General features: G+C 40.3%; 2 long non-coding RNA genes across 4 annotated transcripts; both read left to right on the top strand.

Moving 5' to 3' along the window:
• The first annotated feature begins 23,984 nt into the window (after positions 1–23,984).
• On the top strand, positions 23,985–32,111 carry LOC120504108. Of its 3 annotated transcripts, none has more exons than XR_005627947.1 (5): positions 23,985–24,020; positions 24,158–24,296; positions 24,501–24,576; positions 30,089–30,268; positions 30,373–32,111. It is a non-coding gene; the product is annotated as an uncharacterized LOC120504108 (long non-coding RNA). The 3 variants fall into 3 exon arrangements; XR_005627946.1 differs by lacking the exon at positions 23,985–24,020 and adding an exon at positions 24,027–24,071; XR_005627945.1 differs by lacking the exon at positions 23,985–24,020 and having other exon boundaries at positions 24,033–24,296.
• A 23,295-nt stretch (positions 32,112–55,406) lies between these two features.
• On the top strand, positions 55,407–63,260 carry LOC120504114. Its single transcript, XR_005627950.1, has 2 exons — positions 55,407–55,505; positions 62,508–63,260. It is a non-coding gene; the product is annotated as an uncharacterized LOC120504114 (long non-coding RNA).
• The last annotated feature ends 8,829 nt before the right edge of the window (positions 63,261–72,089 follow it).

The raw sequence follows: 72,089 nt of genomic DNA, 5'->3' as shown, positions 1-72,089 counted from the left end.
GTAGGATAACATTTTTTATTTCACATCGGGGAAACTAGGCTCACATGAACTGGAAGAGTAGGTGATCCATGGTTTACACAGGCAGTGAAGTCATACACAAGGATAACATTTTTTCCCCTAAAATGTGAGTGCACACAAAATTATACAATGCATTTTTTTATAAATATTTAACATCTAAAGCACACTGCCACCACAATCCCTTTTTATGACCCCCACTATAATGATGAGTATGAAAAGGTGCATAAACTTCAAAGACCTATTCATTTATCAGGAAGAGAGATGCTCATTCTAAAAACTGGGGGTAATAATTTATTGTTTGGATCTTCTGTAATAAACTTGAAATAATGCTCTTAAATTTCCGAATTTTACTGTCAGTGAGACAGTCATTAGTTCTTATGACTGAATTTCCACTCCATAACATTCATCAGCATCTCCAAACAGTCCTCCTGTACTTTCCCCCAAGCCTTACACTGCAGCGGGTACATGGCCTGGGGTGTGGTGAGGGTGTTGTCTCTGCACCTTGTCTGGGCTTAATATAAAATAAAAATTATATAAAATGCTTATTTAAAATATCAACAATCTTCAATTAAGTAGGGTGGATGAAGAAAAGACAGTCCAATGGCAGCATCAGAACAGGCACAGTCAGACACACAGGAAGGAAGCAAGAATTGTTTCCTGCATGAGCTCAGTGGCTATAGTTGTGTGTCTGATTACATCAGCTCATTAACACCAAAAGCAAACCTGCAGGCTTAAAAGGACACAACTCTTAGCATTTAAACATTAATACCAGATTTTATGCCTAAAGAGAATCCAATTCAAAATTTCCTGGACTTTGCAAGAGTTATTTTTTTCCCTCTTATTCTCATTCAGCCCTTCCTAACTCAAAGGCTGATTCAATGCAAAAAATTATTTAAACATTAAGGCACTGATTCTTTTTATTTATTTTAGTTGTTGTATCAATACTTGAATAACTTGCATGGTGTCAGGAACAGTGTAAATCTGTAACATCAGCTCAACTCAACAATAACCTGGCAATGTACAGCATATCTCAGCTCTATCAAATATGAAGGAAGCATCTGAGTCTTCAACACCATCTGTAAAATGTCACAGATCTTAAACACTTTCCTGTTGTGGGCTTGAGGATGATCTTTACTTGCTCTACAATGTATGAGGACTCTGGTACATAATTAAAAAATAAAAAGATTTTACATTAGGAAATGAGAGGTTTTCTTTATAAATTTGTGTGTAAAGCATATGTACATGCTCAAATACAGCCAGTTTTACTGGGATTCTTATTTCTTCCTTTATATTGCTATAGAAAGAAAATAAGTACTGGATTTCTGTGCATGAAAATGACAAAGCTTGACTGATTTTCTCCTTATTCTATTAAGAAGTTATACCAATACTGTGTTTTGGATTTAAAATGCTTGATTTTTATTTTTTTTAAACACATGCAAAACTCCCCCTATGTGTAATTTGATTCACTGATTCTCTTTGACTGTATCTTATTAGTAATTTAAGTAGTGCCTGGACACTGAAACTCAATTGCTTATGAAGTTAAATAGTTTGTATGTGGCTTGATTTTTTTCTGGGCCACCTTGCACCATCCCAGGGAATTCCCAAGCAGATCCTGAGAGTTGGTATTGTATTACTGTCAGCCATATCTCACTGACCAAAATGCAGCCTTCCTGTTTTGAAGACCATGAGAGGATTATAGTGTAGGCAGGCCCATTCTGTGCTAGTTGGTGTCAGTGACAAAAAAGTGGGGTAGAACTGATCCTCCTGGACATGGAGCTGCTGGAACTGTGAGGCTTCACTGGACAATCACTGTAGGCTTTGGTCTTCCCTGATACTTTCCATTTAAATAATTATCTCTCACTCTTTCTCATGTTCTACCTTCACAAATCTGAAAGCCCAAACTTCAGGTAATCTGTTGGAAAAGGGCACTTTTGTGAGTGTATTCTCCAGATAATAAAAGAAGGAGGGAAATCCTCACTAATTCTCATAGCATTCTATATTTTAGCTCCTTCTTTTCTATGTCATGAGCACCATACTTAAAGTTCTTCAAGACCAAACTTGAGATATTAAAACAAATACTCTTAAACTCTGTATTAGGAAATTAGTCTAGTAGCAGTTTTACAAAACAACTTATTGCAGCATTTTCTTTGGAGCCAAGACTGCAAAGTCGGTCATCTCAAATCCTTGGTCTTTCCCAGATGTGTGGAGTCAAAGACATGATAATAACAAATTGTGATCTCAAAAGAAAATTAGAATCCAACGCTCTCCAAGATTTCCTATGGTTGCCTGATGTTATCCTTCTTGGCTTCCAGGTATCACTTCAGATGCAAGGGAGAAGGAAGGAAGGAAAATGAGATGTTTATTTCTCTTTTTCAGTGGTATGGCTAATATCAATGTCAGTCAGTGGAGTGGGACCAGGATTCAGCTCCCTAGCAGAAATCAGTCCCCAGGTGTTCAAGGACATTTGAATTATCCACCCATCTGAGTGCAAAATCTTTGGGACGCAGACTATTTTACTACACCTTTATCAAGAGCACAGAAAAGATTGTCAGTGCTTAACTAACAATGCTTAATTCCTCAAATGCTGCACTCAGAGTTGGTGTTACTCCTGGGAGCTGACATCTCCATAAGGTGCAGCTTTCCATTGCATCAAAGGGAATAAAAAGTAGTCAGGATGTAAAGACAGTAATTTTATCTCTGTGCCTGGTGCCAGGAAACCATTGCTAAATTAGGTCTATCCACCTCTCTTCTCAGACCCTTTGGAAGGTATAAAAATTTGGCTTCATGGTAACACCGTCCTACTGATTTACATTAGATGAGAATTTAGTTAAATTATAGGCTAAGACAGACTGTGGCTGTTCTATACTGTAAAGTTCAAAAAACTAGCAAATTGGTCATAGTTCAAAAGGTTGTGTAAAGCACATTACCGTAAAAAAAAAAAAAAAAAAAAAAGAAACAAATAAAACAAATACACACACAAAAATTAAAAATATTGAATGGCAAAACCATAAACAAATACTATTTTCTACATAGTTTGAAAGTCATATGATTACTCAAACAACTTCTTTTATTTATTTCTCATGCTCCTTTAACTATTTTTTTTTTCCTTCTACTTTTAATTTTACCTAGTAAGAATCCCAGACAGATATTATCTAGAAATTCATAACTACATTTGTTTTCTCTTGTTATCAGGGGAGAGGGTCTACTCAAACACACTAGTTTCTTTTTTGGAATTTTAAAGCACATAAAAGAGTAGGAGATTCTGATAAGGCCCTATTGTAGTTATCATCTGGTATAACTACAGCTAAGGTCATGTCGACCTGCTCTTGTTAGAGTACATCATCTACTTAGCAGAAAAGAAAACAAATTGTGTCACATTTTATTCCATCAATGGCTCTAAATGAAAAGGGTATTTTGAGAAACTGAATTAATAATATGTTATAATAACTAGAAAGAAGGGATGATAATTAAACACGCTCTGCAATTCAATCCCAGCAGTGAATCTACTCTTTTGGTAACAGTTCTTTTTAATTATAAAAGTGACAATTCTGAATGACTCAAACCTGTGTCATGTTGCACACAGGCAGAGGCAATTAAGGTGAGACCAAAGCAAAAAAATATAGTTTGTTCATATTGCACCCAGTTCACACAATAGCTACACTTCTCTTTAGAGAATGCAGAAAGTAAGCAAGACCCAAATCTGGTATACGTGGGATGAGTTTGTTGGTTTGTTTTCAGATTTTTATTTTAAAAGGTCAGGGATGTTCAGCTGCATGGCTTTCCAAATGTGATACAGAATGACCACATGGTCCTTCAAATCACTGCATTTTATCTTGGGGTAACAAACTACACAAGCAAGGCAGGCAAAGCAAGCTTGAATGATAGCAATGGTAACTTATCAGAAGCAATTAAAACTTCAGCTAATCCAGGTTAATTTAACACAGAAACATTGTAAGACTAAGAGGCATTGTGAGATGTGCAATCATTGTATCCTAGAGACAAACAACATTTACTGAAAGGATTATTTATTGCAAATTTCTAGCAAATTTTTGCTCTGAAGATCAAGATAATCCCTTTCTTCGTCTCTAGAAGCTACTGAAATAAAACATGATTCTCAGTGCCACTCAATTTTGATAAATTTGCATTGATGATGTTATATGAAATTAGAGTGCCAGCAGGTATGGCTTGAAGACAAACCAGAAGAGAATTCTTACTAAAAGCACTAATGGCACTGATAGCAGTCTGCACCCGTGTGCATGGTTAAGTTTGGGTCACCATTCCGTTTCTCTGTGTATGATGTATTAAAGCAGATTCAAAACAAGATTTGGCAGCAAATTCCAAATTCTTACAATCCTTTTGCAAGGACTGTGCTTCCTCATTGCTGTTTTACTGTCTGGCCAAAGGGCATTCCTTCTTGCTGAGGGCTTTGCAGCACGAAGGTGGAACCAAGCTGGGGAAGGGACTGAGATGTTGAGAAGCTGTGCCAAGTCCATAGTGCATCCTTCCCTCTTCTATTGTTCAAGTAGGCTGACTGAATAAAATCTTGCTGTAGAACGTGCCTAAACTTGACTGTCACCATTAGATTTAAAGACTGACACCTCAAAGAGATGAATAGAATACATTAAACTGAGTGTCTCAGATAAGCTGCATCATTATCATATCACGATTGTGTCCTGTAAAGGGTGGCATATTCCCTGGGAAAACAGCAGCAATTGCTTCTTTTTTAGTGTGACTTGTATGCCTTCTGAGGCACTTTTCACAGAGCTGGGTGATGGCTGTTTCTTCTGTGGATTATAGAAATAAATAGCAGGCTGCAGATGAAAGCCTGCTCTTCCTACAGTGCTCAGGAAAAGTGCCATTTCTAGCTTGTGAATGATGTGACTTTCTTGAATTATATCTTTCAGAACAGTTGTGCAAATAATCTTGGTTTGGAGGGGAAAAAAACAACCACATGCAATTTTGGTTTGGTTTGGTTTGGTTTTTTTTCTCTTTCAAAGGGAAGAGAAAATTTAGAATGTAATACCCCCTCCCATCCATTTTCAAAGTTGGATCTTACTGTGTTGGTCAGGGACAAGTCCTGTGTTCTAAGAACTTGCAGAATACTTGCTGTTTGATTTTTCCACTGTGAACATCACATAAGATTAAATGGCAAGGAAAATTCCACATTTCTTCCAGGTAGATTGGCACTAATGTTAATTAAAAAATGAAGGCTTTTAAAACGCAGAAGATTGATTGTCTCAGGTTTAGTAGAGGAAAGTGCCACTGTAATAAACAGCTATTTAACATAGGCCATGTGAAGTGGATATTTTATTGCCAGGGAGCAGGAGGGCACTCACACCTTTGGAATACAGACATGATGCTTTACTAGGAAGCTGTGCTGAGCCATATCCTTCCAGAAGCTCTTCATGACCTACTAATTGATCCCAAACCACAATTTTGGAGCTAGATTATAGCAATAACCATTCCTTGCTATGCACATATTCCTGATATAAAGAAAATCAATCGAGCTTTTAAGAAAGGTCAGGATTAATCCATTCCAGCTATAGTTTGGAGGTACAATTCAAGTCCAACAAAGAGGAAGAACCCCTCTATCAACATCACAGATTTCTTGCTGAAACCCTCCATACTCCCTGCATTGCCCTGCCCTTAAGAGGCCTTGTGCTACAGCATCCTGCAAGATGTTTCATTTACTAAGATCAAGTGAAGCTTTTTAAGTTGCTGAAAGTGAGTATTCCTCTCTGAGGACAGGCAGGATTCACTGCACACATGGAGCCTGGTGCCACCGTGTTCAGAGTGAAGAACTGCCACAAGCACACATTTTTTCTTTAAGACTTCCACAGAAAGCCAGCCAGGAAATTTACCAAAGGCATGTTCTTTAGAGGCAGACAAATGCCTATTAACATCCACTGTGTTGAAAGGAGAGTCACTGATCTTTGGGTTCATCAGGACCTAGTTCTGCTTTCCTGGTGAGATTCAATGGGTGATGATGTTGCTTCCTATAATGATCCTCATTGAATCAAAAATTTAAATTCAACAGGAAGTTTTATTTTTATACATAAAATAGACATCCTTAACTTCTATTTTTTTGACTTTCAGTGTGAATATGGACCACAGTTTGTGTAGTTGAGAGCCAAGGGGCACAGTCTTATCTCTCCAAGTAGAGCCTATATGGTATGGGATATGCCACATTATCTTGAGCAGTTCAGAAATACCATAGCCAGCTACTTAAATCTAAGAAAATTTGATTCCAATGAAAAACCAAGCTTTTTACAGTGTGGTGGTTCTGTGTTTTTTGGTGGTTTTACTTCCCAGTGAAAGTGCAACCTTGTATTCAATGTTTTCCTAAAGCTCAGGAGAACATGATCAAATATATCAATTACCACTTTTGCTATGAGGATTTCTTGTGTTATTTATCTTAAAAACCTGAAAAATAAAGTCAGAAAGCTAAAAGGGCAAAAGGCAGAAAGAATCAAGTTATCTAGACCCTAAAAGACAAGACAAATAAACATTATTGTTTAAATTAACAAAAGGATGACTGATTTGAGCTCAAACTTCAGAGCAACACACAAAGCTGTAAAGGACATCAGGAAAGATACATATTTCTACTTTTAGATCACGCAATGAGACATCAATAATGGATGTAATATAGTTAGTGCCTATGGTACCTTTGAGCTAATTAGCAAAATGCATCATTTCATTGAGTATTTTATACAAAAAGAATGATAAGCAATGAAAATGGAATGTAACCTACAACAAATATTACAATTCCCTGGTTGATCACTGAAGATTAAAAAAAAAAAATCACAAATTATATAACCTTACATCCCAAACTAAAAAATCTAAAGTATGTTATGAGGAAAGTTAAGCAGCCAAGTAAAAGCATTGAATCAAAGAGTAAAAGTGGCAGAAGATGAGTAAACCTGAGAAAACAGAACAATGCAATTCCACAGTTGGAGCACAGACAGATCAAGAGGAGGATCTTCATTGCCTAGAGAAGGTCTCCTAAATACCCACCTAAACTTAGCTGCTTTAATAATTTATCAACAGAGTAATTATCTCCTGAGAGGCAGAAACTGAATATTTTAAGCTGAGTTCTAGCACCACACAAGACCAACATGTGCAGGGTGGGAATTTAGAGTCCTGACCATTGCTTTCACCATGGGCTCAGCATTCTCAGCAGCAGAATCACCCCTAGATATGCAGTAAATTCTTAGTTGGGGTTCTCAAAAAGCTGCTTTCAAGGATTCTACAGTACAATTAAAACTACTGTACTAATGAGTTTGACTACAAAAATGTGCCCCCTTTCCTCCCTGCCCTGTTTCTCCTGTCCCATCCTTGGAGTGCACTGTAGCCACTAATGGGTTTGACTACAAAAATGTGCCCCTATCCTCCCTGCCCTGTTTCTCCTGTCCCATCCTTGGAGTGCACTGGAGCTCACGGCTGGAAGTTGTGATAAGGCAGGGCAGGCGCTCTCCTCCAGGGTTAGTGACCATGCTGGCACCTCATCCCGCTCTGCAGGTGGCTGCAAAGAGGCACAACCCCCTGCAGGCAGCAATTCCATCTCTCCTGGCCATGTGCATGTTTACAGTGCTGCAGCTGGAGGGAAAGAAGCAACTGCTCCTGGGTGACAGCTCTGCAGCCTGGAAACAGCGCCAGGCTCTGAGGGCTGCACGAACACTGCAGTGAAACCCAGCTGGTGGGCACTGCCCAAACCTCTGGGACAGGGTTTACCTCTCCCTGAGCTTCTCTAGCTCTTTCTACTTACACAGAGCAAGAAATAAAGGTGCTGTGATCCTTGGTGCCATTGAAAAATGACCACGTGGGGTGTAACTTAAGAGAAATATGATCGGTCACAAGAAACATTCACGGAGGAAGAATCTTCATTGTATTAACTGTGGATGAACTCCCCCACTAAATATCTATATTTGTTTATTACTATTTGTTGCTACTCCGCTTTGTATTTCACTTCTTCTGCTGCTTGTGTTGTACTGAAGTTGAATTTCCATGCTCCGGGTTTGTAAGTGCTTTTTGCCAAGAGGCACGTGGTTAAAAGTGATAGTACTCTACCACAGGGGCTTCCACTGAATACACAAGTCAATCTCACATCTAAAAATATTCAAAAGCTGCATGTAAAATGCATTTATCTTCCTAAAATAATTTTTATGTGCATATATGTAATTTAAGACTTTATTCCAATTATAGTCCATAGAAAAATTACAGGAATGCCTCATAACTGCCTATGCTGTGAAAGTCCTCTTTTAAAATATAAGGAACCTTAGATGGCATGATTGGAGTAGTAAGCTTTCACATTCTGGTGTGCTTTTGGTTACTCTAAGCTCTATTTCTACTCTTGACCAAATGTTCTTCCCCACCATAAGCAGATAAATGTTTCCTGAATAAGCTGTCATTGAAACAGATACTTCTTGGCACAAATTTCTATGACTAGGCACTTTCTAATGAAAAAAAAAAGTCAATCAAAAATTCTCAGTAAGTTTCATACAAATAATCATTGAAATTAGACAAGAAGTAAATGGACTTGGCATGTTAAATCGGCATTGTTTCCAAGCACAAGGCATGGAAAACAGAAGCTCCTAGAGTGGTTTTAAAGTGAAAGTGTAATTGAATTGCATATATATTAATCCAAACAGTATTTTTCTTGCTTTTAATCCACTGGAACTGGCAATTTATATGCACAAGCAGTTCTGCCCAAGTAACCAACCTTAAAATGCCTTTGTATTTAAATAGAGTGACATCTGACATTTCTGTGTCCATGTCTTCTTAGACCTCTGTTTACCCTCTGAAAAGTGCCAGCACAGGGGGAGAGTAAGGTAAAGTGAGAATTTGCCTGCTGGTTCGAGGACAGCTGGAATTCTGATTTACTGTGAAAGTTCAGGATGTCCCAATTAAATCAGGACACTTGAGAGATATGAAGACTTAAATGTCCCCCAAAAGCTTTGGTCTAATGTGATTAAGCTGGCTGGTTTTGCTAATGATAGACACATTCCAAATTGCAGAAAAATGGTAAGTAGGTATAATGGGGTTTTACTGTTGTGTACTTATGGGAATATGCCCCAAAAAAGGTTTCTCTTCCCTGCTTCCATTTTCTATTGAATGCCAATTATTTTTAACTTCTGGAACGTATAATATAATCCTCCTTGAGATACATGATGCCCTTAGCTCTTGGGAACATCACGGTCTTTTATTTTTACCCCTACACTCCTTGCTATCTTTTCTTCTTTGAACTTGATTTTTAGATTGCAATGCCTTTATGAAAATATGTCAATGCCTATGACTTCATGTGAGCAGCACTGTTTATGCAGTGAGTGCTGACCACAAGGTGTGAAGGAAATGTACTGCACTGTGCTGTGTAATGCTGCACAAATGTGCAGTGCAGATGGAGTTTTGAACAGGTGAAAAACCATTAAGCCCTAAACATCTGAATAACATAGGAGTTGCTCTCAGCTGGAATTATTGGTGAACTGTAAGCAAATATAACTTTATTGCATAACTTTCACAAAGACAAACATTCTCCAAGAATTGAAAGGGCAAATAAAGGAAAATGTGTGTTCTGCACTGCAGAAACAGCCTAAAAAGGAATGAATAATAGAAAGAAAATCCATTTACAAGCTCATAATTTCTAAATTTCTGTAATTGTCTAATGTTATTTAAACACCACTCACACACGTTTTAAGTCAGTGATAAGTTACCATTTGCCTTGAAATGTCTTTCTTTAGCATGATTGCGTCCTTCTCTCCCCACCATGACAGATTGTATTTAATTGAACAGTTGCTGGTTTAGAACTGTCATTAAAACTGCATATATTCAAATAGTCTTAGTACAGCATATTGCCCTTTCAGTTCATTTTCTCCTTTTATGTAGCAGTAAATATCCCTTTGTGTCCTGGTTCTAATTTATTTAGAAATAATGTGCTTCTTACTAAGTGCAAAGAATTTTTTTAAAGGATCAGCTAAACTGGTTAAGTTGCTTGTTAATGTATTTTTTATTGACCTAGTGTCTCTCAGTCCTTACACCACTGAACTCCAGGGTTTTTGTTGACAGGATAAACTTAGAGGAAAAACTTGGATCTAGTTTTCACTTTTTTTCCAAGATGGTTTCAAAAGGAAATTCATACTATAAAAATAATTCTGGCCTTACATGAGACAGAAGTCTTGGACTTCAACCAGCCAACACAGATCCTGACTGTAGGTAAGTAGAGGAGAGACATCTACCTCACTGGAGTTTTGCCAGAAGGAAGAACTAGGGTGCTTAAGCCATATCCACACACACACATCCTTAAACCATGTCCACACTGTGACTGGCTGAAGAAAATGGTTTTGGCTGCCCTCTCAGTTTATAGAGTCTGAGCTGCCCTTTAAACACAACCACACAGAAAGTCAGAGAGCAAGCTGGTTGTACAAATATTTCCAACATGTATATCCACACTTCCCTACTAACCTGGGATGGAACCTGCAGGAATAATGACTATTAAACATTAGTGCCTACTCTGCAGCACTCATTACTTAAGCATTTTTAATCTCTTCTTTGCTTCCTCTTATTTGTTGGAGGGATGGGTCCAGGTACACAAGAAGCTTAAATTAGAATATTTAATTCTATAAACTCTAGTAACTGTGAAATATCATCGTGCTGTTGGCAATGGCCCAGACCTGTGGCTGCTGTGAGCTGAAAAGCTTCATTAGCATAGATGGAGCTGAGAGAAATCTCCATGCACTGAGGATCTGGCCCATTGTTTGCTGATGATAAATTTCCACAATGTCTGACTTTTACATGACGTGTGGAGGTTGCCCTGAAAGTTTCATAGACTATGAAAGAAAGGAATAGTTATCACCAGTGACAAATCTAATGCTTGAAGAACTCTGATGTTGCTCATTCTTCAGCTGTCTAAATGAGGTTTTACCTTTTTTTTAGATTTTTCCAGTAATATGATTATGTATAGAGAAAATAAAATTAACACTTCATTACTATTCATCATATGGCACTGGAGACAAACTTGAGAAAATACACATTATTTACCATCAGCAACCTAACATTCTTTGAAATTAATTAAAAACAATAAGATTTATTTTATTGACAGTATCACTAAGTTACTCAATAAGAATTCATCCAAGAAATAATCTATCAAAGTTGTTGGATGAGATATAACTCTACATTAATTAGGGAAACCTAAAACCCATGACAATTAAGATGAAAATTAGGAACACAAACAGAGGAGTTAGGGAGTCAAGAAAAATATCTTTGGAGTAGAATTTCTCAGAAACTCTTAAGTTACCAACAGTGGGAACAGAGTACTTAGAATCAGAAAGATCCATGATCACTAACAAAATTTGCATGAGAGAGATGTATTTTTGTAAACATAATTAATTTTATTGCCATGGACAAATTCTAGGATGATTTTTCAGACAAAAATCTGAATAGCTCTCTGTCAAGCCAAGCTTTTATGTGCCTGCAGAGAGCTATGGTAGAAAGATAACACATATAGGCAGAGACCACCATCTCAGTGTCAAAACTGTTAAAAGCTTTGCCAAAAGAATCATATCATGTATGTGTACCCATGAAATATCAAACAGAAGTTGCAAGTGCATGTTTCTCAGTTGGCAAGCAGATCTATAACGTGTGTCTTTATTTAGACTGTACATGAGTACATAATGAGACACAAATCTTTCTTAAACTGATGCAAAACCTTTTTATATCACTGAAAAGAAGAGCCCTGTTCATAATCTGTAGTGTCACAGTATAAGCAAGTGGAAGATCATCAGTGCTGCCATGACACTAATGACCAAAAAAAAAAAGAAGGAAGAAGAAACTTAAAGGCCTACACCTGGAAACAAAACTTGGAGTATAACAACAAAATCACTAAGGTTGCCAATGACTAGTTAAGCAGTCATAATGACATGCTAGCATGAGCTCTCTAAGTGTAATTTTTGGTCAAGGACAGATTATTGTAAAAATGCTAATAAAAGACAATTTTAGATTCCTTTTCAATGAGCCCTCACAAAAGCAATATTAGTAATATGTGCTATATAAGCATATTTTGTACAAAGCCAATTAACCTCTTTATTTGAAAACAAGAGCTTCGTTATTGTTGAATACAGAAATTAATCCTTTGCAGCAGATAAATTTCAGCAGGTATGAGTAGAATGAGTCGTACTTGCTATGCCCCATGTTCTTCCACAATTAAAAGATTAAATATTTAATTTGCTAAATACTGGTATATAAGAAGGTTGGGAAACTTTTGTTAGGAAAAGTTGAGGCATCTTCTGAGGACATGATAAATGTTTGCACTAAGTCCATCTTTTCATTCATTTCTTTTCTTGACCAGGTCAGCCCTACAGGTACAAACACACCCTTTTTTGGTCAGCAAATTTCAGCTTGTCTTCAGTCAATAAAAGTATATAATCAGCTTCAAATTAGCGTCATGGTTATATGGCTAACAAAAACACTGCTAAGACCAGCTATGTTTGTTTTTTATTTAAAAATGTAGCAAAGCTGCATTGATAGACAGGGCAGTGCAACCATTGTTTCAACCAGTTAAGACTAACATATTTCTCTGAGATGGTTAATACAGCATTATACATATCACAGGGACAAATGCCTAATTACAGTCCTGTCTTTATAATTAGGACCACACAGATTGATGCAATGGCAATTCCTGATTCATGGCAAGACTGATGAAGCGAATTAAGAATAAATAATACAATGAATTAGGAACAAAGAGTATGACAACGTGGCCAGAAAAACCTTTCAAAATTAAATTCCTGTTATAAGAAGATTGTAAAACAGGTTATGAGGAGGCAAAACAGGGCAGCAGATCCTCTGTTCTAGATATGAGGCTTAAGTTAAGATCTTTTCTCTGGCAAAACCTCATTTGCAACATTTTCATCCAAAAACAGCACCAATTTTTGGTCTCTACACAAGAACAGAGAGACACTGAGGAAGGCTTAACCTTTTGTTCTGCCCCAACCAGACAAGACTACTAGACTGTGGCCTCAACAAGGGACAGGACATTAGAAGAATCTATTATCTTTCTATACTCAAAGAACAGAAAGCTTCTTATTACAGGTAATACATTTAATTTTGAAAACAGATCTATTTTCCTTACATGTAATTGAGTTCTGTTACAGAACACAAAACAAGGAGGGCTCACTGTCATCTGCAATGGAAAGAGGTCGATATTGAAGGACACAGACTTGAGTTCCCTGTTATTTTCAAGGGCATAAGTTTCTTTTTGAAAGGTTTCCAGAACACAAGAACCTTTCCTTTCTGCATCCATAGAGGCTAAATACTGTTTTCACTGGATTAAGGTACCAGCTGAACCTAACATGTATTTTTTGCCCTCTTAAAGCAGAAGCTTCAGTGAGCACCAGCTGCAGTCAGGTCTCCCATATTTTAACTCCTTGACTGGATTTCTCTGCTCTTTGCTGTTGAATGTGGTTCTGGTTTTTCCCACCTTGTGTAAAGAGGCAGCAAGACTTGCCCTAACCTATGTGACCTTCTTTCAAATCCTGAGGAAAAAAAGTCAGGCTGCTGGCATCATGCAGGCTGGTTCTCCTGCAAGAATGGCTGTTGAGGAGGAATGGCTGATTCAGCACTATTTGAAAATAATGTTGGCATTTCTTAGTAGGATGTTACTGGTGAGCTAAAAGAAGGATGGTGATGTTAGAGCATAAATATAATTTTTTTTCCACAAGACAGGAACCATCCAATTAAAATGTAAGTCACTCATGTGAGGGACTATCTATTTGTACCTGACCAACATTACTGAAGAACTGGTTTATAAATTGACAAGATTAAATCAATAATAGTAAAAATAATAAGAATAAGAATAAGAATAAGAATAAGAATAAGAATAAGAATAAGAATAAGAATAAGAATAAGAATAAGAATAAGAATAGAAGAGGTGTTGAAGGTGTTGGGAGTTTTAAATGGTTGGAAAGAAATACATAAATTCTACACATATAGGTCAAGCACACAAGTGCTAATGTACACACTAAGCATCAAACCAATATTATGTTTGATCACCTTAGTCAACAAAAGGAGAAAAATGGCTTTTTTGGAACCTGGGTGTTCAGATGATGGCACAAAATTATGTCTGTGCTTTAAAGTCATAAGCAGATTGTCTAATTTCTCCATCTACACATTACTATGTCCTTTATAATTTCTGTATCTCAGCAACCAGATCTCTTCCAATGGACAGAGGACTTCAGCTCCTCATATTCTGAAAACTGTGTCCATTTATACTCACACTATATCACTGCCACCTGCTGAGCATGACATTCTGCTATAGCTTTCTTAGAAACATGAGGAGAATATAGCTCCTGATGAAACCTTTCCTCTTCCTCTCATTCTCAAAAAGGTGACAGCTGGGTGGGTGACTTCACTTGGCTGCCTTAGGTATCAGCGAGGTGCTGCTCGAGCTATCAATATCAAGACCCCTGGGTTCCTATTTCCACCAGGAAAACTGGAGTTTTCCTAAGGTACATGCAAGCATTTAAATGAGACAGAAAATAAAAAGAATATTTGTTACATGTTAAAAGCATAGACCTGAAAATCACAGTGACTTTCTTTCCTTGTGAAAAAAATCTCATGTTTGTCTTGTGTTGCCTCCATTTTGCAGTGGGAAAGCACAGAGTCCTCTGTAAAACTACTATACACAAAAAGCATACACTGTTGTGTATTTTATCTTCTGGTAACTGTACATCTTAAGAAACTCTTACTGCAGCTGGATATTATTTAAATAACAAAAAAATCTAAACCTTCCAAAACAGAGAGAGATAATTGGTATCACCTTATACTCTTAATAAGAGGGGTTTCTGGAGAGGAAGTGTAATCAGGGTCGTTTTCTTACCCTCTGCTGAAAGAATGCTCACTGTTGAAATTAACTCTTAAAATAAAGTAATGTTTACAGCTGCTTTACTAAAAATATGAGAAATAATGGGAACATGTGATCCTGTCTGCAGTGCCTGTCAAAATCACAATGCAAGACAGTTCTGAGGCAGATAACATTGATTAATGTTCCTATATAGCAATGACAGCTTACATTTATGGACAGACTGGTGAACCTTTGCCAAAGCTCACTAAAAGCAGCTGCAAGGCAGGACTGACTTTTAACCTCCTCCTTTTAATGCAGGAACTTCTTGGCATAAAAACTGTTCTAGTAGCATACAACCTGCAGGGTTACCATTACAAAAACAGATTTGGCCAGCAGGACATCTCTATTTCCTGAATAAACTCCTGACAGATTACTTGGAAGTTAAGTTATACAGGCATATCTGGAAACCGGAGGAAGAAGCAACCAAAAGACATTAATTCCAAGGATAGTTTGAAAAAGATCCCCTCATTTTTGATGTGACAATTTCCATTTGCATTGGTTAATAGTATTTGCTGAGAAATGGACATCTGCAGAGTGTTTTCCACTGGTGAAAGCTGTGCATATGAATCCTTATTTCTGCAGGAAAAGTGATCTCTGAACAATGGAGTGGATCTTTTGCTTTTCTCAAAAATATATTGTGAAGGTGCAGGAGAATTGTTCTTGGCTTCTGTAAAGTCATGTATGGTTGAAGCCAAAGTGCCAAAAGTAGCTTGTCTGTGAGTCAAAAAAGGATATTGTAGGAGAACAATGGTATTTTCCTTCTTTTTTGGGGACAGGAAAACAGGGAATTCCTTAATAAGGGATGCTGATTAAGGAAAGATGCTTTTTACTACTGAGAAGGTTATATTCATGTCAAATTCCATTTTCTAGTTTCAGCAATATATTATTAGTGTCATTTTCTGGAACAAATGATGCTGTAAATAATTCCAGCAAGTGCACTTAATATAGATTTGTTTGCTAAGTGGCGGTGTCTCCCGCCAGGGTTAAAGGTAGAATAAAATGCTGTTTATCCCACAGGGAAAAGAAATGACGAGATTTCTTGCTTCCTCTCTTGTTTCTGTCTGTGAGCCATTGTGATCCCAGGTCAGAAGGTCTGTCACACGCTAAAGGAGGGGACTCTTGCACAGAGCCCTTTGTTTCTGCAGGGCAGTATCAGTGGCCCATTGTGCCATTCATTAATGTCTCATTTCTCTGCTTCTTCTGTTTCTTTTAAACAAACCCTTGCCTACTTTTGGAAAAAATCTCTGTGCTCAGCGGTTTAATTCTGGATTACAGCTTTTCTAATAACCAAAAGTGAGGGTGTTAAAGCAGCTGGAGGTGAGATGTTAGAGCTAGGAAAAAATGAGGTACTTCAGAGAAAAGAGCTGTATAAGATATATTAATTTTCATTCAAATGAGAGCTCCCAGAATCCTTTAGGCCCCAGTCCCACATCCACTCATCCCTTTGACATTTCACTCCAGGAAAGCCACCAGAAGCATTGCCAGGCAGCCACCTGTGAGCACGTGCATGTACAGAGCCTTATTAATCTGGTGGAAGGCAAAAAAGATGGAGACAGTTTTGCTGTCTCAGTTACTGTCTGTGAAAAAAAATCACAAAATCCAAACAGCTAACTGGTTAACTATGTGAATTACTCTGCTAAAAGACCCAGATGATCTATATTGGTGCAGAATCCTATCAGAACACACACTTTCTTAAAAAACAACACCAAAATTCTTGTTTTTAAACTGAAACTGCAAACAATTCTTTCTGTGAAGAAGAAATATTTAGAAATGGTTCATCTTTATACTGTTTGCAGGCAAATGAAACTAATATTAAACCCAAAAGAGTTAGCCCTTCCAACTGCATGTAGAAATCATGGCCTGCTTCTTCCAACACACACTATTGTAGGTTTCAACTCAAAGTGTCCAAACTCCTTTCATTTTTGGCCAAGAAGAAACTAGGCTTGCAGTAGTGAAATGAGAATGCTAACATGGGTAAAATTTCCTAAAGCTGTTCAAACTTGTAGTCATGCTAACCTGCTTTCAGATCCAAAATGTTTATTCTCTTAAGAATTAAAAAGAAATTGTTGAAAACAATGAATCTGCTTTTGAAAACTGTTACTTTTCTCCTGAGAATCAGTCTGAAAAATCACATCTGCAAGTAGAAATAAACAATCACCTTTCAGACAGTGACTCTGGTAGAATCCTCCCTGTCAACAGGCTCATTTTAATCAAATACCCTCGTATCAGGTAACCCACACACAGAAACTGTAAATGTTTTTTTTTACATGGAATGAACATTTGAATAACTTTAACTTGAAAAGTCAGCTTGATTACGTGTAAATTATCATGAGACACAAAAAATTGCACCTAGACCTCTATCTCTGATTTATCTACCCATCTGTTTTACTTTCAGATGATTCATCTTGAGAGCACTAGAACACCTCCTGAAACATGCAAGATTAATCAGTCCTGCAATGGACTTATGTAAATGCTTTACTGTGAGATGTGAGTTGTGTTGTTGACTTCACTGAAGCTACTCACTGGCTTGAAACTTAGTTCTGAATAAACAAACTGCAGAGGTTTAATTTCTCTTCCTGTCTTTCCCATAGACCAGATGGATTCATTGTCTTCTCTTCCTTCTAATAATTTATTTAATTTTTCTCTTTTTTATCACTTGATTTTTCTCCTTAGTATAAGTATTTCCCTTCTTAGGACAAGTTTTTACACTTTCTAACAAATTCTAACAGAGGACGTTAACCATTTTAGATAGTTTTTTAGTGCACAATGGGTTCTCAGCTATAACCAGAGCTCATCAATATTATTTTCATGTAAATATGTTCAAAAACAACATCCATAACAATTTTGAAGGACTGTGATAAACTATGTTAAACATTCTGATATAGCCAGGTCAAGAAGCTCGTTTTCTTAAAGTCAGCTTAAGAAACTGTATTTTCATTTTCCCTCTAATGAGGAATTCAGCAGTATACAAATGAGGCTAGAAAACAATGTGGAAAAGGTGGTTATCGGAAGTGAAATAGGTGTGGATTGAAAGAATCTGACTGCTTTTCCACTTTTCAGCTGAAAGGACACTGGACTTACATGCAGCTTTATCAAGAAGCATCTTTTTGTCAGTGCCACAAAAGGAGAATGTCTTTCCTCAAGGAAGAGCTGCAAGCATGCACCTACGACTAGAATGGCTATTGACACAATTAAGGGCTTTACCATGATTTGGAATCATTCTTACTCTTCCATCATCAACAGGATTTAACTTCTGGGATTTTCCCCCCCTAAACTGATGGCACTGCTGTTCAAAATAGACCTTCTGTACAAATTACAACTGAAAACTACAAGTGGCACTGTTTGGCTTGCACATAAACCTCAACCAACAGTTTTCAGCTTGATTTGTACTGGGTGTGCCTTATTTCTCCCTTAAAGAAATTAAAAATGACCGTTTTCAAAAGGAAAGGATCTGTGAATAATCCACATTTTATATAAGCATTGCTAGTAAGCAGAGCAGAATAAAGATGCCTTCATTTCACTAACAATTATGAAAAGATCATATCAGACAATGACCTTTAGAAATGCTTCAGTGACCACTGTGTCAAGCTCCAAGTCCTAAGTGAGGATTCTTCAGCTAAGCTTTGACTTCACTTTCACTTATATGCCTAATTTTGCCTCATTCATGTTAACATGATTTTTACTGATGACTTTAAAAAGGAAAGAACAGAGCCCTGATGTGGAATAAGCTAAAAGAAATTAATAGACAGCTATATGTACAGCGGAGAACTGGATTTAACTGTGCATTTCCACTTCCTGGTTTCTTGATTTTCCAAGGACATCCTTTAGCATTTGATGTTGGTGCCAATTAGAGAGAAGGTGGAGGTAGAATTTACGGCACTGCCATCGACAAAACTCTTGCTGAAGCAAATGGGAAATACGTGCATGAATTTGGCTGAGTGTCAGTAAGGGAGAAAAGAGCCAGCTGACTGATTTTTTTCACTTTGTAGATGGACTAATAATCTCAAAAAAGCAGTGGGAGAGAAATGTCTCTTTGATAGGGCTTAAAAATACAGTTTGTAGGTGAACTTCTTATAACAGCAGTCCTTGTAAGATTCAACAATACAAATCCGTATCATTCTCTTGCCATTCAAGGTCATGTTAACCTTCTTGAAGAAGAAGCCAAGAACTCCTTAAGTTAATCATCCTCTACATTGAAGCTGGTGCTTATTTGATTCTGAGGTTTTGCTCAAGACAGAACAAGCACGTGAAAAATTGGTGAAATGCAAGATTTCATTTACACAAGGTCGAAGTGACCCAGATTTCAAGTGAGGTCCAAAGTATTATTGGTCCTTCACACAAGAAAAGTTCTGTGCACAGCTCATTTAATATTTAAGAGGTTTGCATAAGAGTATGTAAAAGAGCATTTTCTTCTTGCTCTGCCAAGAAAGGTCAAATAACTGTTAATACTAGATAAACCTCGTGTGAGTTCGAGTCCCCAGAGTAACTGGGATTATGCCTAGTATTCTCAATACACAACAGTTTATTCAAGCAGGAAATATGTAGGAAGGGGCTACATCCACTACAGATCCAAGCTGTGCTGCTCTGTGGGCTCTGGTTGTGCCTGCTGAGGATCTGGGCCCACAATTTGCTAAGACAAGTAAGTGTAATGAGAACAGACAATTTATATCGACTAGGAGACCGGTAAAAAGCTTTTGAGCATTCAAAAATTGGCTGTGATGTAGCTCAAAAATACAGGCAATTTTATTAAAAAGGAGTCACATTTTGAGTTAAATGACTTTATGACAATATAAATCTATGTTGTTGTGGTGTTAATACCTCACTGACTCAGACCTAAACAACCAGTGTTTTCATTGGTGAAAAAGTTACTGGCTTGAAAATTAATGATTAATTTTATATTAAGTTTGGGAGAATGAGAACAGTGAAGTCAATAGCTCTACAAACAGCATGGTTTCCATATCACATTTAATTACATGAGTTCTTTAATATTATTTTAAAAAAGCACATTAAACCTTTCTTATAAATATTTTAGCAGTTACATAATGGGCTGAGTTGCTATTTGCTGTAGGATATTCTTTCTTCATATTTTCCTTCTGTACTATCTGTTGACATGTCAATAGACAGCTCAGGGACATGGACAGTGAAGACACACAGCCAGTTAGAGACAAGCAGCACAACTGGTAACTGTGACAGGCAGAACCAGATCTGAGGTGATCTTTTTGTAGAGTGTTTCACCACACTGAAGTAGTTACTCACTTTTAGCGAGCAACTTTTAAGTGTTTGTCAGCTACTGCAATTGAAAGGGGAACACAATTGTTGTGACAAGTGGTGATATTTTTTGCTTTAAGTATTTCCATAAGTTAGAGACAGAGCTGAGAAATCTTTAATGTAGAGGTCTTCTAGTACATATTGGTTATCTGCTGATTTTCCTTGTGCTGAAGGTCAGAAAGTTTGAAATTCCAGAAGGAAGTTTGAAATTCAGAGGAAGGGCTGCATCATGCCTTGAAGACAGATTCCTCACTGGGGAGGCAGGGTCCCTGCCCCATTTCTGGCACACAAGAGCCCATCTCCCTCCACCTATTAATGCAAGGGCAGAAGAGACTCTGCTGCAGCCTGTTCCCAATGTAACACCAGTTTGGCAAGAGCAGAAGCAGCCCCTGTGCTCTGGGAGAGTACAGGCTCAGCAGTGGCACTTATCTCTTCATCTGCTCAGTCACTTCATGAGATTTCACTCACAGCAGCCTGCGGACAGGCCAGGAATTTCCATCATTTTTCTGTAGATCCAGGGCCTGTCTTGCAACCACAAGCCACTGCATTATTTATAGAATGCAGACTGCTCTCTGCTTCTTAAATACAACCCATCCTAGTCTGAACACCTCTTTAAATTGAATATTGTCTTATGCACTTTGATTGTGTGTGGAAATATACTGCTTCAAGGTAAAAGGAGAGGAGTTGAATTATTATCCTGAAGGCTGTTTGTACACTTCCATGATCCACCCACTCATCTTACCTTGAGGGCGATGTGAATTGCATGGGCTGGTCAAGAACAGAGCAAAGCAGTCAAGTGCTGACTGACAAGGTTGCCCCTCCTAAGTGCTGGCTCTGAGCTCTGATCTCTGAGCACTATTGATACTCGGCAGTGAAGCAGAACTGCTGACGTTCCTGCTGGGCTCCACACAGAAACCTGAACATCACCACTGCATTCTCAAATTGGAGCCAGAGTTCAAGGAAGAAAATTTAAAGCAGGGATTTTCATCTTAAATGAAAGATGTTTTTGCTGTGGCTCCTATTCAGTACCATCCTCAAACTTTAACCTAACTTTAAACATTGCACCTAACTTTAAACATTAAACCCCTATTGTGTACTGGAAGGCTAGAAGTCAGCTTTGTGATTGAACTTAGCTTGCTGAACTTAGGCCTATATCAAGAGAGAAACCTCTAAAGCACTTCTCTTTATTAAAAATGTATTTCTACCAAGAGTTGATATGTTCCAGATATGGCAGCAGACCACATTTCTTAAAAGTTACCTCATGCTCTCAACCTTCCTAATGACACTGTAAACCATAAGTTATCAAACCAGATTTAAAGTGTGTGCATATAGAAAACTCCATTACAAAGAGAACTATTGCAACTGGCCCAGCCATTCCTAACTTTATTACAGAAGAAAACCAATTATGTATGTGTGTGTATCTACATATCTGTATGTATTTCATTTTTTAAAAACAAAGGGCAAATCCCTGGCCTTTGGAAAATTATTACCTTTCCATGTATTTCAGCAGGGCAGGATTTCTCATATTTCTCATCAGCAGTTTGATCTCTAACCTGATTTCCCTCTGAATGTGGTTTAAACTTTACCCAGTTCTTTTTCTTCCCCCTACTTCTTGTTTTATAAAACAAACATAATTAACTGTGATTATAAAATGGAAAACTTTACATTTACACAGGCATGGGTTTTTTTACCGTCATTGACTGGAAATGTGTCTTTATAAGTTTTGGAACTATAGTAGAGCACTAGCTATAAATAAAATAGTTATTTTTCATTAATCCTCTGAGGTACACTTGAAAGTTAAAGTAATAATAAAATAATCAACAAAAAAAATTTAAATATTTAGGTGTGCTTAAGAAAAAGTACACCTAAACAGCAAAAATAAAGAGAAGGGAAAATATGCAAAAAGTGAGTGTTAAAAATGTTGTTGCTCTTAGAACTTGCTTGTGAGAGTAATAACATTGCCCAATGTTATGGAGCAATGGAGCAAGGCACAGATGGGCACGTGGTGGGCACAACTCTGTAAGGATTCTTACCATTGCCATATGCTGCTGCTGATATAAAAGGGGAAAAATCAGAGATGGAGGAAGCACAGATTGTAAACTTAATGCAATGCTTTAAAGGAAATTGAGTGGGATGGATTCTTAGCCACCGAGTTCATATGTTATGGAGAACTTTGTGTAAATTTTCCAGCTTTTCCACTGAATACTTCTCCCAACAGCATGAGGTGTATGTGGAGTAGGAGTGGATGGCTGAGTCAAGTTCATTGGAAATGGGGTAATAAAGAAACAAAAATATTATACCTGAGTAGGTGCAGAAGAGGAAATCAGCACTGGAAGGATTTTCCTGTAAAGGGGATACTGTCAAAGGGTTACCCATCATTGGAAAGTCATCCTTTATTTCTGGTACTGGTTTACAAAGGCAAAGTACCATCAAAACTTATGTAGGATACCTTTGTATGTCTTCTGTGTGGCATGCAGGTGAATATAGGGAAATAATGCTGAAAAGCCTAGACATGCAGATCCTTTGAAGGCTCTGGTTTAGGGGTGGGCAGGGAGATGACCCTTTGCTCCCTCAACCCTCTGAAGTCACATTCTGACTCCAGGGTGGACAAATGACCACCGTCAGCTGCTAAATTAATTGAACCAAAAACTGAGGGAGAGGGACCCACACTTCACCCATTCCACATGCAGGGAAGTTCAGGAAGTGGGGGGAGGGAAGGGGAGGCTTCCTGATCTGCCAACTAGACCACTCTGTGAACACTTTCAAACAACACACCTTCAAATCCTTGTCTAGACATGGCCTTATGCAAGCCACAGATAAGAATCAGCCCCTGAATGGGTGTTTTGTTATATAACCACCCATGAGGCACAGGGAGTTAAACATTTGCAGTAGTTTGTAACATTCCTAAAGCATTACATTTCCAGCAGAGTGGATTATCTTGTCTCATTTTTCTCTGATGAACAATCAACTTCGATCTTGACACATGAATTTATTATGCATGGGTTAGACAAACTGAGCCTTAATAAGCTGCAGTTAAAAACCTCACTTTGTGTTTGTGGAGAGAAAACTCAGCTCCTAGGTTGCCTGACAGGGGTATGAAAATGAAATCAGGCTTCTCTACCCTCATCCAGCTCAGGTTGGATGTCTATATACCAAAGATGTGGGGGTTTTTATAGATTTTGCTAGATATTTGATTGCTTTGTTGGAACAGTTCCACAGTAGCTGACTGAGCTGACCTCCAGATGTATCTCCTCCAGGGCATTATGTTCTGTTTCGCATTATCAGCTGCATGCTCCAAAGGTTAGGTTGTGAGAGCTTGGGTGGGGCTTTTAACTCCTTCTTCCATCCCAGCAATCCTGATGTGCCTGTTCTCCTGTTCTCCCGTGGTTAATTCTACCCAACAGTGGAAGAAACACAATACAAACTCAGCTTGATTTAATAATTGCAGTCATGATTTATGTGCAACGGTGTCACTTCACTGAGCATTGATTTGATAGATAATGGAAAGCATGTGCCTGGCTTATTTGAAAAGTTTATTTGACACTACAGATTCTTGAAGGAATGTGCAGAAACTTCTAAATATATGGAACAAACTCACCTGGTGTAAATCAGGTGTCTGAATTGACAAGAGCAGTAATGGGTAAGGCAGTAATTAATATGCATAACTATTTCAAGGTGAGTAAAGTAATACAGTTCCAGGGCCCAGAGTGTCATTGATTTACGCCAGCTGAGGATATGGCCCGTAGAACTGACAAGAAATGGCTATGCCTACTAATTACTGAAGCTGCTAATGTATTTCAGCTGGTACTAACCGGTTTTATGTCACTGGAAAATTACAGAAGTGCAGGTCAGACACCAACCTGTGTGTGCAGGTTTTTTTGGTCAAATGTCCAGAAAAGTAGGGCTGCATTTTGTGTGATGACTGTTCTTGTTGGCATTAAACCCTGATCAGACTTCTCACTAACTTGGGCATCCTCCATAGAGTTTGCAGTTTCTTCTTCCCAGATTGAGGCAGGATGAAAAGCTGATTATTTGGTTAGCCTTCTGGCATAGTGTGGTGATGCATTTAGGATGCTTTTGACACTATTACAATTTCAGGTGGTCACTCAGGAAGAAGCAGCTGGTGAGTACAGAACACTTCCATACTTGGTATTTGCTGTGGTTTATAAGTAGCAAGAGCTGAAAATGTGTGGGAAGTGCTTTAAACTCAATGGGCTCACACAGTTTCTAATTTATGTAGAGGGTATTGAGGGTTATACTGCATGCCATATTTTGTCCTGTCAGATTTATGCCTCTGATCACTTCAGTCACAGGTATGTCTTTCCAGGGATTCAAATCATCACTGAAGGTTAAAGCCCTCACAGACATGAGGACACTGAAGTCCTTCAGAGCATGGCCATAGGGTGAGTGAAAATTCTTTCCCAGCTTCTGTTTTTTTCAATTCAAGGCCTGTGATGTTTTGAAATGCAAGAATGTTTTTTTTATTCCTGGATCAAGTTTCTTTAGAACATCTTTTGCAACTGTTGGCATAATTGCCAGTGGGACTTGACCATGCAAGAACATTTAGAAGGATTTTTAAGAATGAGGTCTCTGCCCTGTCCTTACTGCCACTGACAAAACAACAGTGAAACTCCTTGGAAAAGTTCAGCTCTAAGACATTTTTCATGTACTGGTGTGCTCAGCATATGCAAAATATTGTGGGAAATAACTCAACCTTTGTCACTACTTCCCTGCAAGGAAGTTCCCTTTGTAGTTTTAGGCTGGAAGACAAACAAGTGAGCCCAAGACTGTTCATGTTCACAGAGTAACTTTTATTTACATAGTCAGTAACCATGGAAAGCAGATGGCTACAGGAACGTGGGCAACTCCTTTACCCTCCATTCCCAGTTCAGCACTAGTGGATAAAAGTAACATTAACTCTAAAGCTCAATGTAATGCATGTGGTAAGAATTAGACAGGAAAATTTCCCTTAAAGAAATAGAGTTACAAATCTAACAATTCTATTCTCAGGACTAAAATTCCTGTCCACAAGCCAACAACAGGAAAAAACCAAAAACATATCTGCACCTTCTTGTAACCTGTGCTAGAAAAATATAAATGAAGAGATGATCGAATAAGGTTGTGATATTTTCTTGCTTTCACAGTCTAAAACAAAAATTAATTGTCACAAGTATCATTGTGCTAATATCTCCTCCTCTTTCAATTGACAGGCTCTGTTGTGTTATAATGTTAATCCATTTTGACAATAGAGACAGGAAGTCTTCATAAAAAACAGATCTTAACAAGACTTTCTGTTGACCTTTACCACATAGCTAGGTTATTTTCATAATTTACCTTGATTGTCCTCACTTCAGCTGTAGCCACAGTACTTCAGAAAAATATTCAACTAAGACCAAATTGGTCAATTAAAAAAAGCATCCCAGATTTAAGATGCTGCTTGATCAGATGTTTTGAGTTTTAAATTGCTAGGTTTGTTACAGTTTACTTGTCTTAATATTATTCAACATTGCTGTGCATGCTTTTACTAACACAACTGCTAATAAATCATTATGGAAGAAGAAAAAGTATTATTTGGTATTAAGCCAGATTGCTTTTTTTAATCCATTTTCCTTTCTTTCTTGGAGTTGTTTAACCACGGGGTTGGCTCTGGCAATATATAAGTACCTAAACTTTAAATAACATCTCTTGTCCAAGCTATAGCGCTCATCCATCAGATCTCTTACATTTTCCTTATTCTCACATAGAAAATAAATATATTAAGCCTGGTTCTTTATTGTCTACTCTGTGAGTAGTCATTATGCCCTTGCAAGAAAAACACAACATGAAAGGAAAAAAAATCTGATTGGTAGCACAATGGATTTGTTTTGAACTCACTACAATAATTACACAAGGTGATGAGTGATGAAGAATCCAGCTCATTATTGCTAAGAAGCACCTATCTTTATAGCTAGTACTGCATATCATAGATATAAAGGCCCTGGTTTATTACAATGATTATTATTAGTCCAGTTGCCAATCCAAAGATCATATTTGATTGTCCCATGTGCAGCAGAATACTAATCTATTTCCCTTCTTCATTCTTCCTCTATGCTTGTATAGACAGGTACATTAATCTACTCTGCCAAGAACGATCTTTTTATCTATGCAGAACTAAAATGATTCTTCCTTCTTATCAGCATCTTCCTATATGCAGAAGATAAAACAAAACGTTTCCTCACCCCATGTTTTTGTCAGTTCTCTGCTTGGAGGGTGATCAGATCATTTTTAACTGCATACAGAGCAACAAATATCTGACGTTTGCATTTGAGTGACTAAGACCTGAATTTTGTTGACAATATTAATGTGCTCTTCTGTTTAATGTCTATCAATTTTTAGAAGTTTAATCAGATTAACACTTTGCTGAGGACTCACAGGAATACCTCATTCTGACAATACTCAATGTTTGTCATTCACCAGATAACACCAAGCTAAATTCCTTCACCTGAAAGATTCTGCATGTGTCACGTCCCAGGGTATCCAGGGAAGGAAAGCAGCAGTACAAATAGACCCAGTTCTTGGCAAGGAGGTTTCCAAAGACAGGATGATCCAACCAAACAGCTTGCTGGCAAGAAAAAGGGGCCGTTCCACTCATCCCCTTCCCTTTCCTCAGGCACTGCTCTTATCTCCTGTCAAACAGACTAAGCACAGTGAAATGGCCAAATGAATCATCTTCTGGGGGTCTAGTGACCTCACGGGAGGAATTTCACCATCATCTCTCTGGAAGGCAGGATCAAGCCTGTAGGGGCACTCTGAAGTAATTTATCTGTGGGAGGAAGAATCAAAACTTATATGGTCCTCAGTTGGCTGGAGGGACAGGTTTTCATGCAAAATTTTCATGAAATTTGAAACTGTGTAAGATTTTCTTTTGACAGTGTTTGGCTGTTTGATTCATGTTTGATATTTACCTAGGGCTCTAGCTAAAAGAGAAAAATGAATGAAGAGGATCTCATCTGCTTGTTAGCCCATGAGTCAGCATGATAAGATGCATGGTGTGACCCAAGTGCATTTTTGGGTGACATGTTAAAGCAAAGTTCTGACCACTTTGCTCATTAAAGATCCCACTGCAGTAATTATATCTGTAAAGTGTGTTAACTCTGATGGCCTGGCCAGATGCCAAACTTCAAAATTGCATTCTCCCATCTTTCTTTCAAGTGGACACTCTAGTCTTCATTTCCTCTCCAAAACAACTCTCTTATTCTAGACTGCTAAATCCTTCCTGTGTTTCACCACAAAGTTTCGGCACTGTAATAGATTAAACAATCATTAAATGGTTTCTGTATCAACTAGTAAAGCAAGGGAGTATTTCACAAGATGAAAGGCAGTATAAAAATGTAAACTACTAATAGTTTTGGGCCTGCTCACTGCAATACAAAATTTGGCCAGTGGCAAAAAGTAGTCAGCTGAGGGAGAGTTGAGTGGCTCCATTACCCACTGATGTGCAACATTTCTCCCAGCATGTTCAGTGTCATGAATGCATAAGTTTGACCTAAAAATCAGATCTTTATGTACATTGTGGTACTGGCTCAGCTTTCTTTTTTAGGTCAGATTCTCAACAGATTTATGCTGCAAGCAGTTACAAGTTCTGCTTGAGAGACACTTGTGTTAAAAACAAAAAAAAAAAGGTAGTATTTGTGCTTTTTGTATGTGCTTGGTTACCTGTGTGGGCTCAATGCAGGAGAGTAATTTCATAGAGGACACAAACAAGACATCTGTGTTAAAGTTCTCCCCTGCCTGATGCTAACGCTGGGTGTTTAGAGAGAGAACATAAGAGGAGGGCACACCTGTAGCAGTATTTCCCCTGGCAGTATCTCCCCAGATTCTCCCTTTACTAGGCTGTACAAGACAAACAATACACAGGATTGTGGCATGAAGAAATGATGTACAGATGTAGCTGACACTGAAAATGCAATTTGCATAATATGGTAATGTATGCATTATAGTCCCAACTACATACATGATCAAAGCATCCATTGTAAATGATAATGCAAATTAATTTGAGGCTCATTATTATTAATTGAACCTGAACAGAAATGAGATTCAGTAAAAACAGAATAAAGAAACAAACTGAAACTATTTAGGGAAACAGACATTAATGTGATTATTCTCTCTCACTTACAGTTAGGCACATGCTCCTTCTGCCTGTGTTGCTCCTTCTGCCTTCTCTGGTATGATTTCAGATAGAAATTCTCCTTTTTTCTGCAGTTTGTTCTCGTGGTTTCTCTTTTGATGTTCATGTCACTCAGCACACTTTCTTAAATGTATTATTAAGGTCTGCATGGTCTAATAGGTTGCCATTACCCTAGGCTTTATTCATTCCTTTTCCAAATTAAATCAAGTTTGGGCATGAATAATGTTGATAGGGACATTTGCGTAAACTAAGTTTGTTACTCCAGTAATGGGGTTGCTTTTGTGAATTAATGGGTCATTTGTTTTTAAAAACAGAACACCGGCATGTTCCTGATGTTCCTGCCCCTTCTAATAACTCTGTAATGGTGATCTTTTGTCCTGTTGTAATGGTTTCTAGTTTCTGCAGTGCCTGGAGATAGGAGAAGGATAAAAGTCTAGGATCTCACTATTACCCAGTACTGAAGTTCCTGTCCTAAAGTGGGTTTAAAATTATTTAATCATGTAATGTAATAAAATCCTGATTTTTGTTAAATGTTTACATCTGGTGAGACTACTGTTTTTTTTCCTGGACAGTATTAGAATGTGATCTTCAGTGACTTACAAAATTATTCAGCATTGGTAGCTCTCAACTGTAAGAAGTGCATGGTTAATTTCCTGAGAATCAAAGCCACCATTAAGAGATGAGCATCTTTTTTCTCTCTGTGAATATTTGAACTTAATAATAAACATACTTTCATGCATTGGGCAAAGACTGCATGCAGTTGTAGACGCAAAACAATATTAAATTTCTTCCTAAATTGAGGAAGCTAAAGATGACAGATAAAGTTTGTGATCTCATTTCTAGGAACATTTGTCTGTCTCTCCTTAGTAAAATCTTAACAAATTCACTCTGGCATTTTAAAGGAAATACCATTTAAAGTAATAATTAATCTTATTCATTTTGTTATTGTTATTATTTTCTTTATTAGAGTTCTTGTGATTTATTTATATGTGGCATCATAAGAAATGTTAACACAACAGCATCTTTTTTTTTTTGTATGGTTCATACTATATTGATACTTATAACTGCAGTGACATTGCACAGAGCTTATTATGTTTATATCATGGGATGTATTACTTCATACCCAATCACTTTCCTAAAATAATTTTGGAAACTATGTTGAGCACTGTTGCATTTATTTTTCACAGTGGCTACCTTTGAACCAACAGGGCCAATATAAATATTTTTATATATATATATATATATATACATATATATATATATATATAAAGAGAGAGCGTGTGTATATGTATATAAATATATGTATATATCCTCTGATACATTATTGCCTACATCACTTACAGAGAGCAAAGGTAGAGTGAAAACTGGAAGGATAAAGGGAGGTATTTTGTCCCTGTCCCTTGGTGGCTGCTTACACTTTTACCCTCCTGTATTTCAGATGTTCTCATCCTGTCTCCTTCAAGACAGATAAATGCAAGGAAAAGCTGAAATACTTTTCCCATTGTCCAACATACAATACATTTTGCTGGGGAAGTCCTGGTTACCAAATGTGTCTGCAATGTCTGCAGACACTAGCAGCAGTAGAGCATGTACAAAAGATTGGCTTTGTCTGCTTTATTCATGATAAATTCACATTTTACTTCATGCGCGCTCACTGAAGCCAGCAGGGCTTGAAGCACAGTATGCAGACATTGATTTTGAATCCTGGACCAGAATCTCTCACCCTTCCCAAATTCCACATTTTTCAGAAATGCTGGTCACCATTTCAGCAGCTCTAAAACTGGATGTTGCAGGTGTCTCAGGTTGACAGCTGCAATTTTAGTGATGCTGTGCAGCACAGGATGTCCACTCTCATTACGTTTCAAGGCACAGGAAATGCAACTCAGTATCTGAATGCATAAGAAGGATGGAGCCTTTTAAAGTTCAAGGTAAGTGCCATGATTTTTAAGTTGTTGGAGGAGAAGAAGAGAGCATTTAATGGATCCTTTACTTAATTTTGAAACTTACTTTTCATTTTTAATGCTTCCTACAGGATTCAAGAAGCCTGTTGACACCGTACATGCTGGTATATAAAAATAAATTACAGACTTTAATATTTACGTGTGCTGGCTTCCAACCCCCCAAAAGCTTGCACTGAGGAGGTTCACAAATGGGAAGTGAAGAACTGCCAGGCACTTGGATCCTTATTGTGAAGACTGACTGAAGAGAAGCATGCCAAACACAAGGTGCTGCCTATAAACCTTTGAATCAGAATGGGTAACTACACAAATGATAAACAAAATAAAAATATGCTGAGAAATATGCATGTGTTCACTGCACTCAAAATTAGTCTGTTCATTGTTTCCCAAGGCCTTAATTTGCATCGGATGTTTAGCAGGATTCAAAATCTGACAAAATATTAAGGTGGACAACAGGAAGCTCCCAAAGTATAAACCCAGGGTTTCTACAAATTCTACTGGAAAGGTCATACCTTCCTACATAGTAAGGCATAAGGCAATTCCTTATTGTCAAGAGCAAGGAGAATTTTCTCCAGAATATATGTTTATTTCTTTCTAACTTCCTTAAGCTTTCTTAAAACTTCTGCTCACTAATGGTATGATGCTGGAAATTGTGGTCTCCTGTGGTCTGATCCAACATGGTCATTCCTACAGCTCTAATCAGGCTGGATATTCAATAAATAAGTCCTGGGACATGTAGAAGGAGGAAAGAGACAAAGCATTCCAGGCCAAGGTCAGAAAGTCCCTATGAGCTCTCTCTCCCAGATTACTCACTGTATTTCCTATTTTCACACGGCTTACTCTTGCAGACTTTGGCTTGCCTGATGCCTTTCCATTTCATGGGGTTTTTTTCCAGGTATTGACAATAGGTGTTTTGCCTTGGATGACAAGCATGACAAACTGTAAAGTCATGTCCTAGACATTCTGGTACATACTCATATCCTGGTGTGATCTCATTTTAAGGAATGTGATTGTGATTTCCAGCGTTACAAGCTGAAATCAGGATTTGGTTATATCTGCCATATACTATGTGAAGTACTGTCTCTCTCATAATTTCAGCTCATGCCAATACATCTTCATAGCCAATGCTGGGAAACATCACCAATTACTGTGGCTGTTTACAGAGCACAAGAACAGAATATTTAATTTTACCAGCCTCTAAGGACAGCAAAGCTGAATTTGAACTCTAGTTAAAGTTTTGCTGATTACTCCTGACCTTTCTGGGACAAAGACATGAAGGTCACTGGAGTCATGACTTTTTTCACATTCTGCTTGTCTTTGTCATTCCCCTAATAATGCGGAGGACTAGAAACAAGAGCTGGGTGGTGTTTTTTTCCCCCTGCCTGGAAATCTATTTAGATTAGTCACCAGGTTTTCCAGTCTACGGTCATTGAAGGTCATTTGGTTTACAGCTGAAATTCTCAATTGGAACCTCATCTTGTAATCAGAACTTAAAACCCAAGCGAGGTTTTGTATCTCCTCTGAAAGGGTAGGTTGTTGTGTGATTAGCTTCAGAATGTTAAATGGAACTGTCTGTGTAATGATGGGTAATTTTGGGGGGCTTAAATTGCTCTGTTAGAAGACCTGTCTTGAATAATAATACTGGGCTATATTATAAGGAACAGTATTCTAGGCTTCTCCTAAATGCTAATTCTATTACACATTAACATTTCCTTGGCTGTAAAATGGCAAAAGGCAGGCCAGCAAGATGTAAAAATCTTGCAAAGTGCATTTTCACTTATAGACTGCTCCTAAGAGCAGGCCGTTTCCTGAAAACGTCCCTTAAATAAGCATCCACTTACAGTGGTCATCATCGTACAGTCAGCATCTGCTAATAGCTGTTCCACAGCCTTGGCTGCTGGCAAACACAGAGTATTTGTTGTAATCCATAGAGTGATGGAAATGCTTGCGTAATTTTTGCACTGTTTTTTTAAAAAACTATTCTTGGCCCTAAGTACAAAGGATCAGTCGCACAATGGAGATGTACTCCTAGGGGCTGCTGACAAAGCCTGGTGTCCTGTACATTCTTTGGTTCCGTAGGACTACTGGTGAAAATCTGAAAGCCCTCTTAATTTTTTTTGTTGATTGATTGATTGATTGATTATTTTAATACTTCTTTGGTCCATGTGCTACTCAAACACAAATATTTACATTAACATGTATGTGTGTGTATATATAACTAGTTAAAGCTGAAGGCTCCTTGAAAGAAACAATCCACCACTGCCATGATATTGTTATTGGAAATAATATTTAGCTTTGTTAGGGGAAACAAGTTTTTTCACCAACATCTCCTGACATACAAGTTGACCTTTTGATTTCTTCATTGTTATTGCACTTTTGGTTCCCAGCTTCAGAGAGTAACCCATGGATGGCTTCAGCATGTTCCATCTCCCTATTTGCCCCACTTGCTGCCTCCCTTTCTGTTTCCATTTGACCTCCATGTGTGGATACAAGCAGGAGGTTACCCTGCATAGGGATGGGTGTCAGACACTGCCCTGTGCAGGCAGGAACAGCTTGAGGAGTGTCTCCAGCTGGATATCACCCCAGAGTCCCCAGCACCACACCATGACCTGTGATGTCAGCTCATTGCTTGTTCCAGCAGGCATTATTGTCACTCTTACTGGCAAGCCAGGCATTTCCAGAACATCTCTGTGGGCAGATGGTGCATCCCCATCTTGGCTCCATTCTTAAGGAGTCTGAATCATCACCCTTTGGACACACCTTGATTCCTCTCTGGGTTTGCAGGAGCTGACACCATCCAGCTCTTAATCACTTCTCCAGAAGCACTAAACTCTAATGCCAGATTACCTTTTTCCTTTATCTTCTTTAGCCACTCTACAAACACAGCTTCTTTTGAGTGACTACTTTTATGTATTCACTTTACAGGGATTAAAAAAATTCCATGGATGTCAGAATAGTTCATTCCAAAAGATTCTAGCTCAGCAAGTCCACCAGCTTCCCAGAGTTTGCAGAGACCACAAAGATGAATGCACCTTAATCTCCATGGTTTTTAATATACAGGGATCCAAATTATGCTGCTGTTGCTTCACCTCTCTCTGATGCAAAGATGATGGAAAAGTAAATATCTGGAAAAAACCCCAGCCACATAAGGAGTTAACACCATTCACAGCTATCTGTGGTTTTCAGTTGTCATTAGCCAAACAAGACCCTGACTACTTTGGAGAACAAAAGGCAGCAAAGTCATTAAACAATTTTCTTCTACTCAAATTCATTTCATGAGTCAGATACATCCCAGGGATCTGGGCCTACATTTCTAAAGCAGGTTATTTTGCTGAGGCCAGGCTGACTTTTCCAGCTAGCTTCCTTTCTCCACAGCTGAGATCTCAAAAGAAATAAAAATCAGTTTAACTCATGTTAAAAGGGGCACCTTTTAACTCTATGTAGCCAGACCCATCAGCCTCCTGCCTCTCTCAGGCTGGCAACCAAGTACCAGCATGCTGGAAAATGCATTTACTTTTTGATGAAGTGCAGACCTTAAAAAGCTAAGCTGGCTACAAGATTCATGACAAGCAAGGTCTTTTGCAGACAGAAACATGCAGCTGCAGAAAGGGCCTGCTTACAATGAATTGCAGGAAGGTTATGGTTTGGGATATTTTACTTTTTAATAGGCCATGGAGTCTCCTGGATCTATGTGGCCGCTACACTGGCTCCAGGGGTCACATCTCCAGCAATAGTGTAGGTAGCTGTGTGCTCCCTTCTAGCACACGATTTAGTTGATGCTCCTGAACCTAATGAATTTTGGCGGCAGGAATGATAATAGCAGACAATTGTTTGTCTCCAGTCCCTAAATTTTGTTAGAGAGTTAAAATAAACCTGTCTGCTCTGCTAGTCTCATGTGCAACAAAACAAAAATAAGCCTTCACAAAGAATCATTTTCAAGCGCCATTTTACTTTGTGTCTTAGGCTCACAAATGCCTTTCATGTATTCTGATATCTCAGCTATCATAATGCAAAATAAATAACCAAGTGAAACACACAGATGTATTCTCTAGGTGGCTTGTGATGTAGAAAAAAGAGCCCTCTGCCACTTCCCTTACCTCCTTCCTAGTATTTTTCCCCCTTTCTAAGGCTTGCAATAGATGCTTTGTAGCATGGGCATGAAACACTAATGCTATTTTAGTACAGTACAGTTTTGCAGCATTTTGGAGCCCAGTCACAGCTCAGGACCCCCTGTGAGTTAGACATCGTGCAGACAGAACAAAGTCAGCCCTGGCTGTGAGGACAGCCCATCCTACACTGCACCTCCCATGGCCACAGGAGACTCACATTGTAAATGTTGATGCATTCAACACATCTGCCACACATGCAGATCATGGAGACAGTGACATTGCCTGAGACACTGGGGGGTTGGCAGCAGTGCCTGTTGGTTGCTAAATACATCATTCAAAAGGAACCAAAGCTTAAAGCTGGTGTTTGTTGTATGAATGCAGCTTTGGAGGATCATGGGAGTGCAGCAGGACTTGTTAGGTCAAACATTTAAAAGTCCCCCAAGTAATGTAGGAAGTCACAGCCTTAATTTCAGAAGTGAATTGGAATTTAATTTCAAGGAACAAAGAACTTAGGACATTTTTGCAAAGAGGGAGACGTTCCCATTCCACTTTTCAAAATATTGCCCCTCTGTTTAAAAACCCCTCCCCACATACAGACCCATTCCTGAAACTCCAAAACAGACAGAAAACAGCAATAACTCTCTGCTGATTAGACCTGCACAGTGCTTACCCACTAACAACAGCCAGAGAAGAAAAATCCCCATTATAAAAGGTTCTGCAACAGCACATTTTTCCTTTATCAGTAAGGAAATCACAACTAAATTTTGCTGGAGCGAAATTAAACTAAAAACTAAAATCTTGCTCTCCTATGGTCCCTATCTCTAGTATTGTTGCTTGACTTTACATTGAAGCCATCAAATAAAACCTCAAAATGGCATAGGACCAGTGACCTACCATTTAGTATCAGCATTTTTTCCATAAAAGCAAACCTGCTTCTGCTAGGAATAGCTACAGGCATTTGACTCATTAAATTTTTGTTTGAATGAATATTTTTTGATCAAAAGAAAATGTTATTTATAAGTTACCCCAAAAAATATATTAAAGCTCTTCCTAAAAACAAAGCAGATTTTCTGTCTTTTAAAGTAGGGATCATAACTAAAGGCTATAATTTCTTTTTTCTATGCAATTATTTTGGCAACTAAATATATTATGAAAAAAAAGTCTCTTAGAAAACTCATAAATTTTCTCCTCAAAAAAATAATAAAAGAGTAATTAATTCTAGAAAGATAAATAAAATTGTTCTCTGCCTCACAATTCTTGTGTTTTGACCTGTAGGTCAAAATAGGATAAGGTTTCTTGTTAATAGAAATAGCTCTGTAAGGGGAAACATGTTGACAGTGACTTCAAAACAGTTTTGAACGATGAATGATCCAAAATCCTTGCTTAAAATCCGTCATAAAACCCTCTAACTTCCAAAACTGAAACCTTCCAAGATGTGTTCCCAAGGCTGGTCTCCCTGCCCAGCTGATGCTGGGTTTGCACTCACTGCTGGATTGTGTCTCCTGTTCTGTAGGTGATGCTGTCCAGGGAAATCCCTGGCACCAATAAAACACCCTCCAAGCTGTTGCATGTTATGTTTTTCCAAATTATCTGCTGGTTCATTAAAACACAGTGAAAAATTATATACTTTCAAAAAGTCAGTGGGGGCAGCTGCAGGAACATGATTTGTCTTGGACAGAGTAAAACCACTGGGACCCTGACCCATACCTAGACTTTAAAACAGTAAAAAAGCAGCAATATTTTGCTGATTTCTTGCAGCTGAGGGAACTTTCTCTGGATTTTTGAAGGGCTTCAAACTGCTCTTATTAAATACCTGCTACACTGATAGATACAGGTTATGCTCTGCACAGCAGGATCAATAGGTGTTTTGCTAACAATTGGAATATTCCACATATGATAAAAGTTGCAGCCACAGAGAATCCTGCTGCATGAGAAGTATATTGTGGTAGCCATAGCTGGGAGAAATTTGGCTTAGCTCCCTCGATTGCACAAATGTAAAGTCACTTACACCAGCTGTGTGTCTGGCCTTAGAAGCTGATTTATCGTCTGGTCCCTTAGCCTAGGTCAAAACTATCATGCATGTATTTAATTGAATGTGCAGAACAGCTGACATGGAAAGAGAAAATATGTTTGAAAAAAATAATTAAAAGTATGTCAGAAAGCTACAAGATCATTCCTAATTATTTTTAGAGTGCTCATGACAAGTTTCTGATACGCTAACCACCTGTGAGGGCAGAGCTAGCTCCTTCCAGTGAGAGAAGCTCGCACTAGGTCTTCATCTTTACAGCCAAAGTTTTCAAGGACATGGCTTGTTGCTTAATTCATTTGATCCTATTGGCTGGCTGTCAACAAAAGTGTCAATCCTGTATTTGTAACGTCATAAACTTCCAAGTATGATGTTGTAAACTGAGGACCATGACTTTGACTTAAGGGCAGCAGCAGATGGCCGAGGCACGCACTTACGAGCTTGTTTTCAGGAATCGAGACCTTGCGATCATAGCACTAAAAAGTTACTTCACTGGAAAAGGAGGCAAGAAATCATTTTGCCAAAGTGCCCCTACTGTTTCTTCAAACCTTCCTGGAAAAAAGCATAATTGATTTCTAAGATCCGTGCAAGACTGCATATTTATTGCGCTGAATGAAATATGGATTGCATGAATTCTGCCGGTGTGACATTCAACCCACTCGAATATTATGAGTTTGACAGTTTGACTCTAACTCAGTTTATTTCCCACTTGAGAGACTGGAAAGGAACAGATGGGGATGTGAGAACGACCAGGGAGGGGAAGAGCGTGCAGCAGCTTGTGCTGCCGGGCCCTGGTGTGAGCGCACCTCCCCGCAGCCACTCAGGGGTTGTGACCACCACCGAGGAGTGCTTTTCCAGACATTATTAAAGCTGCAGAAGCTCATGCAGCTCCTAAAGCAGGCGTTAGGCAGCCCCAGAAGGTAAGAGGAGGTCTGCTGAGTCTGGGCTGTGCCAAATTTAGCACCAGAGGAGAAAAGGTGATAGAGGTCAGCTTTACAGGTCTTGTAGGACATTGGCTGTCTCAACTGGTCATCACTGCTGCCAGGCATACCCCTACATTAGTGCTGAGTTAATAAATAACTGGTAGCTGCATCATCACAATATTTACTCCACTGGTCTGAACATATTTCTTTCCCCCCCCAGTTGATAGCATCTCTCTTTTTAAAATGTTTTGTGTGTTTTCAGGTCTTTTGTCTACTTACCACATTTTGTGTCCTTATAACATATACTGCTTAGTCATATATTTACTGAAAATTAATGAAGAAGAACACTTGGCACGTTCAAGAGTCAAAATACTTTGCAAACATTAACTAATTAATAATGTATCCCTTATTTTCAGACATGCTAGCATGCTTGAATGCCGAGTGAAATTCTGCTAAATCATTGTCTCCCTGCATGTCCCCTGCTCTTTTCCTAATCCATTACATGGTTCAAGAGTCTGATTATTCAGTTTTGTTATAGACAGCAAGTCTGATTCAAACTTTTGATAAGCACATGATTTCCAAAATGTCTCTCTAATCCAGACCAGGCTTCTAAACAGAGCTCAGTGTGACACACAGCAGTGCCTGAGTGCATGAGGTATGATCTTACAATAAGCTGAATGTCTTCTGCCTGACAAAATATAACCAGCGTTTTAAGAAGGTCTGGCCCCAGCTGGCAGAGGCTTTGCCTAGGAATCAAAGAGGTTTTACTATTTTGTTGTATATTCCAGTGCAGACCCTGAACCCAGCGCACTCCGTATGCCAGCAGGGATACTGCAGTAGCACCAGCACTGCCTTCTGCAGCAGCTCGGGCCAGGGCCATGCATTTAACTCCTTGACAGCCAAGAAGACTCAGACTGTTGTTCTCCAGATAGAAAACCAAGACACAAATCTTATAATTAACATCAGCTATGCCCATTCTTTATAGAGCCTTGTAACTGGTTTGGTTCAAAGGTGTTTGTTTTCACGGCAGAGTTTACAGAGGCTGCACCTTTATTTATCCCAGGACACCCTTATAAATGTTTGAGTGCAAGGCTCAGTTACTGCAATTCCCTCATAGCAGGAGTTTGCCATAACTCAGCTGGTTCACGAGGCTTGCTCACAGATCTGACAGCTTGAGCGATATTGCTCCCACCTTGCTTTCCCTGATTTTTGCCAGCATTTGTATAGCAATCCCTGTTCTGTTCACCATCTCCCTGCTGCCTTAGCACGATGCAAACTGCGGTCTTGAAAGAATCATGGGGCTTTTGGAAAATATTCCATTGTGAATCTTTGAACAGATAAAGTAATGTGCAAGTCCAGATGCCTCTTCAAGGGTTTTCATATTTTGAAGGAGAGGGAGAGATTGCGGGCTTAAGGTTTTGTTTTTGTTTTACAAATAAAGCGAGAGTGCTCTGAGTCTAGACAAGAGTATGGTGTTAGATCAAGAGCACTGAACACTGCTTTCGTTCAGGTACTACAGCCAGAAGAGATGACTTCCAAAGATTCACTTCCAAGAATGAGTGATGCCCTTCCAGGATGTACCACCCACTCACCCCAAAAGAACAAAAGGCACAATATGTACATACTCTTGGGTAACACTGCTGAGGAAGGAACAACTAGTCTCTCTCTTCATGAGAGGCTTATCTGAATTCTGTACACCAGTTCTTCTGATCTGCGTTGTTTGCAGTTCAGTCACAACTTTTTCTCTACATTTTCCACCTCACTTGAGTGTTCCAAAGCCTAATATAAGAGCAAGCAATGTGCTTTTTCTGGTCTGCAGAAACCAGTATGCCCTACTTTTCACTTTCCTTAGAAAAGAAATTTTTTTTCTTCAGAGAGGGTTCTGTAGCAATGCAATGAATCCTCCAGCCTGCTGTTTTATAACATGCTGTACTCCCAAGGTCAATTGATTATTATTCTATATTAATCATTAAACTTCTGATTAACTCTTGACATCCCTGAACCCTTTTAGAACTTGCACAGAACAGTGGCTGTACTGATACTTCTTGCTTTCTTTGTTCTTCAGGTTATATGGAGTGGTTAGGGGTGAGCCTGACACTAGTAGACTGTAGATAACAAAGGAGAAGAGATTTTTAAGATAATTTAATAGAACTGCAATGGCATCTAGGCACTGATACAGAAACAGCAGCTCTTCTGTCATGCAGAAATTAAACCGCTTGCCTAAGAACTTATTGCTTCTAGGACTCCCAGACTAGTCCTTATAAATAGCAAACTTGTAAATAGTTTGACAGCCTTCAGGGACTGCTGACCTTGAATTCCCTTTCTATGAGTACATCCAAGATCGTGCAAGCAATCCATGTTAAGCAACACCTATATTTATAAAACTTATAGAAATGCATAATGTAGCAGACCTGGCTTGGAGACAGCTACTGTTTTGACTAGTTTACTGTTCCATGGTTGTAATTCAGGGACAAAAGAAAACTCAGCCATTTGTTCATCCTTGCCCTTAAGGAACATCACTCCTATGATTAGCTTAATGCTTTTTGTTTGTAATCCATTCAACCTCCCAGGCCTCCTAATCCAGTTCTCACTCCCATGCTGCACATAAAAATAGTCAGAATAACTCATAGTGAAGCAATTTTTCAGCATTATGCCCAGACCAGCTTTTGGATCTCTTTGTCCCAGATCCTTGGAGCTGTTTGTCTACCCTAAATGTCAAAGAAGCAGACTCCCGTGAACGCTCCTGTCTTTGGGGATTCCCAGCTGCGTCTCAGACATCTGCAGGCAAGGAGGGAGGAATGATTCAGAAAAAAGGCTTGCAACTGAGGTGTGTTTCCTTGATTTAAAGAGGACATAACATAAAGCAGCTCCTTGGATTTTTTTGACCAGGGCCAGTAACTGGATCAGAGACCAGAAAAGCTGTGTTTCAGAGCTCACACATTTGTGCCTCTTTCCAAACTCATATCAATATTTCTCAGTTATTGACTTGAAAAAAAACCACAAGCAAATACAACCCCACATTTCCACCCCAACTGTTAATTCTGATTGTTGACATATTTTAGGGGTTTCTCTTCACATTAAATATTATTATCAAGGCACTGGTGTTGACTGAAATGTTTCCATTCAATAAAACTGTTGATTCATAGTGGCAAAGAATTTAGTAATTTTTTTTATGGATGCTGTTGTATGGGGAGTACTACATTTGTCTGTTCTGTCAACTGAGCACTGAATTGCTCTGGTGAGATACTTAATACTATTTCTTCAGGCTAACCCTACATTTGTAGCTTAATGGGAAATGTGAAACATTATTATTAATTTAAAACTGAAATTACATATGTTCTACTTGGACTTGAATTTAAATTTGCTTAATATTCTCTATATATAATTTAAGGCATTTTGGCCTATCAGAGTTGACTGATAAACTAATAATATCAGGGGGGTCATTTAAAGTAGTGGAGTTGAAATATGCCTGTTTGTAAAATTGAAAGAAGTGCACTGATTAGGTGGAAAATTGAAATTTGCAATGTGTCTTGATTTCTTTTGGTTTTAAGAATCCTGATTATACAGCATTAATGCCTTCAGCTTAAACTCAGAATTTAAACCAATGCAAGCAGGAATAGGGAAATATAGATCTGCAGTGCATTGCTCGGGCCTCGAGTTCAGGCCATTTTGGGGGATTTACAATGAAGAAATAGATTTGGGATGGAAGGAACCAGGTCACAGGGGCACTCTGATTTCCATGCAGCTCCCACCCCCCAGCTGCCCAGACTGTGTGGCAGAACAGCTCCCATGCAGCCCCTGAAACTGGATTTCTTTTCCACGGAAGCAGGGAGTGGGTTCCCAAACATAAGCTGAACTGGATGCACTGGGAATTGTTGCCAGGCCCCTCAGCTCACCTGTCAACCATTCAGGACATCAGGTCCTCTACTCCAAATCACCATGACTATGTTACAACAGCAAAACATAAGACAGGAAGAGAAGAGTAACTCCTCACCAAAACAGCTTCACCGAGGACTGAGCACTACTCCAAAGAACAAAAAGGTCCCAGTTACAGTTGAAAAATAGTTTGTCCAAGCATAGAACTGCAGTCCTGTAGTGCCAATGGTAAATGAGAGGGAAAAACAAGGCTTTAAAATGCTGTATAAATACAGCAGTATTTCATATAGTAAGTCTGTAAAGACAAAATTTATTTTGTGCCTTTATTTCTGTGACAGATCCTTCAGTGGCACTTTGGTTCAGAGGTGCAAGGACTATGGGGAAGAACAGAGTTTACCAGCCTAGGTGCATTAACAAACCTTCTGAAACCTTATAAATGCAAGAACAGACTCCTTACTTGCCCCAAGTCGAATTTCACTTGTTTGGTTTAACAGAACTTCCATTCAAGGTCCTCCATCACTCAAGGGTGTTTTGTAGAGATGCTGTAAAAGGGCAGTTGTTTTATTAACAATTTTGCTTGATCTCACCAAATGATGCAAAACAGGGACTCCCAGTTCCCATCAGATAGAGCAGGGATGGCTGAGGAGGTTATCACTGCCAGTTGCCCACCCTGTCTCTGTCCCAAGGCCAATGCCACCATCACAAGGCAGCACAGGAGAACAGGCGTCCTGTCTGTGCCTCTGCCAGCAGAGTTCATAACCCAGCGTATTAACTGAAATTTTCACTTCTGTCATTTTAATTTGCCAGACTGTAATTTGCACAGCAGGAACCCTGGTGCATCCAGCCCACCCCACAGCCTTGTCTGGGAGAAGGGGACACACAGCAAAGACCCCAGCAAATCCAACACGGATTCCAACTCAGAGCCTTATATTTCTGATTTTTCAGGGCCACGTATGTTACCCTGTACCATTACACACATCATCTATGGGATTCTCTCTAAATGCACCCACAAAGGTTTGTCACTTACCTTGACTCTTAATTAGAGGTAGGGAATGACTTTTAATTATTAGGGAATTTCTGCCTGAAAATGTTAAATGATAAATGATAAATACTGATGCCTCAGTTTTGGGGATTGCTCCAAAACAGGGGTATAAGCAGGAAAGGGCTAGTCAGCCATATAAGAGTAAATGTATTTTGAGGTGGAAAAGGCTGGAGGAGAGGAAGGAGATGTGAATTTGTCAAATGGGGTGGATTGGATGCACATATTTCTGCTGTGAATCAGAAGGGAGGCAACGTTTTATACCGTGACAAGTCTTGTAGCAGAGGAAAGCTGCTGCCAGCCCAAATCCAACACAAACCCAAAGCAGAGGAAAACACACCCACAGCTGTCTCCTGCAGCATTTCCCTTTGGATCAGGCCGAACCTCACGGGATGCAGCTCATTGATGCTGTTTGCCCCACATCTTCCACCTGCAGGGAGCTCAGGGGCACTCAGAGCCTCCTCAGGCCCCGCAACCCAGGCACCCACCGCTCTCCAGGCTCCCTGCATCCCGCCAGACACAGCCTCCATTCCTCCGGCATCAGCAGGCACGCTCTGCCATCCTGCCAGCGTCACTGCAGACGTTTCAATAATGCATGAGCAAGGCTCCTGCCCTCATTTTTTCCCAGTTCTTAATCAGATAAAAATTAGATGTTCCTAGGTACTGCCGTGCACGGGGCTGCTGCAGCAGTTTGGTTTGCAGCGAGCTTTGTGCGTAGAAATTTCTCCGCGCGCTCAGGAGCTGGTGCCGTGGCTCTGGAGAGCAGCCTCCCAATTAGGCACAACAAAGCACGTCATTTCCATTCTGAGACTACAGGTAAATCCTTTAATTAAAGAAGTCTTACGTACTTCAGTGGTTCCTTCTGGAACCACAGGATCCTCCTGAGGACACAGATGTCCTGCTCCACTTCTCCTACCCAGTCCTATTCCTGGACCTCCTCCTTTTCATTAACGTGAGCATGACAGGGTGGCTCCTGGCTCATTGGCATTCAAGGTCTGACCTGACAATTGGGGGTCACTCAAGGACACAGCTGCAGCAACTTCTCTGTGCTCTCCCTGGCAACTCCATGGTGGCCAGGATACAAAAGCTGCACAGATGAGGCAGAGCTCCTGCCCCTGAGGGTTCCATGTGCCTGCTGTGATTTTCCTCACAATAAATAATTTCCATCCGCCTCTCCCCTCCATCCATGGCTTTAGCTGTACCCAGAAGCAGGTGGAACACAGCAGACATTCCCTGTGGAGAGCACCTTGTGCTGGCCAGGTGTTCCCACTTTCTCGTGTGGCCAAGCCAAAGGCACAAACAAGCAGGGGCTGCGATCAGATCCTGAGCAGAGAGGAGGGAGAGGATGTTTGCACAGCTGGCGCTTCATGGTGGTCCTGAGGTGGGGCTGAAGCCCCCTCTGGCTGCTCTGGGGAGGGACCCTGACCCCCCCTGCTCTGAGGTCCAGCCCCAACTGCTCCAGGAGCCCAGCATGGACCAAGGTCCTTCCCACAGGCTCTGTGGGGCAAACACAGGGCAAACTCAGCCAAGCCTCAAAACAGAACTACCCTGTAGATGCCAATACCTCTCCAGGATACTTATCCATCAGAAAGGCAGCAAAGTTTATGCATTCAAGAAGGAGACTGGCTTTCAAGCTTCTTTCCACCCAGAAATTGCATATACCAGCCTGGTATTAAAATACCTGCAACTAACATATATTTTCAATCAATGGCATAAATGAGGCTGTGAAGTTATTTCAGTTACTATGAAATAATTACATTTTGGTACCACATGAACTTACGCTGGCTTTTATTTTCCTTTTTTTTTTCTCTTTAACACAATTTAGCAATTTTGCTCTTCTGCAGATGGCTATAAAAATTATTCAGGAAAAAAACCTCAACATTTGAAGACTTTTTAACCTTCAAAAAACATTCTAGAACTTTCTTTTGTAAAACTTTGCCACATATTTAAATGTATTGGGGCAGGTCCAGCTAGTATTCACATTCCTACTTGTAATAGTAAAAATATTTTGACATATTTCTGGGAGTAGTCAACCCTGTTAGCTCCCACTTAAAGCGCAATTATTCAGGAATATTATAGATCATTATGTGGCTTTGGGGAAAAATAAGTATGACTCAAGTGCCCATTAGTGAAAGTGAAATGGTAGTAGGACACCTAGGAAAGCACATGTGGTATTCCCATGAATATCAAATTAATTCATTATGATAGCATTGGTAAAGTGTTAAACTATTTCCTATTTAATGACACAAGATTTATTTGCCAAGGCTGGAATATAAACACTACCCGACAAAGTCATAAGAAAGGGTTTGTCTTTAACAGGTTTATGTAAGAGGTGGCCATGGGTGTCCATCCATTGGTGCTGGTGGTGTCTCGTTTATTCTGTCTCCTTTTTCCCAGTAGGAAGAGCTTACCTGTGGTGTCTGGATAACAACCTACGTGACAAAGAGCTTTTCCCTTCCCAAATTCTGCCTGGATGCAAGCAGTAGCAGCTCTCCATTTGAAGTAAGACATCCCCTGTTGGGAGGTCATGGAGAGCACACAGCCTGCAATACACAAAATAAAGACACATTCCCTAGCAGGCATGTCAGGGGGAAGGTCAGGGAAGGAGTCAGGGAAGTGGCTCCCACACAGCAAAACACACACAACACTCTGCCTCTGCCTTTTCTGACCAGCTCATTGCCCTGAGGAGAGAAAATGAGGAGCAGTGATCCCCTCTGCCCATTACAGAGCAGCCAATGCAGCCACCCCAAGCTGCCTGCACTCCAGCTGCACACCAGCCCCTGCAGCAGAACATCCTCTCCCCCATCCTGGGCTTTAAACAGGACTCACAAGCTGCTTCCTCTGAGTCAGGGGTTTTTGAAGGATTCTCATAGCACATCACCACAGGACCTTTATTGCTTCAGCTCCTCCTGAGCCAGGGGCAGTTCTTCAGATTTTTGGAGTTTCTCACCAGATCTGTTTATTAGCTAGGAAGGGACAGAGGTTATGAAGTGACCAGAAAGATGACATTCTGTGGCATCTCTGCTATATTGTGGTAGATCTACCCATTATATGCAGACAAACAAAATTTTTTCCCATGAGTTTCTCACTCAGTGCTGTTTCAGTTCAACATCCAGCATGGGAATAGGAAAAATCCACATCTCAGGCCAGGGTAGGACAACAACAAGGGAAAGAAATACTGAACTCTGGACATTGACAGGCTACTCTCAGGTGTCACAAATGGGAGAGAACTGGGAAAGAAAGAACAAGGACCTCCTGCCTTGCCACAGATCTCCGGTTTGATCTTCTGATCTTCATCCTGCTGCCTGATAGATGGGAAAAACACAGTGTGCACCTCCTCTCCTCAGAAGGCACCTTTGTAACCTTCTGGAGTTTCCCTCAAAGGCTTCAGGCATGTGAATATTAAAACATACTTCCAGTCCCACATCACACAAGCAGGACATGCATTGATGCTTGTCTCTAAGAATGGTTTTCTAGACCTAAGACAGGCATTTGCACTGTGACCATGATCATTATATGAAGGGAGGGGAATGATTTTGCAAAATACCTTGACCTCAGAGTTATTTGCACACAAGAGTTCAAAATTGACCCAGTTGCTACTTTTTTATACTTTTTCAATGAATGCTCTTTAACAACTGACTAAATTTTTGCATTTCTCCTCAATTTCCCAATTCCTATTACAAAAAAAAAAAAAAAAAAAACCAAAAAAAAACCCCAAAACCAAAAAACAAACAAGCAAACAAAAGATAAAAGCACAAGCCAATAGACAATCTTTGAATGTACAATGAGATTTAAAGAGATATTTCCAAAAAAGTTGCAAATAATAGAATCTTTAATATGAAAGAGATGGGGATGGCTTCCTGAGAAAATTGTCTGAAGACCATTCACTAAGAAATCTCTGCAGTCTCCAGTTAAAAGCAAACAAGTTATACAGGAAGCTTATTCAGGAAGTGAGCAGCACACTTCAAGGCACCAGTGAAGTGGTCATGGGTCATCTCACACCCTCAAGAAAAGGTCTGCAGACCATCCCTCACCCTCTGTTTCCCCTTCAGCCCATCACCCTTCCTTCAGTGACCCATTTAGCTGTTCATCTTCTCCTTGAGGGAACTTCTCCCAACCTCCAGGGCATTTCACACCTATTCCCTGCTGTCACCTCATCTGACATAGATTTAGTCACCCAGAAGGCTCCCAAGGCCATGACACCCAACTGATTCATCTCCACCGTGTTGCAATTAAAAGTCTGCCAACCTTGCAGAGGGTTGGGAGTGTTTTTTGTTTATGATGTAGGTGCAAGTTCTCCTGCCAGGCCCCAGAGACTTCCCTGTGACAGTGGTGTGCAAGCCTGATGTCCTTCCAGAGAAAGTGCTCCCAAAAATTATGATAAACTCGAGGGGGATTAAACCATGAGCCTTTTCTTCATGGAAATGCAGGAATCAGTGTGCAATGGAATTAAACCTAGAGTATGCTTAAGAAAACTCAGTTACAGTCACACCAAAATCAGCATATGCCAGACCAATAAAATGGAAGAATTAGGAAATGGAGGAGAAGACAGCTACAGCCTGAACCAACAGGGTACACATTTTCCCTTTGCACACCAACACAGAGCTCTCACACTGATTGCAACTCAGTAGAGACTGAGACACTACCTTAACACCACACACAGTTCTGAAAAAACCCACACACTAAAGACAAATCAAGCACAGGGAGAAAACCATCATTTAAGACTTCTTAAAAACAAATCTAAAGAGTTGCTGATGGTACTGAAGGAATAGGTGTATTCCTCTTACCCCAATATTTTTAAAGGGGGATTTTGTCAGGAAGAAAAGGGGCAGAAGAATAAAAATACACATATATAAGGGAGAATACAATAGAATTTATGTATCCAGATTTTAACAAGGAATTCCATATGTTTCCACAGAAGTTAAGCTAAAGAAAGCCTGTATTAGCAGCCATGCTGTAGCTGAAGACCTTTCTAAGGAGTGCCAAAATGGAAAGCACAAGGATGCAGGAGAATGGTGCAAGGAAATGTCGTGAAACCTACCAATCATTCCCTAAGGTTCTTGGCACACAGGAATGCACAAATGAAATTTGCTGATCACAATGTTAATGTTGAGGCACTGTTAATACAGAGGACTATTAGGATATCACATAGAAAGAAATAAATGACAAATGGAGCAATATAAATTGGATTAAATTCAATTATACTAACTGCAAGGTGACATGCTCAGGGACAAGTAGCAGAAATCTCTTATAAATTGGGAACTTTCAAGTGGAAACCAGCTGAGTACTCTACAGACTTTGTTACAGCTCTTCTTTCTGCATAAATACAAAGCCTTTGTAAAACACAATCATGAAAGAGAGAAATGCAACCAATCCTAGATGGGACTTGGCAGCCTCCCTTGGAATTCTGGACATCTGACCATCCATGTCCAGGAAAGGTTATTTCAGATGAAACAGATATGGGCAATGATTGAGGAAAGAGAACAGTCATAAGTAAATGTGAGATCAAAAGTAAATGTAGAGCAGAGAATTTCCAGAAAAATCCAGGCAAAAATTGTACCTACCATTAAACTGGTGATCAATCAGCTTATGAAAAGCATTGGACAAAACAATTGCAGTGATGTAGGATTCAAACATTGGATACTCATAGGAAAATCCCTAAATTTAATCAGCTGAACAAGAGAAAAAGAGGTCAAAGAGGAGAAAGAACTCACAGAGGTTGCCAAGTAGTCTCTGTATGGGTCTTCACTCCGAAAAGAAAAGGGAAATACCCATCTTTGGTTTGTGAAGGTGAACTGCTGTCAGAGGAGCATAAGAAAAAGTGCTGAAACAACTTGACAAATTAAATTGCAATAAATCACTGAGACTGGAGCCTATTCATCTCAAAGTTCTGAAGGAACCAAACAAAATAGCTGAGCTATTAAACATATGTAATTTATCATTAAAAACAGCTACTAGATCAGAGATTTGGAGGGGAGCCAGCAGTAGTCCACATCTATAATTTAAATAGGTACCCTGGGTGAGCCTAAGAAACATTACTGACACGACTGGCTGGGGGGAGCAGCCACGTCAGCAGCAACAACAGGACTTGCTGCAGGAAGGCCCTTTGTGTGAACCACAGCACTCAGGGAGGGTAAAGTATTTATCCAGCTTAGTTTTGGGGCTGCATTGTTCCAAAATACACTGGATCAAAGCTACACAGGAAGAAATCTCCTTTATGGAGATGGACAAGCTCCTGAAATCACCCCATAGCCCCATATAGCTCCACACAGTGCCAGGAGTGGACACCAACACGTGTTTGCCTTGTACATCGACTTCAACAAGCATACTCACCATTAAAGGATTGCATTTTATTTTTTTGGTGGTGATGTTATTCGCTTTAATACAGTTCCTTTTATGGATCAAGATCCCATTATGCAAAATGTTACATACACAGGAAGGACAAGTGAGTTCTATCCAATTATCCAGCTGAGACATGAGAAGCCTGGGCAGGTAGAGGGGGGACTACAAGAAAACAAGAGCACAGATCAGGAGGGTGAGCAGACTCCCCTGTGCACCCACTGCCAGCATTCCCTGCAGCTGGACTAGAGGAGAGGATTGCAGCTGCATCCTGGGGCATCAGGTCTGAGGGATCCCAGGGTGCACACCTGTACCTCACCTATTTGGGAGTAGAGCGTCCTGTAAATGAAAGATGGTAGGACTGGCCAGTAGACAACAATAATCTTGCTAAGATCAGTGTCCATCACCTCCTTTCTGCTTCAGCATTAGTACTGCTCTGTCTGTTTTCTGTCCTTTCTGATTTTCAGTTTAAACATTTTCTGAGAGAAGGGCAAACAACACACAACAGATTTGAGCCTAATGACAATAGATTTGCTTTTTGAGTTCATTTTCACATGCCATTTAAGAGCAGCTAATTAAGCACGTGTTAAAAACTGCTGCTTTATACATTTCTGCATGTTAAAGAATGGAATATAGCACCAAGGGAAGTACAGCTGAATTCTAATAACTTGTATATTATAAACTTGTGTATTATTGTATATTGAACATACAATACCTAGTATCATGGGCATATTACAGCTCTTCTGCTTTTACTGGTGAACTCATAATAATACTCTTATCTTAGTCCAATTTTTAAATATTTATTCCAGGAAAAGATTTTTTTTTTTTTTAAGATATACGCAGCCTCAGACAAATGCTATGCAAGACAGGTATATTTAAGTAATGTCAGGGAGATATCTTAAGAGGCACATGCTTTACAGCAAACTCAACCTTTAGAATTTGAATAGAGGACTGGGCTTTTGGTAGATGTAGTCTGAAGGCTTATCCTGAATCTCTTTTGCAAGAGTTGTATCGAACTGAATGCAAAATAAGAACTGTCAACAAAAAGTCTGACTTTATGCTTCAAATATTGGTAATTTCAGAGCTCTTGCCCAAAATGAAATATAGAAGATGAAGTGGAGTTGACAAAAACTTTAACTGATGTAAATGCACCACACCTGTGCATTCTTCATTACACTTAAATGCCTAAAAATCCAAACCAGACCATAATGTTTTAAATAATTTCATATACTGCCATCCTGGACTAACAGCTGGGGAACTGGGCTTGAAGTCAGAAGTAGATCCTTGAGGCTGCCACCAGCCCCATTTTTTGGGGCAGCTTCCAGAAAGAACCTTATCAAACATAACCTATAGAAACTCTAAAAGAATGGAGCAAGGGACTTTCCTCCAACAACAATTTCATTACCTTTGTAATGCAACATTTCACATTGCCATCACCAAAAATGACATTAGGAAAAAATAAAGCCTAGGAATTACAACTGCATTTTGGGAGATGGGAGATTACATAAGCATCTTTCTAGCTCTAACAGGATTGCATAGTTAATTTGAAATATATTGTTTCCTATATTAAGGAAAAAAACAAAGTAAAAATAAGGAATCTTTTATTAGAGTTTGAAAGACCCCCAACAACACACAAAGGTAAACCATCATTTTAAATGTAAAAGTAAATGAAATGTTTGCTGCTCAATGAACTTTTGCTTGAAAGAGAATTTCTCCCAACTGCAAGGTCTGCGGTGCTGATAATTCCTGATGCACAGACATGTAAGATTCATTGACCTATTTAAATGCATTTCCCTGTTAAAAGGCCTGATTACCAAGGACTGACCAAACTAGTCCCGCTCTGTATCTCAATTCGACATCTTCACTCCAGCATGATTCATTACTATATGATAAGGATGCCAGGAAGTAGCAAACACACAAAGTGGGGAGGGAATGCAAACGGGAAATATCTGACATTCAGAGAGGGTGCTTGAAGCTGACAGTGAATGCAAATGAACAGCCAGTTTGGACCATTTCCTGCTTATGCTAAAAAAAGGGTTGTTTTATCAGAAATGAGCCCGGTTTAAATCCAAGACGAGAGTAGTGCATTAACGTCGTTGAAGAATACACCTAAAATCCCATTTGCTTTAAAAAATATGGGGCTATTTTGGAAGCAGGTCAGGAGACAAGCCTGTTGTAACTGACTCAGTTATAATTATAGTACAGATCAGGCCCTGACTCCACTGTAATTGTATAGCATGACAGGCTCATGCATGAACGAAGAGTAGGAGTCTTGTCTAGAGCAAGAAAAATACTAATATCATGAACATAAGAGTGAAAATCATAATTACGGATATGTCACTGAGGACTGGGGATGCAGCAGGCAGGGACTGATTCCCGGTGACCTGGGAAAGACTGACTCAGCTCTGGGCTGCTCTGACCGCTGAGTTTTGCCAAGAGGGAAAATGACTGCTGGGGCGGGTATTCCCAGTGGGTCATTGCCAGGAGATGGTGATGCAGGGGCTCATCTCTTACTTTGCCACAGCGTAGTGACTCCTGAAGGTGGGCAAGTGCCTGCCTGACAGAGAAAAGCCAAGGCACCAGCAACAGGGTGCCTTTCTTGCTCCTGCAACTTGTGGGAGAAGCAAGCGGTTCCAGTGGATCACAGTGGGGCTGCACTGCACATCACCATCCTCTGCCTGCTCTGCTCCCCTACCTGTCTCCCACAAAAAGGTGTCCCTTCTCCTCAACTAGCCAGCACACACACTCACAAGCCACCTCTGCAGTGCAAGAGGTGACCTGCAGCCAGGGCAGGAGATGGACAGCCAGTGGTGATGCTTTTCTCCACCTGGGTTCACAAACCACCACAAAATCACTTTGCTGTCTTCAAAAGCAGCCAGGGCACCCAGAAGAGAAACAGATGTGGAGAGACATCAAGAACTGGTGTCTTCAGCATCTCACCTCCTGGATGAGCTTGGCACCAAGCTCCAGCCCACAGGGAGTTGGGGAATATCTTCCCCAGGGCAGATTCTCCTGTTACACTTTTCCTTTAGGATTTGGTGATGATATCAGTGCCTTTTATAGAACGGGGTTAAGCACTTCAATGGGCTTCAGGGTGCCCCCTTCACAAGTTCAGGGGCCTTCTCAGGTTTATGGATTCACATCTGACCTTTTCTGCTTCCCAGAACAGCATCTTTTAATCAACAACCTCTAGGCTGCAGAGAACAAGTGGATGGATCCTTCCTTCCCACCCTTCCAGTGCTGTGTGGAAGATATAGTTTCTATATCCCTCCAAAAATCATTGAGAAAGGGACACAGACACGATTATCCACTTGACATTAAACAGTTACTGGAGTTGACATTTGAGCATACAACAAAAAACCAACAGATGGATATTGGCAGATGGAGGAACATGAAGAAACAATGAGACATCTTCAACCATCCTTCTCTGCTTCTGAAACATGTTATTGTTTCCCCTACCATTTCTCTTGACCCCAGCCCCATTTTCAAGTGCCTCTCCATATGCTTCCTTTCTTCGCCTCCATATGTCTTAAACATGTTAAAAAAAAAAAAGTTAGAGAAAACCACAATCTCATTTGTTGTGGCCCTACTCAGTCAATTCTCTCTCCCCCTTCTCCCCCTGTAAAATCTGCTTTCTTTTCCCCCTTGTCCATAGAAATGGCTTACAGCAGTGCCAGGAAAGTCACCAGCAAGTTCATCCTCCCTTCCGTTGTAGGGTGACTGCACACCCTCCCTTCCTGAAAACCACCTGTTCTCCAGCTTTCAGAAATGCCATACGCTTCTTGTTTTCCTCCATTCCCATGTCATGACACACTTCCACATCTTCAACTACCCGTTACAAACTCAGCGATTTAACTTCTTCATTTCCACTCTGCTTTGCTCACAGCTTGCCTTTCCCTCACCAGCTGAACTTCCTCAAGATCCCTCTGCAGAAGGAAAACCACATGCCAGCAAACTGAAACTCAAGCACTTTAAAGTTCCTTCTCTTCCTTGATGCTCTTTAAGCTTGTAAGTATATCCTCTTTTTCTGACTTACCGTTTCTTATCCAGCTTTTCCCACTGCCATTCAGTCTTAAAATTCACACAATTGTATTTTCTATACAATCTCCCACAAACAAATATACCAGACTTCAAAAGTTATAGATAAGCAACACATTCTCTTTTGGCTCCTGATATTTTTCCTAAGCTGATTTGTATCTTACCTCTCTATTGGATCAAATCCCATTCTTCTTCAAGTTCTTTTGCTGACCTTCCTACAAAATTTGATTTTTTTTCCTTCTTGCCTTCATGGACATGCACACCTTAATGTCTTTCTGTATCTCCTTCTAGTACACTTCATCTGCAGAAATCCTTCATTTGCCACTTTTAAAGGCTCTGTCCTATCTTTTCTTCCTCTCTTCTTGGTACTGATCCACTGGCCCAATCCAACTAATTTCTGTTGGCTCTTCTTTGAAAAGAGCTATAAATCCTACCTTCCCTGCTCTTAATATTAGAAATTACTAATGAAGATTAATGGAGGCATTAGCCAGATGCAAGCAAACTTCACTGCTTTTTTACTTATATTTCATTGTTTATTTGAGAATTTTTCATTGTATAAACTATGATAAGATCTTTATATTTTTTGATGTACCTCTAAGTATCTGGCACACTTTGAGATGTGTATTAATTACACTCAAAATGTCACAAAATTGAACTAATGTTTAAAGCTTTGCAAAATTAATCTCTACCAAATTCTGATCTTTGAATTCAATACTTCATTTGGAATCTGGCATGAAATATAATTACAGTGGAAGGTGAAATAAAGAAGAGTAGAATGAACAGTTTGCATACCTGCTATTCACCATCTGTTCTCTGTGATAGAATGAAACTATTTTCTTTACAGAGGATTTTGACTTGGTGGAAAAGGGAGAATTGCACTTTTTATTATACTGCAGAAATATTTTTATTTTGGTTTTAAGTACCAAATAAAACCAACTTAATATCTCTTAGTGGGCTGTGATGATATATTAGATGACTTCTAACTTCAGAAGCCGTAAATTAGGATGTCATTACCAGGAAATCATACTACTGCCTAACAGGGCTGTGAGGCACCAACAATAATTCCCCCCCACACACATATTTTGGAGTTTTTTTTACTTTAATCTTGATTATGGGCTCTAAAAGGTGAGGCCACAAGCACTGGAAGTTATCTTAAAAATGTTTTCTATGTTTTCACATAGAATCACAGAATGGCTTTGAAGGGACCTTAAAGATCATCTCATTGCAACCTCCCTGCCATGGGCAGGGACACCTTCCACTATCCCAGGGTGCTCAGAGCTCCATCCAACCTGGCACTGAACACTCCCAGGGATGGAGCATCCCCAGCTCCTCTGGGCAGCCTGTGCCAGGGCCTCAGCACCTGTTATGCACTGGAAGGGGCTCTGAGTTCTCCTCAACACCTTCTCTTCTCCAGGCTGAACAAGCCAACCTCTCTCAGCCTCTCCACAGGAGGGATGTGCCAGCTAAAAATGTTTTCTATGTTTTCACACAGAATCACAGAATGGCTTTGGGTTTGAAGGGACCTTAAAGATCATCTCATTGCAACCTCCCTGCCATGGGCAGGGACACCTTCCACTATCCCAGGGTGCTCAGAGCTCCATCCAACCTGGCACTGAACACTCCCAGGGATGGAGCATCCCCAGCTCCTCTGGGCAGCCTGTGCCAGGGCCTCAGCACCTGTTATGCACTGGAAGGGGCTCTGAGTTCTCCTCAACACCTTCTCTTCTCCAGGCTGAACAAGCCAACCTCTCTCAGCCTCTCCACAGGAGGGATGTGCCAGCCCTCTGACCAGCTTTGTGCCTCCTCAGGACTCGCTCCTGCAGGTCCATGTCCTGCTCATGCTGGGGAGCCAGAGCTGGATGCAAGACTCCAGCTGGGGTCTGGACAGTAAAAGTCTGAATTATTAGGGAAAAAGTGTCATTATGAGATTTGCCATAATTTCATGAACACTGGTGAAACTGAGAGTGAAAACATGGGCACAGGCATCTTAGTGGACTGACACCCAGGTTGGGTCATGGTGAGAAACGTGCTTTACCCCACAGTGTGCACCCCTACCTTATCCCTGATTGCATTAATGTAATGTCGCGAATGAGGGATTCATTGGTTGCATGAAAACTGGCTGCAGGTGTCATTTCTCCTGCTTTTTTAGAATTTCCTGGGGAATTCTAAATTCTAATTCCTGGGGAATAGCCTCTCTTTCCCCCCATACCTCCACCATCCCTTTCTAATCAGCACAGCTACCCCAGCACCAGCCCAGCCCCGCCGGCTCCCCCAGCCTGGGCTTCCCGGGGCTGTTTTTAAGGACCTTTTCTTGGCTGCACGGAGCGGGGGAAGGGTTAACTTTTCCTCCCCAGACAGAGCCCTGCTGATCCCGTAATGAGTAAGCAGAGCCGCTGCCCGGCAGAAGCTGGCTGTGAACTCGGGTAACCCAGCGGAGCCCTGCGCTGGGGGTGCCGGGCTCAACCAGCCTGACCCCCCGACCTTGGCCAGCCCCAGCCCGGGGTCCGGCAGCCCTGGGCGTGTGACTGCTACGTGCTGCTCGCCCGGGTACCAAAGCCCTTTATAACAGCTGGGGCTGAGTCAGCTGGTGGAGGTAATGTAATACACCTCAGCCAACAGCTCTGTGTTGCACAACATACGATGTGGCAGTTCCTTTCTAACTTGGGGAGCCACCCAGTCTTTTTAGGATTTCCAGGAAGAGCTGTGGCATCTGACCTTCAAGTGTTATTAAAAGAAATCAAAGATTGTATAACAGTCTGTCTGAGCTTTGCGTTTCTTAGCGGAGTTATGTTTCGGCGAATGCCTCCACATTTCTGAGCTTCACAGGTTCTTTATCCCTTTACTTGTTTATCCTCTGGTAAGCATTTATTAATAGAGAGACTTATTCCTTTACTGTACTTGTTTATCTTTCAGGGGGTTTGTTTTGCTTTTCAATTTAGAAGCAGAAGGGTCTCCCACGCATTTCACATTTCTATCTGCGGGTGAAGTCACTGCATGGCTGTGATAGCAATCTTCCAGCTGTCCGTTTTCACCCTGGAATCCCTCCCTTCGGCCAATTTTCTGCATTATCACCATAGTTTTTGACTAAGACTATTAATCCACCTGTCCCTCTGTGAAAGCAGCTAGATTGGTTTGTGTAAAAGGGGAGTAAGATGGTATGAACTGTAAGTCTGCTATTAATCCTGTTAATAAGGGATTAAAGTGAAGCCGTGTGAGTAGGAAAGGCTGATTTGATTGTTTGGGACTATAACTTAGCCCTCCCTTATGAAAGCAGTGTTTGCTGTGCATCGCATTTTGTCATTTGCATATTTGGTCTCTGAGGAAATCAAGGTTAAATATAGCAAGGAGATTCTGCTGGCTTAAACTGGTAGCACAACTGTGCTCCTTCAGCCTAACAGTGCCTCGGAAAGCACAAGAAGGAACCCTGCCTGCTCTTGCCTGGCAGTGACTGCATCCTATAATGCGACTTACAATGTCAGCTTATGCTTTGCCTCTGACCTTTACGTGCACTTTGCTTATGTACCAGATAGGATGCATGCCTTATTTTAGAAGGAAAGAAGCAACAGAGGAATGGACTAAAATAAATATCTTGCCACTGCTATTTTCAGTAAAAGGCTTACAAAAGCAACAGCAGCAGAAAGCTGAAGAGCACCATATATTCCCTGGGCAAGGCAGTCGTATGAAGCAACATCAATCTCATTTAAAAAAAAAAAGAAAAAAGGATACTGTCTCTGTCTTAGAGCTTAGCATTCTGCTTCCTCCTCAGCCTTAGGAGAAGGTCTATAAATTATTAATACTAACATCAGTGTGAGACAACAGATGGTAAAGATTACTTGGAAAAAGTCTTCACATTAACATATTACGGCCCTCGTTTCACAGCACGTTGGGACTGTTTCCTGATGCTGCCAGCCAGCCTGGCCCTGGGAGGAACCTCCCAGCGGAGGGGAATCCTTGGGCAGCAGCAGAAAGGTCCTGCCCTGGCTCAGCTGCAGAAAGAGCCACCCAGCTGCCCCTGCAGAGAGGGCCAGGCGTGTGTCACGGCACCCCTCGGACACCTCGCTGGCCCCGTGAGGCTCCTGGCATCTGCTACCAGGGGCTGGGCCAAGAAACAATGAGCTCAGGAGGAAAACTTTCAGGTGGCTGAAAAATTTATTCCTTGCTGATCTGCTTTCGGGTGGCATCAGTTGTGTTGTGTGCTCTGAAAAATAAGAAATACTCATTTACAAAATTTGAACTTTCCTTGAGCTGGTGTGATATGAGATCCAAAGTGACATATAGGTGCATTATCCAAAAACCTGGCATGCAATTTAAGTATTTTATTGTTCCCTACAATGGGTTACTACTGCTTCTTCGTGCTTTACAAATATATTAAAACTAGTATCAAGCAAGTAAATGAGAAATTCCTTGTAAGAACACAGGTGTAGTGCCTTGTCTCTCAAGGCAGCAGTTGGTACAGCAGAACATGTATGTACTCTTGTTTTGGAGTTACCTCCTATGACCCTTCACTCTGCTCACACTACTTTTGAGGATAACTCAGTGCCAGAATCTCTGAGACAGAAGGATTTTATCCAGCCTTTTCAGGGACTTGTACAGGAGACCTTTTCTCATGGCCCATTACTTCTGCAAATGCAGAAGTGTTTCACTGTGACTTAATCATGGATTAAAAACATAATTCTCATGTTCCTACATTCTCTTTGGTGTCATGCAAAATTTTCCATAAAGCCTGAATAATGAAAACACAAGCAAGAGCTGCCGTTCTCAGGGTGCTGGGCCTGAGTGTGGTGCTGTGAGTTGAGCAGGAACCAGCTCTTCATTTATCAGATTGCTGGAATCTTCTGTTCCCAAGAGACATCTGGGCAATGTGTGGGTTAGGGCACAGAGTGATTGCTGGAAAATGTCTTCAGCAGTGTTGCTGCTGTCCTATTTTCATAATGAGTAAGTACCAAAGCCTTGGTTAGCAGCCTTTGATTCCCACCTCACCACTTTCATAACCTAGTAATATCTGTTTTCCTGAACAGATACCATTATCCCCTCCATGGCTGTGTTGTGTTGCCCTGCAGAGCCCCTCGTTGCCTTGGCTCTGGTGTGCCTTCTTTAAGGGAAAATGTCTGTGTTTGCACAGCTGCCAGTCCAAAACCCTTGCAGGGAAACTGTTGCTTAGATCCCCGTGGCACAGTGTCCGTGCATCCATCCTGGCTTCACGTTCAGCTTTGCAGGATGCCTTGGAAAGTTGGGTGCTCTGCAGGGGTTTGCTGTTGATGTGTGAATCTGCAATTTGTCACAATCCTGAGATGCCGCCCTGCAATCAGTCAGCCCTTGAAAGATATTCATTTGGGAATGAGGTGGTGGAACAACTGTTTGAAGATGCCTTATGTGCCAGTTGTAAAATGTTGATGTCTGACTTTAATTACTAATTTTTTAGATCATTTAACAATATAGTCAACAGGTTCTTGGAACTAAGGACAGGTTAATGAAGTCTACTTAATATGACTTCAGAAATAATTTTTCCTCTCTAAAATTCCACTTAATAATATAATGCCTAATTTTGATTTATAAAAGAATTCCCCAAAGATGCAGTCTTAGGGCCATTGAAGATGCAGGCAACATTTGGGTTAAGGTCAGCAGGGAAAACATTCAGGGAACAGTATTAGTGGCACAGAAAAGGGTTCAGATGTTAGCATCTGGTATTTCAAGATCACCTCTACCTAAAAACAGCTACACTGGCACAGATTTGCATTTGCCTGTGGACGACTAACAAGTGTTTACAGGCTCTGGATTACAACAGTGACAATCTGTTATGTCACAAATAATCTTGTTTCCAAGTGCTGCATGTGGGTAATTTGTAATCTGCTTTCTGTGACCAAATACACCCCTAATAACTTGTTTTTGTTGGCTGATTTTACAAGGACTTGGGAGTCAAGGTCTCATTTGTCAGCTGGGCACAACCCAGGGGAGGGCACAGAGCTGCTCCCCAGCTCCTCCTTGGCCCCACTCAGTGTTCATTTTGGGTCCTGGGGGAGAGCTCTTGCCATGGTTTTGAGCACAATTTGTAAGTCAGAGGGATTTTAGGTTATTTATTTGCCTCCTGGATGAATTTCCAGAGTCTTCACCCCATTGCTGGTATCAGAAGGGAGATAACACAGGGCTCCAGAGGCAGAGGTGGCAACTCTCTGCTCCCAGTAGAGTAATTCCCAGGGAAGGTTGCTAAGGCTCCCGGAGGTCAAAGGAGAAAAGCAACAAGATGTGTGTTAAAAACAAAAGGGTGATAAGATATGTGTGAAAGCAAGTTTATGTGACTGTACAAGCTGTCCTGCACTTGTTCTGCCTGCTTGCTGAGCTGGCAAGCTCAAATTCAGAGTGGTGGAACATGCTTAGTCTGTGTCCATCCATCCATCCTCCCTCAGGTTCCATCCAGACCTGAAACAGGAAGAGGTTCCTCCATCTCTAAATTATTATATGCTCTCCTAGTGGAGTGGTCTTTTGAATTGATGTGAATGCGCTGGCTAGGAGGAAATCAAATGATGAAGAATCAGGAAAGCCTTTTTGGGTCAGTCAACAAAGTATTACGTCTAGAAAGATGATAGGAAGATTTGGCATCATGTTAATATGTTCAGAGGAATGAAAGCTGTTACTAGATTATTGTAAGTATGGAATCATCATTGTTTAAAAGAGCCAGTGCCATCTCTGTCCAAATTAGCAGTACAGGTGTAGCTCTGCATGTTAACCTGTGCAGACAAAACAAGCCCTCAAATTCTGATGCACGCTATGTTTTGTGTGAAGGTCAGCTTGTGACCTAAGCAAAACAAAAATGCAATTAAAGATAACTTTGAAAGCATTGAAACAAACCTGAGTGAAGCTATTGGTATGTCTGAAGGAGTGTGTGGGGGAAACAGACACAGAGCAAAAAAAGTGTGTTAATTAAGATTCCTGGGAAGGGAGGGAAACAGCTTGCTGTTCTGCAGAGGGACAAAATGCTGAAGGGAGGAGCAGACCTTACAAGGTAATGAGAGTGCTAAATGGCAAAGTTTGGGCTGGGAGAGGGGCAGAGCTTCAAAGGAGGAATGTGCACAACTGGGATTGTAAGCTGCCTTTACATCTGTCCTTAGCAAACTCCAAGATGAAAGCATCTGCACTCAAAGGACCTGCTCCTCTGTTGCCTTTCACCTTCTGAGCTTATTTGTATCTATGCAAAGGGTATGTAAATTGCCAGGGCTCCATTTCAGTTGTTTCTTGTTTGGCTGTGTGGGGTGAACCAGCCTAAATGCTGGGCTCTGAATGCAGGGGGACTTTCCTGTCCCACCGTGTGCTGCTGATGGTGCCCTGCGTGTGCTGCTCTGGTGGGGGGGGCTTTGTGTGGGGTACCCGTAACAGCACAACTACAAACACGTCTGAGATGGGATACTGGAGCACTGTCAGGTTTTTGGCGTGGCTTGGAGGCTCCTGTGCCTAGGCCTGTGGTGCAGGGACTGTGGCTCTGTCCTTCTGCCTGCTGTGCTGCTCCCCCTCGTGCTGTGGCAGCAGGGGTGATGCCCCTGGGCACAAGAGCTGCTGTGCATGAGGTCTCCTCCATCAGCCATAGTAGCAGCCTTCCTGCCAATGCAAGAGGCTGGGGACATGCAGGAGCTGGGCAGGGGTGGGAGATGGGAAGGGTGGGTTGAGTGGTCCCAGACCTGAGGGCAAGGAGGGAGAAGAAAAAAATGCCTCTCCACACCAAAGTGAGTGCCATCAATGTAGTTACCAGGAGAGCATGGAAATTGCATGGGGAAAACACTGAAGGAGCAGGAACTGACAGAGTGCTCTATGGCAGAATGAGTGTTGCACTTCTTTTGTCTCATTTTTCTTGTGGGAGTGTTAGTCATGAGCCTGTAGAAAGGCTTGGGAATGCCTGTATTTAGTGTGCTGCAGGATTCACTGCAGTTAAACCCCAATTATTCCAATGGTATTAAGGGCTCCTGTGTGGGTTTTGCAAAATTCATTTACATCTACTTTAAGGGCCCTTTGCACAGGCTGAACAAATGATAACACAACTTAAGTGGGGAAAAAAAAAAAAAAGAAAAGGAGGAAAGATTGATCTCAAAAAGAAATGAGCTTCACATTTGTGGTCCATTATAGCCAAAGGCACAATCACCTAATCTGACTCCTAAGGTTAGCCCTAAATATCAGTGTAGGCAAGTCCCTGGCCAGTTGCCAGTGTCTCAGGGCAGATAACATCAGCACAAGTCGAGAAGAGGTCTCCAGTCTAGCCTGCGTTTTAATATACTATTAAAATAAAATGAGACAGCAATTAGTTTCTCTTCAGCTATTCCACAGCATAACTTCTTTGGTCAATTAGTATGAATAAATAAATATAGGTCTTGAATTATTAATCTGCAAATAGAAGAAGCAACTGCATTTATTATTTCACTGTTCTTTCTCCTTGCTCCTTTGCTTTGCTTGGAGTTTTGACTCAGTTGGTATTATAGGAGTGCTATTGTCTATTCTTACCTTTTTCCAAACTAAATTTTTCCAGAGGATAATTTTCTTACTTAAATAACACTTTTAATCTTAGCTCAAGACATATAAAGGTTGGATTATCAGAGGGTATTCATTCACAGAGTTACAGGGAGATCAGTGGTTTAAAAAAAGAAAAAAAAATCAGATCATTTAAGTGCCTCAGTATGGGCTTACTAACTTTAGGTTCCCACTTACTAAAGCCTTCACAGAATCACGGAATGGGACCTTGAAGTTCATCTAGTTCCAACCCCCCTGCCATGGGGGTTTGGCCTTAATCTTTTCTGCATAGCTCTGGGGGAGTAAACAATGTCTGATTATCCCACCAGTTAATCCCTTTTCCTAGTAAGAGAGGCAGAAAGAGGGGTTGATCAGGGTTAGGATATCTTCTGCTTGTGTCCAAAGACATGTAGCTACTTTGGGCAGGGAGTGCCAGTCTGACAGATTTGCTTAGGAGACTGGAGTGTCACAGACTGTAGAAACCACCCTGGACCTTTGGCACCTCAGGTTTCATATGCTATGTCTTTCCCAAATTTTATAAGGATGTGTGATGAACAGAGATCACTCTCTTTATCTACTGCATGGGGAAAAGGTCAGTCCCACCAAAAAAAGAAAACCCTCATTTAGTTTTAGACTTTGGTCATTTTCAGGAAACCTTCAAGAAGGCACTTCTGATTCGTTTGTTCACATATGGTGGTGTTTCCCTCTTTGGCCACAGGTGCTGATTCTTACAGAAATGAGTCACTACAGTTCTGTACTCAATAGTGTCTGGATGTCAGATCATGGAAATGGCCAAAGAAAATATTAAGTATTAGTAACATGTTTAATTTTTGTTGATGTAATGTCAATGCATATAAAAGGAGGAAGAAATGTAACGTGAGTCAATAAGCTGGAAGGAGGCTGAAAACTCTCAGGGTATTTGTCTTCCTCATGAGAGCACCTGCCTTCTGACCTGTGGTTTTGATTTTGGACCAAATTCACACTCTTCAGTTTTCTGTGCTGATGACAAACCTGAGCTGCTTCTGTATATGCTTTAAATGTGTTATTTTTCCCCCTTTGAAGTTGCTTGAGGCACGGTGTACACTGAATGCATTCTTCTTAGCTTGGCTCACTGCAGTGTATTTTGCGATGTTAATTTTAATGACATTTGTTTTCTATTTTAGTTTGAATATTGTTTCGCCTTCTCCTGGCCTGCTTTTATGTTCTGGCTTCCTGTATTGCTGGTGTAAGACCTTTGAAGAGCATAGTTTGGCTATGTTAATAAATAAAACTTTTCCGTAGTGCACAGCTTTCAGGTAGAAATCATAACTGGGTCACGGCAGCAGCCAGGGGAGGATGTGACATCGAGTCTTGTGGTTATGTCTTACAGGTGCTGCTGTCTGATCTGCTCCACTCTGCAGCGTTTTCCCCTGTGCTTAGCTGCCATGGTGATGGGTGACTTGGACATGCCATAAATAGACAAACTAGCAGGGCTTTCATTGAGGCTGAGCATGAGGACAGTCCTCTGGCTTAGTGCTCCCAGCTTCTGCTTGTGTGTGTGGAAACTGCCACTGGAGGCTCTTGCCTACAGAGCCAATGTGGCAAACACCACCTGCAAGGGTACGAGAGCTTTTACTGCGAGGGCTGGAGACAAGGAACAGCATACTGGATTCTGGTCAGCCTGAAGCTGAGGGGTTTACCTCCTCAGCCCAGTTCCAGGCAACATTTTGCAAAACGGGCACATCTCCACAAGGATTCAGCTCAGTAGGGAAGTGCCACTGCTGGTGTCTCTGTATCCCTTCAAAGTGGAGACAGCGTCATTGAACCGGTGGTGTTTGTGGTCTCAGAGCTGAGGTGAGCACAACCACCTCTTTGTGAGCACGCCCCAGGAGTTTCTGAAATCCTCCTCATGTGTGAAATGTGTGCCAGGCTCTGGGGCAGACGAGTCCCTCTCCAAGAGGCCAGGGAAGGATGCTCCCTGTGTTCCTGCAGGTCATGAAATAACAGAGGGATTGCAGCTTAAAGCTGCTGCTGAAGCTTGTGCCTTTTTGTGAGACAATACGTGAGGAGCAGAAATGGTCTGTGAAGAGAAAATTAAACCAGAGATAAAGCAAGGCAAGGAGTGCAAGAATAAATATTGAAATTGGAGCCTGAGACTCAACTCTTGTGTCTGCAGGGCTGGGGTAGTCCACAGCATCATCCCTCACAACATTCCTCCTCTTTCTTGGGTCGAGCGGAAGGGCTCCTTCCCTGCCCATGTGCAGAAGGAAAGCAGTGGGTGCAGCTGGTGCTCCTGAGCCAAAGCCAGCCTGGAGGGCTGGCAGCAGCATGGCCAGGGCACCCTGCAGGCACCACCTGCACCACAGGGCTGCGAGGGGGCTCATCCTGTGCAAGACCATCCCAGGCTGGTCCCTAACCTGGGAGAGACCACACAAGACAAGGAAAAAAGGCTGAAAATTGTTCAAAAGATAGAGGGAAGCAAGAAGAGAAGGCTTTTAAGAAGGACAATTTTAATGTATGGAGGTATGCAGAATTAGTTCAGCAAGAGGCAAAAGAAGCACAGATGCAAAGAGTAAAGCAAGTGTAAGGAACATGGAAGAAAGAGGAAAAACTAGGTAGAAGGACTAAAAGCATTAATAAGGGTGGTTGGAATTTTTAATCTATTACATGGGCTGTAAATATGATTTTTCAATAAAGTTAGCTATTATTTTTTAATGTGTTAGATGAGCTTTTAAATATAATTTATTCATCTCTTTCACATATAAATCTAATTTTTAAAAGTAATTCCTAAAGTAGTCGATATGAAATTTTCGGATCCAATTGAGTTGAATTTGAGCGTTACATATATGTCAAAATATTTTAAATTATAGCTTTTGCAGTTGCATTGGCCCTTTACAAAGCATAAACCTTTCAGGAATGTGTCAGGTGTCAGAGAAAGGAAAAGAAACCATTCAGAAATTCAAGTGCTTGAAAAATAATAATTCTTAGATGATGTCTTCAAAATGGAGGTGAAAATACAGAGTGTGTGTTTGTATGTTCTTATATTTAAGAGACATCTACACATAAAATGTAGATATAATGCGATTAAAGATGTTTTAACTAGTGAGACGATGGCATATCAACCAAACCTCTCCCTGAAAAGAAGACAAAACAAGGGGAGCAGAAAGAAGTATCACCATTATTCATATGCAGTACTTTGTTGTGTTGGGGAGAGGGCACTGGATAGAGCTCAGTGACTAATTTGTTGCCTCTTAGTCCTTCATTAGTTTTGCTTCCACTTCAGTTTGATTTATGTGCTACATAGAAGGATTTGCTAAACAATTTCTGCAAACAAGTTGGAGGAATATAATATTCAAAACTAAAGCTACAAGTTAAATTACACAGATTAGTTACAGGCTCTGGTTTTGATCCCTAACTGGATTAATAGAAATTGCATTCTGGTTCAAGTACACAAAGCCAAGACTGAGTTTGAGTTTTAAAAACAAACAAACAATCCCCAAACTCCAACTTGATTCCTTCTCCTGACATTTCCTGTTGCTGCAGGAGACCTGTCTGTGTTGATGGGGAGGGCACACACAAGCACAGAGGTGTTCCCAGAGCAGCTGTGTGTTGGAGCACCAAGTGGCTCTGTGTGCACACTCTGTGCCCTGATTTGGGAAGTCACTTCCACATCCTTGCTTTCTGATATGCTGGTCCTTGCAGCAGGATTGAATTACATCCTTATGCTCTCTGACATGGCACCTACATACCTGATGGATTTGTTGCTAGGGCTTCTTGTTTCTTTCTAAGTATGTCCAAATAGTAACAAGAGGCTTTGCAACCAAAGAATTCAGGTTTTCTAGGGGTCAACTGATTTAGCCTCATGTCTTTAAGCTGTTGTGCAATCTCATTTGAGTTCATGAAGTTTACTCATGTTCCTAACTGCTGTATCTGTGTGGCCAGGCCATAAATCCTGTTCTCACCATACTGGAAGAGATGGCTTTGGTAGGTATAACCTCTTCAAAATACGTTTTTCACAAGGTGGTTTTTTTTTTCCTTGATAAAAACCCACATGTAATATTGTTGAATGGTAAAACTGTCATTGCATTTTGCAATGAAAATGTTTCCCTTCTATGGTAGATCTGCATTCAAAGTGTGCTAAACTAAATGTAAATCCAAGTAATCTGATTTTTCTTGTATCAGTTTTGTTGTAACAGGTCCCCAATAGCTCCTGCCGTTTGGAGGATTTCTTTAATTTTTATTTTATTTTAAATTGCCAGTATCTAATTTTTTTTGTCCCCTAAACTTCAGTGAGAAATCTCCTTTAAGTAGTTGAGTATCCAGGTCATTTTTCTGTGACCTATTTTTCTGCTGGTGTTGAGTCAAAACATAGATCTGAAGTGAAAATGAGAATAGCTTTTCAAGATCCACACCAGCATGCAAAGGCCGGGCAGTGGGTAAAAGTGAGTCAGAAAGAGAGGTTCTCATGAACCTACATGATTTTTCTTTTCTGTTGTATGTGACAGAAAGGTGCTGCATGACGAGGTATTTTTGAGAGAGAGGTGAACCCTGCACCCTCTCTCAAAGCTTTCAGCAGAAGATGGGAGATCCTTTTAGCAAAGAGGAGACAGACTTTAAATGAGCAGTGGGTCAATTCTGTAAGGTTTGTGCTTTGTCTCCTTGTCCAGGGAGTCACCTGGGGCATCTTGCTGAGCCAGGAGTGAACAGGCACTTCCAGCTGGGTTAGGTTTTGTCTGCTGTGGACTCAGCATAGGAGGTAATGCATAGAGATGTGGCACATCATGGGGCAGCTGTGAGCAGCACAGTAAATCACCAAGCCAAATTCTGCCCATCACCAAGCTACTGCCCACTCTCCTGTGGGCATGGTGAAGTTCTTTCAAAAATGCAGTAATTTTTATGCCATGCAGATGAGTTCTGTAGCAGCTCTTGGCCCAGGAGTGGGGGGGTGTGTGTGCCCTCACCTTACACAGACAAATGTTTGTGGTGTCATATGCAGTCAAAGCTGAGTTTTCCTTTGGTTGCTGTTTGAGTGCTGTCTTAAGCTTCTCTGGAATGTGGTGTCTCTGAGGTGTTTTTTTCATTATTTTTTATATATACTCTATTTTTTCGAGACTATACCAAAAGCACTCATAAAGCATCTCCAGTGCATGTGTTCTTCCTTCTGTATCTGTAACCTCATGGCCTTTACTGTGTCTGCCATAATAGTCTCTCACTTTTTCACATGGTGTTCTAGCCCAGGTCTATGTGATACGGTACTGCTGAAATCACCTTTCTTGATAATCCTGTGACATCTGTTTTGTAAAACCCAGAACATATTCTCTGATGCTTCAAGTATTAAATTCTTTCAGAAAAAAACTTGTCCTGTGTCTTCAAGAGCCTGTTTGACTCAGTTTATTGCTACATGCCAGATTTTTGTTTCCTTAAGTTTTTTTCCCAGTCAATAACTAAAGCCCTTATCTCCATCAATTTTTTTCCATCTCTGTTGCTTTTCACATTTGTACTGTATCTATTAAGCTACCACCACTACCTCACAATTGCAAGTCACAAGTAATTAATGTATTGAAAGCTGTTTCCACTGCCCTCCAGACCCCAGTCCAACAAAGGATTTCTATATGAAAGTAGCTGAGAGCACAGATTTCCCCACTGGATTTAATGGCTCAGAGTTTTTGGCAATTGTCACCAGTGGTGCCACTGCTGTCCTGGAAAAAACAAGTCCCAGCAGAGCTGGATGCATGGCTGTGCTCTTCCCTACATTATTTGTCTAGCCCCTATATGTTTAAGCATTCAAAATTTGCTTGCCTGCTTGATCTGGGAGTAGGTTTGAAAATGGAAAAATCCTTGTCCGAGTCAGGTTTGATTAAAAGATGCGGGTCCATCTGGGAAATCACAGCAGCATCAGTGCATGGCAGCTGCATGTGGAATGGGCCAAAAAATAGAGCAACCCTTAAAGAAAGACAAAGAGAAACAGGTTTGGAGTGCAAAAGGTAGTGGTAGCATCCATAAACTGGTGGTGAACTTAAATGATGGTGCCTCACTAAATGAGGTCATCATCTTTCACACCCTTCCCCCATACCCAGGAACAAACACATGGCTGAATTCTGATGAAATATTTGTCAGTCAGTGGGTGTTTCTTATGTTTACTCCTACAAGTATGGAGGCTAAATCACTTGTGTCAGGATGATATGAGTAAAATGAAGGTCACTTCCAGAATACTTTAGCATGCCTTGGAGGCACAGCTGATAAGGAAAAAGACAAAAGGACAAAAAAAAATTAACTTTTAATTTCCCATCAAAACTATGGCTGCCAGAAATAGGAAGATGTGTGAAATGTCTTGTAATATACAGCACAGGACTGTATATTTAACATCTTATCTGATTCAGCCTATCACAGAGACAGAACATGTAATTGTGTGTGTGTGTGTGTGTGTGTGTGTGTCTGTATAAGTATAAATATAAATGGATCTGTATACATGGCTCAGAAAAATTTTGGTTACACACTTCCATAACTAGTTTCAGTTTAAAAATCTTTCTGCCCTAAATTAGGTGAATACATAAACAAATCAGATATATTAATTTTCTGTTGAGAATGCTTTGGTGATTGCTTACAAAGAAAAGTTATTTACATGCTGATATAAGGCATTACTTAGCATAATGAGTGGTAATTTTCTCAGCCTCAGAGGTATTAGGCTCCCTTACATGTTATACCCAGCTCTGTTACACGGTTGTGCTGCTCTGTGTTCACACACCAAATAAATGAAAAGGACAGAAAACTAATTCAAATCTCCCTTGACACTGTTTTGGTTTTGCTTTGGCCTTGATGTAACACTGAAAATACTTTGCCTTTTAGCGTCTCTGGCTTTTTGGTTTCTGGGTTTTCTGAGCAACTTGGTCTATCTGAAGGCATTCCTGTTCACAATAGAGGGGTTGAAACTAGATGATCTTCAAGGTCCCCTTCCAACCCAAACCATCCTGTGATTCTGGGGAGAGTCATGGCAAGGAGATTAAGTGCAGTGGTGGGATCTATAAGGTAGGTGAGAAATAGCATGAGACTTGCTGAATTGAGACAACCAACTTTGTTAACAGTTGCTTGAATTCAACCAGTGAATGCTGTAAGCCCTACAGCCACTCTTCAGTTTTTTGATCTTAAATTATGAGCTGTTCAAAAATACATTGTATTTCCCTCTTAAATGGTTTTATGTCTGCTTACATTTTAATTGACACAGGCCTGGCTTGGGAGCAGAAGGAGGCCTGGGCTGGCTCTCAAGCTTGAAGCCAGAAGTCAGCAATTAAGTAAACAAGAGCTGTGTGCAGGCAGCAGGGGAGAACAAGTGTGGGATGTTCAGCACCCTCTGCACCCTCATGCTCCAGCAGCACAGGAAGGTGCTTCCAGCCTGTGTCTGGGAAAGGTAGAGTGAGTCTCAGCACTGCTTGTTCAAGCCTTCAGCACTACCAGAGCACTCTTGAGGCAGGACAGTAAGTGCACAGTACAGTCACTTTAGTTCCAGTATGAATACAAATTTTTTTCAATGAGTAATCATCAGCAGGTGCAGTTAATAAAAAATCTCTAAAATCAGAAGGCCTGGCTTCAGCACAGGAGTACCTGGGTTCTTCAATGTTGGCAAATACTGCAGGTTCCCAGCACGTTTTGATTTAGTTTCACTTTGATTTCTGCCATCATTTTTGTTCACTGAAGAAAAGGCTCTTTCCCCTCCCTCTCCATTCTCTTTGTTTCTCTATTGAGTACTGGGTATGCTGTTACCCTCTCACCTAAGTCATTGTAATGTCATTAACTGCTGGCAGAGTGTGGAACACAAAAGAGATCAGTGATTTCCAAGGTGCTTTATTTACTTACTCTTTTTTTTTCTTTTTAAGTGGGTAGAGTTTTTCAATGAGTTCATTGGGGGAGGAAGCTTCTACAGGAAGTTTCTGAAAAGGGTTCAGGAGAAATCTACTCAGCATTCAGGTTCTGAAAACACTGGGAAAAAAACCCACATGAAAATGAATTGAACTTTAGTGTCTTCTGGCCTTCAACTCTAGAGGAGTTTGTTTTACACTTTTATCTTTCAGCTGTGGACAGATGAGACCAGACAGCCAATTAGCAGTGGCGCATATCTGTTGACTAGACATCTAGGTTTTTTTTGTTGTTTAAAATGGTATAATTCCACTGCCTGCCCTGAGTTTTCCTCTGCTCTGGAGAGGGATCTTGCCTGGTTAGTGTATGCAGTGGAAGTCTGGGCATAATTACACCTAGGTCTCCCTTAGAAAAACAAGACAATCTCAGGAACAGAAACTTCACTGTCTGCAAGCAACAATTCTGTAAGAATTGGGACTCTTTGCCAGAGCTGTTGTGAAATAACACTGGGGATCATGGTATAGCTGAATGTTATTTCTTTCACGTTGTGTGAGAGACATTCCAGCTGAGCCTTCTCTGTATACTCTGCAAGACAACTGTCTCAAAAGAGCAGCTTATAAATTCTGAAAGAAGGTGAATCTGTGAAGTAACTCCCACTGGATGTTTCAACTGCTCCTATTTATTTGTTTATTTATTTACTCTTTATGCACAAAGGTGAAGATAACAAAACTATTTTTTTTTGCCAAAACAAGCTCCATCCCCGTTTCAGTGCAAGCATCAGATAATTTTGGCTATAAATTTTCCCTGAAATAAGTATTTTTAAACAAAACTATGTAATTAAAGAAATAATACAATTGATTAGCAGATGTTAAAAGGTTTCTGCTTTCCAGCATTTCTCTGTTGATCAGTAAGTCAAAATAACAATGGGAATTGCTTGAGTGGAAGACTAACTACAATCATGAATTTAATTTACATCTTAATGCATTGTTGTTGTTTTTCCCGTTCAAGTAAACTGCTTCTTAGGATGCACCTGTATAATGAATTTCCATGGGAATAGGCTTATATGAATTTTTCCTTGCTGTGTTTAGTGGGGGTCTTCCAGAGATCAGGTTAAGATTAAAACAAATGTTGTCTTGAACACCAGGAGTGAAGAGAAATTTTGACCAAGAATTAGTATTTTAGGGGTCAGGCCTTCCCTTTTGTTGGTGTATCTGTCACCCTCCTGTTTCTACCTGTAACTGGGGGCTGCAGTAGCAGCAGCAGCATACAGGCTTTGTGATAGTCTTGGACTGGGCCAATAAAGTGAAATTTTAACCAAGAATTAGTAGTTTAGGGGTCAAGCCTCCCCTTTTGTTGGTGTATCTGTCACCCTCCTGCTTCTACCTGTAACTGGGGGCTGCAGCAGCAGCAGCATACAGGCTTTGTGATAGTCTTGGACTGGGCCAAGTATTGCCTGCAGCTCTTGATCCATCAATAAAACACATTCCAACCACGGCATATCACACCTAAAATCTCCTACCTGACTGGTGTCTGCTGAGTTTGTGAAGTTCTAGGAGAAAGCAGGTGGATTTATTTTAAATATATGAGTGGTGATGACCTTTGTGACTAACACTGGCTACGGGTCTAATTGACCTTGGCAGCATGAAAGGGTCATTTCTTGACATGGCTGAACTGTTCTAGAACAATTTATCCAGCATGCTGGGTACAAACAGTCTTTTCTTCAGTATCAGGCATGCATGTCTTATCTTTCTACCTATTCTTTTTTTAAAGAATCTTAGCTATTGTGAAGCAGGCAAGGAAAAATGTGTTCTCTATTTATATTGTTTGTTCTCCTCAGCCTCTACTATTCTGTCTTGGACAATAACATTTCATGAATACCTATTTTTGCACTTTTTTTTTTTCCTTGGATGATTTTAAAGGAGCCTCATTTTCTTCTCCAGCACTGCAGAACAGGGTCTCAGGGCTTGCTTTTGTGATGTTGATGTTGATGGACCCTTTCCAGTTGATTGAACTGCTTTTAATCAACATCTAATATAGTCCTGTGAATTTAAGGAAAGAAGAAACCAACTTGGTTGTCTTAAAACAGCAGTTCTTGAAATAAAGTGTGAACAAGTGCTAAGACCTAGTAAGAGCACTCCCTTCTGCTTTGTTTTTCAAGGAAAATTTCACCTTAATACTGGGAAGAGAACAGATGCTTTTGGGAGTCCAGAATGAAGAGTCCAGTTCAGCTCTGCTTTCTCTCTGTGTGGGAGTCTGCAGTTTGATTTGGGGTTTGGGGAGTGTTGTGGTGGGGTTTCTTCCAACAGAGGGGACAAAAGGTCATGTCAGGTTTTGGTTCAAGATGAAAATCAGTGTTTTCTTCTCTGTGGATTACCAGTGATAGCCTCTAGAACAGATTTACTGAATCAGCCGTGTCCCGGTGTAGACAGTGACAAATTCAAGTGTGTTTACGTGCAGCGTTTTCTTTTTCCAAAGGAAATGTTGTGAGGGTACTGCACATGAAAAATATCTCTGGGGAAGAAAAACATGGTTATGAACTTGAAGGGAGAGAATTAAATTCATATTATGAATTATATGAATTCTCTGATATGAATTCTCCATTGCCCTGGCAATTCTGTAGTTGGTTTGACTTGGGCTTTTTCCTTTCCATTTTACTGTTTTACAGAGGGTTCAGGGTAATTCAGAAGCATATTTTTATTTATTTTATTTCATTTAGCAACCATCAAATGTTACAGTGCAAGAGCTTTTAGATCTCTATTGCTTCTTGTTTTCCTGAGAAATATTTTTGTCCTTGTCATTCATTTAAAATTTTGCAGTATTCTCTGTGTTTCTCTAAGAGAAGTAGAAGATATAAATGTTGTATACAACATTTCAACCATGATATTTTAGGCCCCAATCTAAGGATGTGTAGTGCTAATTTTAATAACGATTTTGGTGGAAGATATCTAATTCCAGTGTAGAGCAAGAATTTTAGAAGAAATATACCTGTACAGTCCTATTAGGATGTCCTTGTTTGAAAGTCTGGAAAGTAAAGCATAATGCAATTGAAATCAGTTATGTTATGAATAATGTAGGCTATCCATTATCCTTTGTAAAAAGTTGCACGTGCTTCTCGAGCCTA

The sequence above is a fragment of the Passer montanus genome, unplaced genomic scaffold, assembly GCF_014805655.1.
Source record: "Passer montanus isolate IOZ18808 unplaced genomic scaffold, ASM1480565v1 scaffold28, whole genome shotgun sequence".
Lineage (NCBI taxonomy): Eukaryota > Metazoa > Chordata > Aves > Passeriformes > Passeridae > Passer > Passer montanus.
This window is presented reverse-complemented; position numbering and strand designations above follow the sequence as displayed.